The sequence below is a fragment of the Mixophyes fleayi genome, chromosome 2 (assembly GCF_038048845.1).
Source record: "Mixophyes fleayi isolate aMixFle1 chromosome 2, aMixFle1.hap1, whole genome shotgun sequence".
NCBI classification, from domain to species: domain Eukaryota; kingdom Metazoa; phylum Chordata; class Amphibia; order Anura; family Limnodynastidae; genus Mixophyes; species Mixophyes fleayi.
The window spans coordinates 97,167,105-97,228,052 of NC_134403.1; the positions used below are offsets into that span (position 1 = coordinate 97,167,105).

At 41.4% G+C, this 60,948-nt stretch overlaps 1 protein-coding gene across 1 annotated transcript; it reads right to left on the bottom strand.

The window, feature by feature from the left end:
- Nucleotides 1–24,238: 24,238 nt before the first annotated feature.
- Nucleotides 24,239–56,261, bottom strand: LOC142141355 (purine nucleoside phosphorylase LACC1-like). The gene is made up of 6 exons (XM_075199748.1): nucleotides 56,183–56,261; nucleotides 49,818–50,407; nucleotides 40,399–40,580; nucleotides 38,711–38,876; nucleotides 36,664–36,889; nucleotides 24,239–25,802 (listed from the first exon to the last, which is right to left on the bottom strand). The coding sequence occupies exons 2-6, from the start codon at nucleotides 50,398–50,400 to the stop codon at nucleotides 25,631–25,633; spliced, it is 1,329 nt and encodes a 442-aa protein (XP_075055849.1). The 5' UTR covers nucleotides 50,401–50,407; nucleotides 56,183–56,261; the 3' UTR covers nucleotides 24,239–25,630.
- Between the last annotated feature and the right edge of the window lie 4,687 nt (nucleotides 56,262–60,948).

Genomic DNA, 60,948 nt, shown 5'->3' on the forward strand with positions numbered 1-60,948 from the left:
CCACCAAATAATACCCTTGTTGTTTGTGGAACACAGATATACCGCAATACTCTGTTCCTTCCAGCAAACAATTTCAACCCTGTTGCTACAATCACCGCTAGAGATCTCTAATGCCCGGTGGACGTATTTCCAAATAGGCGCGTCCACTCGCTTACTCTTGTTCCGAACAAGAATCCCTAACACAGAAATATCACTGTGGGCCCCAAGGGCTATCAGCTCCTCGATACCCTGGCTCAACCACAAAAATCTGCTGAGTTTATTATAACTGGTAGCACCAAGTTGATACAATCAACCAGCCTTTCCAACATAATTCCTCCACGCACTTCCAATTTTACCCTCGCGGTTGTATTTACCGTGCGGTTAGATCGCACCGCCTACTAATACTAATTATCAGTAAACCTTGCGATCTATTGGTGGCGATTCGCGAAAACCCGGTTTTCGCACTCGGTATACCTGCCCTATTTAATCGGCCTTCAGTTGGACAACCCGCCTCGTCAGACAGCAACTGAGCACAATCCACAATAAAACAGTGTATATACGTTACAAAATCACACACTATACACCTTTTCTGCGCAGAAAATTAAAAGTTCCCAACAATAGTAATAATGTGTCAGAGGCTTTCACAAGTAATTATACTATGCATATATAATAACTATCAAAACGATTGTTCAACCACGTGGCAATATTAGCGGAAGTTCACATACGCAAGGTAGGAAGTGCACATACCCTATGCAATGCAATACACTTTAAAACGTAAAACGACAATAAAAATAAACATTTTTCTTTCTTGTCCCTAGATTCTAGTTAGCGTTCCTTCAGTTTACGCAACTGCGGACATTCGGCTTCTCAACACAAAATGAACAACAGGTTTTGAACACATTACGTTCTTTCCCGTATGAGACGCGTCCGTCAATATCCACCCTTTGTTGAGCAACCGAAATCCGCAAGCTTTGAGTACTTTCAGATAACGTAACCTCCTAAACTCATGAGCCCCCAAATTATTAAAGTAATTCTATCGTTTTCAAATAAGCATTGACCAATCGATTGTATGTGTTTCCAACGCACAAAGGGATTTATTTTAGCAGATGTAAAAAGTTAACAATTCAATACATTATTAAATAATACAGTACAGTACAGCACAGCCAATACCAAAAGATACATACATACCGCGCTCTTATTGCATGCATTCGCTGCGCATCCACGGGACCCAATGGACAGTATATCTGCTTAGAATACTGTGTCAGAGTTGACTGCAGACTGGGTGCCCGACTATGATCATGTATACACATTCAGTGTTACAGAGAACAATAGAGATGACGTAGATTGTTTCTATAGGTCCAGACAAAGGGTGGCTCCAGGGTAAACAGGTCATAGGCTGATTCAATCTAAGGAATCCAAAGGTGGGGGTCGTCTCTCCAGGGGGTCTGCTCCTTTCATAGCCAGCATCATACAAAGGTTTATTCCCTAATATCAATAACTAAAGTATGCAATGTGCGATCTCTTCGCTGACTGCACCGGACAGCTGCTGATGAATAGGGGATCAATATGATATCAGGCATGACACCTTTCCTATAACCTAAACCTTTAATAACACTAAAATGTACATATAATCATATTATATAAACTAATAATAAACCAAATACTATCTGCTCATAAATTACAGTGTAACGGAACCAATATGAATATGAATTATATAGATAACTAAATGTTGTAATGCGAGTGTGTGCGTGCGTATTTTACCGTGCGATCACACCACGCGCTGTGTTAGATGGCGTACGGATCTGTGTTACGTGGCGTACGCATCGCAATCGTACGGCAAAACAGTATTAACCAATATACTTTCGTTCATCCAATTATACGACTTCGACAATACAATAGCAAAGGTCAAAGAAGTGACATTCGACCAAACTGACGCAAAGTTGTAAATAACAACAGGGTTATGTTTGGGCAATTTAATTCTATAAATATACCCCTACATATCAATAGGCATCAAGGGCTGGAATCAGTGGATACTCCAACAAACGTCCCCTTCAAGCAATCAAGCAATTCAAGCTGCAAACAATCTTTAGGGAATATTTGCAGCTGCAGCAGACAGATTAAAAAATTCATTAAATAAATGAGATTTTCAGGATAGCCTCCCCAATTGAGCTAAAGAAATATGGTTTGAGAAGGAGAGGAAAAAGAGCACGTAAAAAGGGACCAAAAAAGAAGTAACCTGGTCCAGTTACAAGGATCTTTAATTTTTCAAATATTCCACTTAATAAAGTAGAAATAGGCTTGCTCAAAAAAGGTTGATCTTTGTCTTTTTATTTGTATATTGACATTTTATAAGGATGGACAAAAAATCAGTAGCTCATTTTGAAAATTGTGAGTTTGGGAAAAAACTAAATTCAGTTTCTGAACTGAAGCATACGTCCATCTTCTACCCCCTCGAATGAAAGGCAACGTGTGTTTTTTTCTTGTTTGTTTAAAATAAAACTGATGGTATAACCATTAACCATGTTAAAAAGAACTTGACATATCATGAGAAACAAACCTTAAACCCAAATTTACTGGTAAAGCAGACAGGGAGGAAGGGGACTGTTGTAATGGAGAAGGATACATTTGTTGAAGAAGTCCTAAGATTGTTACATGAGGTATCATATATTGAATTAAAGAGTGATCCCACACCTAAATATAAAACTTTCTAAGTAATGGCTGAGATTTGAACTGTTCGACTGTATATGAATATAAATATTTGAATAATAATACACCAAGGAATGCAATGTTCTTGTCACTCACCGGACTGTGAGTGCTTCTTCCCGGACATTTAGGAACCGTGGCCGCCCTCCATCCTGAGGGTCTGCGCATGCGCAACCCTTTCAAACCCTTCAGTACCTGTTCCTTTAACTTAATTGGCAGATCAGGCAACACTCCCTATATTAAGCACCTGTGGTCAATACCACGTTGCCTGATCTTGGAGTCTCATTCCCCATGAGTCTCTGAAGGTGTTCCTGTGTTTCCTCGTGTATTCAGCGCTGCTGATTCCTGTGGTTTCCAAACCACTTCTACCTCTGTGGTTTCCAAACCACTTCTACTCCTGTGGTTCCCATACCACTTCTACCCTCCTGTGTATCATCGTGACTGTTAGCTGATTCCTATCCGCTGCCTCCGTGCACTACAGTCTTCAACCTGCAACTCGTCTGTGTTTCATCGTGACTGTTTGGCTGATTCCTATCCGCTGCCTCTTTGCGCTTCAGTCTTCAGCTCATCTCAACTCTCCCGTGTTTCCTCGAGACTGCTTCTACTATTGCTATCCGCTACTCTCCGTGATCAACAGTTCCAGCTCAGCTCTGCTTCCCCGTGTTCCATCGTTACTGCACCTGCTGGTTGCTATTGGCTACCTCCGTGTGTCTGCAGAGTCCTGCTGCTGCTACTCCTCAGCTCTACTCGTCCTTCTACAGCCGATCCGCTCTCCATGCTTTCCTGTGTTCCCGCTGGTCTCCACCCGCCTGTCAGCATTGGATCTGCGCCTCACTACTTACCTCTCAGCTAGACCATCGCTTCTCTTCAGGGTCCTCCGGGAGTCCAGTTCTACATACTACTGCTTCCTGAGTATTTGTTTCCCTGCTGGTCTACCTACCTGTGCGCTGCACCTACTTGACTACCGCTTCACCCATCCAGGGACTTCGCATCCTGCCAGCCTCCAGCCGTTCAGGTATCTCTGCACTCCTGTCTGACAGCCTGCTTCTGAACCACGGTATGCATTCTTCTCATTGACTGTGCTGGTGTATTGCATATCTTGCTGGTCTGTGTTGGTTCTCCTCTGGAGTTTGCTATCCGCTGAGTCTATTACCATCATTGACTGTGTTATCTTGTGCCGGATTACCTCAAGTGACTTTCTATTATTGCAGTGCTGTTCAGTCATTTATATATTGTGCATATTATTGTGGATCAAGATTAAGGTGCCCGTGTATCTCCTGTATTGCAGTCTCTCCCCGTGCTCCTCCTCACATATATATTCAGTGGTACAACTTGCTATAGGCAGACCACTGATCCCTGTTTCTTGTATCACCTGTTCCAGTATCCTCTCACATAGCAGTGGTACAACTTTCTAACGCAGACCACTGACTCCCCGGATACCTCCACTTGGATTCCATTCCTTCACTCAGACAGCGGTACAACTTGCTATCCGCAGACCGCTGACTCTCATCACCTCCTCGTTTCTGTTGGACATTCCTCCTCACTATAGCAGTGGTACAACTTGCTACCGCAGACCACTGACTACCTTCACGTGTCCTTTGTCCATACAGTTCCTCGTGTATTATTACCTCCATATTACCAGTGCTGCTAGTCATAGACTTTCCTGAGCATCTCATCATCTGCTATTTCCTGTTCCGTGATCACCCTGCTACCAGAGTACCATATTACCACCTATACTGCTCTGGTAAGCCTATCACCTGGTGATCCCTGGGTAAAGACTCCTAGTGCCCGTGACAGTAAGATCAGGCCATGACAGACCCAGATACGGAACCTACAGCCAAAGAGATGCTGCAGCATCTGGTCAGCCGTGTGGAGCAACAGGATGCTCGCCAACAGCTGTTACTTCAATGTTACCAATCGTTAACCTCCCAAGGAACATCTGGACAGACTGTTACAGCTAATATTGAAGCTCCTGTGCTTTCCTCCGTTTCCCCAGTGCCATCCCAGGTGTCTACAGCTCCCACTCTTCACCTGCCTACTCCGTCAAAATACGATGGAGACCCCAAAACTTGTAGGGGTTTTCTTAACCAATGCTCAGTTCATTTTGAGCTCCAACCTCAAAATTTTTCTACCCATCTTTCCAGAGTGGCCTATCTTATCTCATTGTTTTCTGTACAAGCTCTGGCTTGGGCCTCCCCTCTGTGGGAGAGAAACGATCCTATACTACAAGATAGTGCCAAATTCATTTCTACGTTCCGAAGTGTGTTCGATGAACCAGGTCGTGTGACCTCCGCTGCTTCCAGCATTCTTCGTTTACGACAAGGTTCTCATACAGTAGGCCAGTACGTCATCCAATTTAGGATCTTAGCCTCTGAACTTCAGTGGAACACTGAAGCATTAATCGCCGCCTTCTGGCAGGGGCTCTCCGATAAAATTAAAGATGCACTGACTACCCAAGAGCTTCCTTCGTCACTAGAAGATTTGATCTCTCTTTGCCATCGTGTAGACATGAGATTTCGTGAAAGAGAATCTGAGAAAACAACTTCTGTTAAAGCACCTCTTCGTTCAACCCCTCAATTTCGTCCAGCTTCACCTTCTGTGATTCCCATGGAGATAGGACGTTCCAAATTATCTTTAGAAGAGAGGAAACGAAGAGTCAAGAATAGACTCTGTATCTATTGTGCTGATTCCACACATATGCTCAGCTCTTGCCCTAAGAAATCGGGAAATGCCAGGCCCTAACTAGTTCTGGAGAGGTGAAGTTAGGGTCCCTGGAGTCCTCTCCATCTTCTAAGAAATTAAAAGTCTGCGCTTTTGATGTTACGATTTCTTTTGCTACCAAATCCTTTGAGTCACAGGCATTGATTGATTCTGGAGCAGCAGGAAATTTCATTTCTAAATCCCTAGTGAATCAATGGTCTCTACCAGTGATTACTTTAAAAACACCGATTACTGTGACTGCTATAGATGGATCACGTCTCATCAATGGTCTCATCACCCAGAGTACGTCTCCAGTAACACTTCAGATTGGTGTGCTGCACCATGAAGAAATTTCGTTTTTAATTCTTCCAGTTACGACAAGTCCGATTGTCTTAGGCCTTCCATGGCTTCAGTGTCACTCTCCGCAGATTGACTGGCGCACTCCTCAAGTTACGTCTTGGGGAGCTGAATGTCATCATCGTTGCCTTTCCCAAGTTATTCCTCTTAGAGTACAGCAATCTTCCATCTCATCTTCCTCACCGGGACTCCCTCCTCAGTATGCTTCATTTGCCGATGTGTTTGATAAAGCTCAGTCTGAACGTCTTCCTCCTCATCGTTCTTGGGATTGTCCGATCGATCTTCTACCTGGCAAGACTCCTCCCAGGGGTCGGGTCTATCCACTTTCGTTACCTGAAACTCAAGCCACATCTGAGTACATACAGGAGAATCTCCAGCGAGGGTTTATTCGACCTTCCACCTCTCCCGCTGGAGCCGGGTTCTTCTTCGTTAAAAAGAAGGATGGATCACTACGCCCCTGCATAGATTTTCGTGGACTCAACGCCATTACTATTAAAAATCGGTATCCCATTCCGCTGATCACTGAGTTATTTGATCGCATCAAGGGAGCTCGGATCTTTACCAAGTTGGATCTTCGTGGTGCCTACAATTTAATTAGAATCCGTTCCGGTGACGAATGGAAGACAGCGTTCAACACCAGAGATGGGCATTATGAATATCTAGTAATGCCTTTCGGGTTGTGCAATGCCCCCGCTGTTTTCCAAGGCTTCATCAATGAGATCTTTCGGGACTTATTATATGTATGTGTCGTTGTCTACCTGGACGACATATTGATCTTTTCACAGGACCTGCCTTCTCATCACCAACATGTGGCCGAGGTCCTCTCCAGACTCAGGAAAAATTCATTGTTCTGTAAATTAGAAAAATGTTCATTCGAGTTGCCCCAGATTCCATTCTTGGGGTATATAGTTTCCGGAGTTGGCCTGAAGATGGATCCAGACAAGGTGAATGCTGTATTACATTGGCCCCAGCCAACTACTCTTCGTGCTATTCAGCGTTTTTTAGGTTTTGCCAATTACTATAGACGCTTCATTCAAGACTTTTCATCCATTGCATCTCCTATTGTGGCCCTGACTCGTAAAGGGGCTAATACTAAGCAATGGTCATCTGAGGCTCTCCAAGCCTTTCAAATTCTCAAAGAGTCCTTCTCCTCTGCTCCCATTCTTCGACAGCCTGATGTGACACTTCCCTTCTTCCTAGAAGTAGATGCCTCTAATGTGGGCTTAGGAGCCATTCTCTCCCAACGCTCGGAGCAACAAAAATTCCATCCTTGTGCCTTCTACTCTCGGGGTCTCCTGCCTGCAGAGAAAAATTATACAATCGGGGACAAGGAGTTGCTGGCTATCAAAGCTGCATTAGAGGAGTGGAGATACTTATTGGAGGGAGCTCGCCATCCGGTGACGATTTTCACGGATCATAAGAACCTGTCATATCTACAATCTGCTCAATGCTTGAATCCTCGTCAAGCAAGATGGTCTCTTTTCTTTTCCCGTTTTGAATTAATTATAACCTTCAAACCTGCTGCTAAGAACAAAAAAGCTGACGCTCTATCTCGAGCTTTTGTGACGTCCTCTGACGTTGAAGAGGTTCCCAACCATGCTATTCTAGACCCCAAATGTATCTCGCTGGCTGCTTCATCCACCAAAATGCTACCATTTGGGAAGACCCTCGTGCCTCCTACTCTGAGGAGGAAAATCCTTTCGTGGTTCCATGCCTCTCGTTTTTCTGGACACGCCGGTGAACGCAAGACCTTTGAGATTCTTTCTCGAAGTTACTGGTGGCCTTCGATGAGGAGAGACGTCAAAGAGTTTATTGCTTCCTGTGATTTATGTTCTCAGTTTAAATCCTCCCGCAGAACTCCAGCAGGGTTGCTGCGACCACTACCCATTCCGTCCAAGCCTTGGACCCATATTAGTATGGATTTCGTTACTGATTTGCCTCCTAGTAAGAATTATAATACTATTTGGGTAGTGGTAGACAGATTTTCGAAGATGGCTCATTTTGTCCCTTTGTCTGGTTTGCCTTCCTCGTCTACTCTGGCTGAACATTTCATTAAAGAAATCTTTCGTATCCATGGATGTCCCTCTGAGATTGTGTCAGATAGAGGAGTACAATTCGTTTCCAGATTCTGGCGGGCCCTTTGTAAAACCTTGGGCATACGATTAGCACTCTCATCTTCTTACCATCCGCAATCTAACGGACAAACTGAACAGGTCAATCAAGATCTCGAGACCTTTATAAGGATGTTCTCATCAGCCAATCAAGACAACTGGGTAGAATTGCTTCCTTGGGCTGAATTCGCCCATAACAACATGTACCATGAGTCATCATCCAGAACTCCATTCTTTGTGGTCTACGGTCACCATCCGTCTTTTCCGGAATTTCCTGCCCTCCCGCCCACCCAAGTTCCTGCTGTGGAGACTGCTTGTCAGACCTTCAAAAATATCTGGTCTCAGGTCAAAACCTGTTTAAAGAAGACATCTAACAAATATAAGTCTTTCGCAGATAAGAAGAGGCGGGCTATTCCACCACTAAAAATTGGAGATCGTGTCTGGTTATCTACCAAAAATATTCGTTTGAAGGTCCCATCTATGAAATTCGCTCCTCGTTTTATTGGTCCATATAGGATCATTCAAGTAATCAATCCAGTGTGTGTTAAACTTCTACTCCCTAAGAATCTTCGGATTTCCAATGCCTTCCATGTCTCCTTGCTCAAACCTCTCATCATCAACCGTTTCTCGACTCCTCCTTCAGCACCTCAGCCAGTTCAAGTTCATCAGGAGGAGGATTTCGAGATTACTGAGGTATTGGATGCAAAAATTTTGCGAGGAGTTCTCCGTTTCCTCGTTCATTGGAAGGGCTTTGGTCCTGAAGAGCGTTCATGGATCAAAGCTGAAGATCTCAACGCCCCAGCTCTTCTGAAGAAGTTTTATTCCAAAAATCCGGACAAGCCCGGTTCCAGGCGTTCTGTGCCCACCTTTAAAAGGGGGGGTACTGTCACTCACCGGACTGTGAGTGCTTCTTCCCGGACATTTAGGAACCGTGGCCGTCCTCCATCCTGAGGGTCTGCGCATGCGCAACCCTTTCAAATCCTTCAGTACCTGTTCCTTTAACTTAATTGGCAGATCAGGCAACACTCCCTATATTAAGCACCTGTGGTCAATACCACGTTGCCTGATCTTGGAGTCTCATTCCCCATGAGTCTCTGAAGGTGTTCCTGTGTTTCCTCGTGTATTCAGCGCTGCTGATTCCTGTGGTTTCCAAACCACTTCTACCTCTGTGGTTTCCAAACCACTTCTTCTCCTGTGGTTCCCATACCACTTCTACCCTCCTGTGTATCATCGTGACTGTTAGCTGATTCCTATCCGCTGCCTCCGTGCACTACAGTCTTCAAGCCACTTCAACTCTATTATATCATTGTGACTGTTAGCTGATTCCTATCCGCTGCCTCCGTGCACTACAGTCTTCAATCTACATCAACTCTACTATATATCATTGTGACTGTTAGCTGATTCCTATCCGCTGCCTCCGTGCACTACAGTCTTCAATCTACATCAACTCACCTGTGCATCATCGTGACTGTTAGCTGATTCCTATCCGCTGCCTCCGTGCACTACAGTCTTCAACCTGCAACTCGTCTGTGTTTCATCGTGACTGTTTGGCTGATTCCTATCCGCTGCCTCTTTGCGCTTCAGTCTTCAGCTCATCTCAACTCTCCCGTGTTTCCTCGAGACTGCTTCTACTATTGCTATCCGCTACTCTCCGTGATCAACAGTTCCAGCTCAGCTCTGCTTCCCCGTGTTCCATCGTTACTGCACCTGCTGGTTGCTATTGGCTACCTCCGTGTGTCTGCAGAGTCCTGCTGCTGCTACTCCTCAGCTCTACTCGTCCTTCTACAGCCGATCCGCTCTCCATGCTTTCCTGTGTTCCCGCTGGTCTCCACCCGCCTGTCAGCATCGGATCTGCGCCTCACTACTTACCTCTCAGCTAGACCATCGCTTCTCTTCAGGGTCCTCCAGGAGTCCAGTTCTACATACTACTGCTTCCTGAGTATTTGTTTCCCTGCTGGTCTACCTACCTGTGCGCTGCACCTACTTGACTACCGCTTCACCCATCCAGGGACTTCGCATCCTGCCGGCCTCCAGCCGTTCAGGTATCTCTGCACTCCTGTCTGACAGCCTGCTTCTGAACCACGGTATGCATTCTTCTCATTGACCGTGCTGGTGTATTGCATATCTTGCTGGACTGTGTTGGTTCTCCTCTGGAGTTTGCTATCCGCTGAGTCTATTACCATCATTGACTGTGTTATCTTGTGCCGGATTACCTCAAGTGACTTTCTATTATTGCAGTGCTGTTCAGTCATTTATATATTGTGCATATTATTGTGGATCAAGATTAAGGTGCCCGTGTATCTCCTGTATTGCAGTCTCTCCCCGTGCTCCTCCTCACATATATATTCAGTGGTACAACTTGCTATAGGCAGACCACTGATCCCTGTTTCTTGTATCACCTGTTCCAGTATCCTCTCACATAGCAGTGGTACAACTTTCTAACGCAGACCACTGACTCCCCGGATACCTCCACTTGGATTCCATTCCTTCACTCAGACAGCGGTACAACTTGCTATCCGCAGACCGCTGACTCTCATCACCTCCTCGTTTCTGTTGGACATTCCTCCTCACTATAGCAGTGGTACAACTTGCTACCGCAGACCACTGACTACCTTCACGTGTCCTTTGTCCATACAGTTCCTCGTGTATTATTACCTCCATATTACCAGTGCTGCTAGTCATAGACTTTCCTGAGCATCTCATCATCTGCTATTTCCTGTTCCGTGATCACCCTGCTACCAGAGTACCATATTACCACCTATACTGCTCTGATAAGCCTATCACCTGGTGATCCCTGGGTAAAGACTCCTAGTGCCCGTGACAGTTCTACCAGTTGCCGGAAATCCATTAGGATTTAGCAAATCCCCCTATAGTCTCCGACATTGGGCCTCTAACATCTAGGATCTCTGAATATGTTGGTATTTTTATTAAAAAGTATGTTCCAGAACATACATGTTTCCATGTACATACATTATATATTGTTTTTACTGAAGCTATTGTAAACTGTATTACACTATGGTATGAGTATATCTCTAGACATCCAAGATAATTAGGACTTCCTTCATTTCAAATTATGCCAAATCTTGTATGTATAAAAGCAAAAACATTGGAACACATGTGTTGGTTAACCATATATATTCATTGTAGAATGGCTGCAAAGCCAGTGATGGCTGCAGAGCTAGTGTGTATAATTACAAGTGTAAAAAATTTAAATAGCGTAATTCGGAGTTATACCGGAGTTAGACAGGAGAAAACAGGAGAAGAACATTCTGCCTATTAAAACAGCAACACAAGGACAACAGTCAGTATTCACCTGAAACTCCATATTCTACTCGTGATGTTTCTATCTCTCCCTGGCTACAAGCTTCACGCCACAAGAAGACTGTTTTGGACTCTGATCTTATTTTCTACTCAGCTCATGAAAGTTTGTTTTATCTGCCAATTTATATTCCCAGCAAAATCCCCTCTGTTTAATCAGCCTGCTCTACTACTTCCTCAGCCACCTCCCACCCATGCACCAGCTATTTCAGTCCTCTATCTTATCATTGTACTTTCAATTCTACTCAAGGCTTTGTCTGTCATTACAAGTATGAAGAAATTAAACTGAGTTTGAACCACTCTCCTCTCTCATGACTCTGCAATAACTCAGCTACTCCATCACCTGTTCTTTATTACTCTTCACCTACTCCCCCACATGGCTCCCCACATCATTACTCCATGCTGTCCAGACATCCAGGATTAAATTACATCTACTGCAGCCTCACTCTGCACTACTTCTCTGATTGCACAGGATATTGCAACTAGGTAATTCTTTTAATTTCCTAATTTTTTGCTATTTTACTTATAAATACCAATGCTTGCCAAATTATTTTTCTTTATCTCCTTTCATTGCATTATCTTTAGGACTATATCATGCCTCACCCATCCTGCAACACACACCTCTGTCCATATTGCTCCTACATTACTTCACTCACCTCTATTTAACACTCATGAACTCTTTTCCTATTTAAATTCAGTAACTTTAACAGCATCACCCTGTCGCCAGAAACTAAAAGAACACACGTCTTACAATCATCTTTCCTACCTTTCTTCCTCCCTGCTTCTATTAGCTGGTGATATATCACCTAACCCAGGTCCCCCTCACTTCTCCCACACACAAATATCTGAAAGCTACAGAAATCCAGCAAACCTCAAATGCATCACCTGCCTCCCCTCTCTTCCAAAGTCCTTTAAATGTACCCTTTGGTATGCAAGCTCTGTTTATAACAAACTTAACTCCGTACAAGATCTCTTCCTCTCAAACAACCTAAACCTTCTAGCAATAACAGAAACATGGCTCACATAATCAGACACTGCCTCACCTGCAGCCCTTTCACATAGTGGTCTCCATTTCACCCACACCCCCAGACCTGGAGGCAGACAAGGAGGTAGGGATGGACTACTTCTCTCCCCACTGTGCACGTTCACAGTTCTACCAAATGTCCCATCAATCCCGTTAACATCTTTTGAAGTACATACTGTTAGGATATTTAACCCATTCTCTATGCGTGTTGCCATCATCTATTGTCCCCCTGGACCACATCAACAATTTCTTGAACACTTCTCTGCATTGCTCCCACACTTCTTATCCTCTGACATCCGCACCATCATCATGGGTGATTTCAACATGCCTATTGCCATGCCTATTGCTAATCCACATTCCAATGCTGCTTCCAAACTACTCTCTCTAACATCCTCACTTGACCTCTCCCAGTGGATTGAATCTGCTACTCATCAGTATGGCCACTGTCTTCATCTTGTTTTCTCTAGACTATGCTTCTGTTTCTGATTTCTGATCATCGCCTTATTAGCTACTCACACACCCCCAGTTCTTTACCCAGTGTCAGACTCTCCCAAGCCTCCTCACAAACGCAGGAATATCAACTCTATTGATCTTAAATAGTTTTCCACCTCTCTTCAACACCTGCTCTCCACGATTTCTACATTCTTCTCCCCTGATAGGGCAGTACCCCATTTTCACCAAACCCTAGCAACTGCCCTTGATCAAGTGGCACCAGCGACTCTACATACTCCGCGTAGACTTCATTGCCAACCCTCTCACACTAAAGTTACATGAACTCTACAAAAACTTTCTCATAAAGCAGAACCTCATTGGCGTAAATCTTGTATCTCTAATGATTTCATCACATATACTGGTATCTACTATTCCTATAGAAATGCTCTGGACACTGCAAAACAAACATACCTCCAATCTCTCATCTATGCTCAAGCTTCTAGCCCCAAACGCCTTTTTAACACATTTAAATCTCTTCTCAATTCTCCCACCCCACACCCTCCTACTACCATCAGTTCACAGGATCTAGCTTCCTATTTCAAGGACAAAATAGATAAGGTCAGACTTGAAATTGTAGCATCTCCCTCAACCAGCAATCAGCTCAATTTCTTTGTAAACTCTCTCTTCATTTGATCCCACAAATGAAGAGGAAGATTCTTCTCTCTTCTCATCTTCCTACTCTACCTCCTGTCCTCTTTGTCCCATCCCCTCACAATTTGGTAGGTCTCTGTCTTCAGTGCTCATTCCACCTTTAAATAAAAATCTGTACTCTCTCTTTACTGCCATTTTCCCATCACTATTCATGCAGTCAGTGATTACCCCTATTTTGAAAACTCAAAATTCTGACCCAAACTCTCTCTCAAATGACTGCCCCATCTCTCAGCTCCTATGTCCCTCCAAGCTTCTCAAGAGAATTGCCTACAAAACAGCAAACAGCCTTTCAGTCAGGCTTTCGCTCTCAACACTCCACAGAGCTTGAGTTGACCAAGGTTGTCAATAATTTGATCACAGCAAAAACTGAAGGCCATTACTCTCTTCTAATTCTCCTGGATCTCTCTGCTGCATTTGACACTGTTGACAACTCTCTCCTCATACAAACGCTACAATCCCTAGGTCTTGAAGGCAATGTCCTATCCTGGTTCTCATCCTACCTATCTAATCGCTCTTTCAGTGTTAATTTCTCTGGATCCACCTCTGCTCCGATTCCTTTATCAGTTGGAGTACAACATAGCTCAGTCCTAGGTCCTCTGCTATTCTCTATCTACACCACTTCTCTTGGAAAACTAATAAGCTCCTTTGGATATCAGTATCATCTCTATACAGATGATACACAAATCTATCTATCCTCTACTGTAATTTCCTCCTTAATGGTCTTCCCAAAATCAGACCTGAACCTCTACAATCTATTTTGCACTTTGCTGAGCCACTCTGTCAGTCTCTACATTGGTTGCCAGTGTTCAACGAATCCAATATAAAATTCTTCTACTAACATATAAGGCCGTCAACAAAATTGCACCGACATACATCTTCTCACTTGTCTCAAAATATCTCCCAATTTGACACCTCCACTCTGCACAAGATCTGCATCTCTCTTTCACTCTCATCACATCCTCCCATTCCCGGTTACAAGATTTTTTTCGGGCTGCACCCACTTTGTGGAATTCAATCCCTTGCACAGTAAGAATTTCCTCTAGTCTTCAAACCTTCAAGCGGTCTCTGACAACCCACCTCTTCAGACAAGCTTATGATATTCCTCAACCAGCATCTTAATCTCCCTAGGTAACCCTATTACCACCCTCTACACAGCTAACACAAGACAACAACCCTATGACCAACATTGCTGTGTGACTGATCAAACTAAAACAACCATAGATCCTCTGCACTCACCATGTACAGACTGGGGTGCAAGAGGTGGTTGCCCACATTGTATAGACAAAGAAACAGGGATACTCTGCACTCTCCAAACACATAATTAGTGCTGTACTAAATACTGTTCTATATTAAAAAAAAGGGAATGTTAGTTCCACATATTACAATATATGTTAAGCTGACCAACTCACGCCAAAGTCTTCCCATTCTGGCCAGTCCTAACATGATAAAATGCTATGCTATTTTATCTGGGCTAAAGGCTTACCTGCACACAGCTTTTAAAGGCAAGTCTTTCCCAAGCACTAGCAGCCATAGGAGACCTGGGACTCACCTGAGACAAGTTGTAATTAATTAATGTAAATAGTATTTAGTACAGCATTAATTATGTGTTTGGAGAGTGCAGAGTATCCCTGTTTTTTTGTGTGACTGCTCACCCAGCCCACTGAATACTTTTTACCTTTGCATTCTAGCTGGTCCAATGTGCAATATGATGTAGCACGTGCACTTGTGTTTCTATCTCCCATTGTCCCATAGATTGTAAGCTTGCAAGCAGGGCGCCCTTACCTCTCTGTCTGTATGTATTACCCAGTATTGTTTTATTAATCTTTGTTCCCAATTGTAAAGTGCTAAGAAATTTGCTGGCGCTATATAAATAAATGATGATGAAACATTAAAATCATATCTCTCTTCCAGTTGATTAGAGACAGAGGGCCTGATTCATTACGGAAATTAAGTAAAAAAATTGAGTAAGTAGTCTCCTGGACAAAACCATGTTACAATGCAAGGGGTGCAAATTAGTTTTCTATTTTGCACATAAGTTAAATACTGTCTGTTTTTTCATGTAGCACACAAATATCAACTTTAAATTTCAGTGTACAAATAAGCTATCAAGTATTTGTGCGCTACATGAAAAACAGACAGTATTTAACTTATGTGCAAAATAGAAAACTAATTTGCACCCCTTGCATTGTAACATGGTTTTGTCCAGGAGACTACTTACTCAATTTTGTTACTTAATTTCCGTAATGAATCATACTACTTACTCAATTTTTTTACTTAACTTCCTTAAAGCATCAGGCCCAGAGAGTGGAGCCAGACGCTAACTTGTTGAAATAAATGAAAAAAGATTTTCTCATGCAGCGCTGACATGTAAGGTCTGTAAATTCGGTGTCAAATTAAACAAAATATTGGTGTGGACAAAAGAAATTGAAATAAAAAACTTTCATTAACTATAATACTACTTTTGTAATATACATACTTGAATGTAGAGCTGTGTTGTAAAGTATATAATGAAAACCAAAAAAAATGAAAAAATGTTTATTAGAACATATTAGAAATATGAAGTACAGTGTTGAGAACCATAGTGTTCTAAGACATTTTTGAATTTTATACCATTAGTTAATCCTCATGGTATAAAATCCAAAGGAATTGAACATGTGGTATTATACAAAAGAGGTGACGATAAACTTAACAAATTGGCTAAACGTGAAACATTCTGGATTTTGATATTAAAAACCTCACAACCAACAGTAATGCACTGCTCTTTTTCTCCTGAGAGCCTTTTTGTATTTATATTTGCAGTCTTATTGTAGATTCATACATGGTGATATTTTATCACATCACATGTTAGTGCATGATTATTTATAATGTTTTATGAATTGAATATGTATTAACATGTCTTGTGAAATATACAATGCATATATATATATATATATATATATATATATATATATATATATATACATATATATATATATATATATATATATATATATATGTATACATATATATATATATATATATATATATATATATATATAAAGCATTGTCTACCAATCCTACAACCCTGATAAGAGGAGCATGCAAGGATTGAGTGCAATGCTATATTTATGCTTTATGCTATTTTAATATTTTCAAAGAATGCTAGTCAGTATTTTCACTTTGGAGGGATTGGAAGGTTATATTACATTTGCCAACGAATCATATTTATTTGTTTTTGTTGACTGTAACACCTTCTGTTGTTTTGCAAATCTAATTTATGAAATACTTAATCATCCCTTGCAAAAATTCTGTTCAATGTTCCAGAAAATACTGTGTCTTCTTGCTTATAGGATTGGCAGGTGATATATGACCTACTTTGCACATTTTTGCATTGCAGCTATTTATGTCCAATTTGCATTGAGGAAACTAAGGACCATAGGAAGAAACTAGGGATGTTTCAGCATTGTCTGCCTCGTGCATGGGAATATAAATTTGCCTACAGTGTTTCCCCAGGCAACACTGAATGGCTGTAAGTTATTGATTTGATTGCTGACATAATAAAAAAAAATGACAAACATAGTTATGGGTCATACAAATAATCTGGCATTTTTTTGTCACACACTGAAATTCTATCCATCAATGTATATGACTAATTTATTATTTTTAATTACAGTGCGAGAGGTTCTAACAAAGAACTTGAGGACATGAGAGATAGAAGGACCAACCACTAACTTCATGTTACAATAACCAATTAGACTATGACAGAATAGAGCGATGTCAGAGGATTCAGCAGTTCTACAGTGCAGAGCCGCTGACTACAATTCGGATAACAGTACCAGAGAAGATCCAGGTAAGTATTGGTGGTGTATAATGTATAGTGTGTGGACAGGGATGGATTGGTCATAGATCTGACTAGAGTTTTCCTGTTAGGCCAATAGCCCCTATCTTGGTAGGCAGATTGCCCTCTACTCTTTTCTTGCCACTCAATTCTTTTCTATCTACACCTCTTCTCTTGGAAATCTCATCCGTTATATTGGTCTCAATTAGCACCCCTATGCAGACGACACTCAAATCTACCTTTCCTCTCTCAACCTCTTATCCTCTTTTCTGTCGCGCATGAACAAATGCCTTTCCATCATATTCACCTGGATGATAAAATGCTTCCTCAAACTCAACATGTCGAAATCAGAGCTTATCTTCTTTGCTCCTGCTATATCACCCACACTTACACGCTGCATCTCCATCACAGTCCACAACATAATTAGTAGCATGATAAAGAAAAAGGCAAAAACCAAGCCAAGTAGCCTGTGCCAGAAATCACTGTAATCCAGAAGCCAGAGTAAAAAAACAGTACCAACGAGAGATACAGAGTCAGAAGTCACTATAATATAGAACCAAGGATCAGGAGTGTCACGCTTCAATGGAAATCACAACTATGAAGCCCGGGATGTGATAAAAGCATAAGGTGTTTATTAAGCCGGTTTAAATCAGAAAATACAGGAAATAGTACAAACTGAATATTGCTGATACCGCACAGGGATTTCTGGGTAAAGCCAAATACTGGTAGCAAAGGAACACAGTGGGTGCAGGTAGAAGGGCTGAGTGGAGAGAAATCCAGTGTAGTGATGTCAGCAGCAGCATGTGAAAGTCCCAGAGCACAGGAGAAGCAGGAGAACACAACCATAAAAAATAGCAACAAAACAGCAATGACCAGCACAGGTAATAGAGAGAGAAATGTATAAACAAGGAACCACCAGGTGCAGGAGATAATTGGTGCAACAGGTTAACCCAGTGGTTTCCAAACTTTTGCAGTTCACGGCACCCTTAGTCTTCATAATTTTTTCAAGGCACCCCTCCAAAATAATTACTGAGCAGTCCCATTTTAAGTAGCTGGGTCAAAAAAAGTAATAAGTATTTAGGTCAGAGCAGAAATACTTATTTAGTTGTATGCAAAAATACACATAAATCCAAGGGAAAATTATATTTTTATATTTTTTTTTAATTATATTTCTGTCAAAGAATAATTTACAGCTAACTCACTCTGTGCCCCTGCATCATATCCACACTCTGTGTCCCCATGCATCATCTCCACACTCTGTGTCCCCCTGCATCATTTCCACACTCTGTGTCTCCCTGCATCATCTCCACACTCTGTGCCCCTCTGCATCAACACTCTCTGTGCCCCTCTGCATCCACACACTCTATGCCCCCTCTGCATCCACACTCTCTGTGCCCCCCTGCATTCACACACTCTGTGCCCCCTGCATCCACACTCTCTGTGCTCCCTGCATCCACACTCTCTGTGCCCCCTGCATCCACACTCTCTGTGCCACCTAAATCCACACACTGTGTGCCCCCTGCATCCGCACACTCTGTGCCCCCCTGCATCCACACACTCTGTGCCTCCTGCATCCACTCACTCTGACCCCTCTGAATCCTCGCTCTGCCCCCTCTGCATTCTTTCTGCCCTCACTGTATCCACGCTCTGCCCCCTCTGCATCCTCGCTTTGCCCTCTCTGCATCCATGTTCTGCCCCCTCTGCAGCCTCGCTCTGCCTCCTCTGCATCCAAGCTCTGCCCCCTCTGCATCCAAGCTCTGCCCTCTCTGCCCCATCTGCATCCATGCTCTGCCCCCTCTGCATCCTCGCTGTGCCCCTTCTGCATCCTCGCTCTGCCCCCTCTGCATCTTGCCATGGCCAGGAAGAGAGAAAAAAACAAAAAAACTTACCAATCCGGCGGTGCCCGGGACCCTGCATGCTCTTTCCATATTTCTTATCCCCACTATGTGAGTGGCTGAAACCAGCAGCCATGTGACAGTCTCCTACACCAAATATCAAAGGCAGATAAGAGATGGTGTAGGCCAGTCCAGAGTGACACCTGTCATACCGTAATAAAGGCAGACATACCACCTTACCATTACTTTCTATTACCAAGGCACTACTGTGGAACTGATATATTGTCTGACTGGCTCTGTTGTAGGGACACCATTTGTTACTGTTCCTGCCATCAGGACAACCCTCCTGACTGTTCCTTTATCTGGGACAAAGTTCCCAACTGTCCCTGCAGTTGAGTCAAAATCCTGACTGAGCTGGACAGTCCCCCCAAACAGAACTGTTCCACCAGAATTGGGACAGTTTGTAGACACTGATGATTTGACTACCAGCTGCTGATGCTGGGATAGTAACCTGTTGTTGTTTTGCTGAACAATGGAATGTTGGGCCTCTGTTTGGAAAAAGATAGGTACTATAAACCTTGTGGAAAGTCAGGCAGTGAGTGAACATTTTATGCCTCGCTCCCTCCAACCATCCTTGACATTAAATCAATTGCAACCACATTTCATACTTAGGAATCTTTCCCCTCATCCAGCCCTGAAATTAAATTAATAGTATTCCCTTTTTATAAACAGGCCTATTTCTCTCCAACCAGCCCTAATATTACATTAATAGTATTCACATCTAATAAATAGTCATGCTTCCCCAACTCTACATTGAAAAAATAACCTCCAAACTACCCAAGCATAACATTAATAGTCCTACCTTGACTTAGTAGACCCCAGCGAATAAATTGACCCCACCACGATAATCACGCCACCTTTACCTGAATAGCCACCAACATTATCTATTTATGTTGAGTTTTAAACATCACAAACCAATTTACCATTATGATTGATTACTGAATATAAACCCAAAACAAAGAACAGCGATGATCAACAGCCACCGCCGGACACAGAGAAATAGTAACAGAAATTATCTCACTAGGAGATTGTCACAGGTCTCCATCCACCAACATGATGCTTTCCCCACAATCAGTACGAAACACAAAACTGTGAGTGTGTTCCAGTTGTGAGATTGCACATACCTCTCAAAATGTCAGTCGTCGGGAGTAGGACAGGGACGTAGCCATGCCACAATTGTGGCATAATCACTGCATGATGATGGTGTGTGCTGCAAAGAGCTAGGCTGTGTATTAAATATCTCTTGCTGAACTCGGGACAGTTGGAAGGTATTATACCATATACATTAATGCAACCTAATTTATTCACATCAGAAGATGACCTGTCGCTCATTATTTTCAACAACTGTGTTTGTGCACCACTTCACCTGCCTCATCTATTCACACTAATTCATCTGCAACTTGCATATATGAAGGATTGAATATACACCTCATTAACCTAAGGTGGGAGAGACTGATCCGGGTGTTTGACCTGGATGACAGATATGTGAGTGTTGAACCTGTAGTCATCACGCACGTCGCGCCCGGCATTCATTCACGGAGGTGTGAGGAGCATATTCAACACAAGAAGAGGAGCGTCGCGCCAGAAAAGAAAGCTAATAAGAAGTGAAGAGGAGAAAGGAGGCAATAGAAAGCAAGGTAAGTTAAAGGAAAAATGGGGGGCCGTTTAAAAGAAAGTGTGCAAAAAAATAAATGGTGAAAAAAAATAATTAACAAGGCCAGCATGAGGGTGGGGGGAAGGGGGTTCGGTATAAAAATTAGTAGGGCCCGGGGCACAGCATAAAAACTCAAGGGGGACCAAAAAATTAGTAAGGGCACTGGCATTGGCACAGGATGAAACCTGAAGGGGGACATAAAAATTATTAGGGGCACTGGCACAGGATGACACCTGAAGGGGGACATAAAAATTATTAGGGGCACTGGCACTGGATGACACCTGAAGGGGGACATAAAAAATATTAGGGGCACTGGCACAGAATGAAGACTGAAGGGGGGCATACAAATTATTATTAGTGTTTGGAATTTACTATGAACATTTGCCTGAAATACAATACATTAAAGGTATGTTTAGACATGAATATATAATTTTTTTTCATAAAATATTAACAAGATGTGAGTTCCACCACCTTTTTTTTTACAAAAAAAGCACTGGAAAGTTCCATCCTGTTTCTAACACATTCAACAGAACAAAGTTTAGTTTGATGTTTAAAAGACAGAAAACAGATCTGCCATTAGTTTATTAGCTTTGTGCTGTACAGTAACTATTAATAAACTATATTATATTTCACATCAGCATGAGTCAGCAAACTACATTATTACACACTTGAGGATTAGCAGGTACTTTATTGATAAGTATGTCTGGTACATAGAGCTGCTTCCACAATCACTTCCAGGTAACATGAGAGAACAATAAACAATTAGATTTATATTTATACCTCTTGAAAGTGATACAAATGTAAAAGATCTAGATTAAACTTCCTACCCTATGAAATCAGTAATGAATTATCTAGGATCCTGCACTTAGGGGTCTACTTTTTATTATTGGTATCTTAGAGACAAAGAAGGATTGTCATATAAATGCTGATGTTGACATCATATAGGCAATCACAGAATTGTCTCTGTAGCATCAATGTGGATCTGGAACAGAAATTTCCATACCTGTGTAAAACCATTGTTCCTATGTGCATAATGTTTCTCATTTACCAACAGTTTTTGCCCTACGTAAGTAGATTCCAGTGATTCATTTTACACCATCCTTTATTCATCAATGAAAAATATCTCAGTAATGTGGTAGATAATTAAATTGCACAATTTTTGTGATTACACATTTTCAGACTTGATTAGATCTTGATTAGAACTTTGCGTGGAATTGCAAGTAGAATCTGCAAATCATTAACTGGACCTGTCATTCATGGTTGTATTACAGGGACTGATTAATCTTCTAACGTAATGTGTACTTAAAATAAACGCAAGTAACCTGTATGCAGGTATGTCTCTATATAACTCAATACTATAATCATTAATAAATATACCATGGATTGTAAGCTTGCGAGCAGGGCCTTTTCACCACTATATAACTAAATATTGATGATGATTATATATTTAAAAAAACAAATTCCCCATTTTATCTTGTTCCATGAAATTCATAAATCAGGATGTTTTTAAAGCATACTGTACATAAAATGCATTTTTATAGTTTCTCTTACTTGCAAACCCATGACCTAGCATGCATACGTGTATTCCCAGGGGCGGGCTGGCAAATTTCAGCCCGGGGGGCGCACAGGCGGCCGCATCACATGACACGCGATGCGGCCGCATCATCGATATCGCGGCCGCATCACGTGTCATGTGATGCGGCCGTCTGTGCGCCACTGGTAATATTCAGGTACTATTGCATATTGCATCCATGGAGGGGCGGCCGGCCCAAACAGGGATTAGACTGAGCGGCCTGGGGGGCAGATGCCCCCCTGCCCAGCGCGCCCCTGTGTAGTCCTCACTAGCAATCGGCACTTACACCTGCCCAATAGCCGGTGCAAGTGATACAGCTGAAAAACACGTACCTAAGATATGCCCTGAACTTGAATTGGCCACTCTCCTTGGCACACCCTTGCATTACATTGCCTACGTTAGTCGTAGTTAGTTGCTTTCGAAGATGAATCAGACCCACAGTCTCTACTGTCCACGTCTCAGTGAATACCATTAATTGGTAAATAAGCAAAATGCACGCTCACTATGCTCTGCAACCTCCCTCCTTTCTATATGATTTCATTAGATCAGTGTTTCCCAACCCTAGCCCTCAAGTACCCCTAACAGTGCAGGTTTTCCAGGTGACCAGTGATATAATTATACCACCTGTGGATCTTTCAAAATGTGTCAGTTAATAATGAATACACCTGTGCTCCATCAAAGAGATATGGAAAACCTGCACTGTTAGGGTCACCATTAGATACATGCACATGCAGCACAAATTAAATAGCAAAAGACAAGAGCAAAAGGAGACATATAAAGACTTTCTACATACAGCATATTGAATAGTGCTGCCTTTAGAAACTGACTCTAGTCATCCTAAATAAAAGGATGTCACCATTATATAATATGATTCATATTATATCCATACCATTATAACTATGGTTAATAAGCAAAATGTATTCAAATTGCAATTACAATATTATTGTTTTGTTTTCAAGTATTCCAAGACATATGAGTAATGTTCAGCCAATATACTTGTATACAATGGCAATATTACAAACGCATGAGACTTCCTTCCAGTACTAAACTGTGAAACTAGGTCAGTGTTGTAATTCACAATCACTACCGATACACTACATACATGCCTGTGATGTGATATGCTTGTTATTAAGGTACCTGTTCACAAATGTTTGTAATGTTGCCAAGTAACCCGCCCTGTTTTTATTGCTCCTTCAAACAAAGGGTATATTGTTGTGCTTACGTGCTTTCTGGTGCGTAGTGCAATGTACAGCTGCTTAATGTAATGCATTAACTAAAATTGGGGTGATAAAGAAAAGCACTATGCACACAAATACTTCCCCCTAAGACATCACATTTGATAGAGAAGAACACACCTAGATACACATAATTGCAAGTTTACAAATCTATAATTAGATAAGGCGTTGCTTATATACTAAGACATGAGTGGTTTAAAGAATAGCATCACAGCACCACCTATGGACTAAAAAGAATACTTTGTAAACCAACAGATATACAGCTCAGGGCATTTTGACAGTTCAGTGAAGAAAATGGACTGACCAAGCGTGCAGTGGAAAAAGTGGAGCCTAAGTATGATGTAGCTTTCATGCTTATCTTTAAACGGCAGCGGTATTTTATAATGAAACACAGTTCATAATGTCATCCATTTTCATCTGTGCTCATATGCTTCTAAAAGTTACCCCATACGAATGCTGTTTTTCCTACTGTGATGTCATCTAGCCATTTGTGTGGATTAATGTCCATTTTTATGGACACACACGCATGGTATAGGTTGTCAAAATAACAACGACTGTAGCAGAGCTAGGCAAATCTGGGCATTCTTTCCTGAAGGTGCATTAGCCACAGTAATACTCCTAATTCTGCAGGCAAATCAAAAGATTTTGTTTGTATAGTCAGTATTTATTTTAATTTGTATATTTGTTTGTATAATTAAACTTTAAAAAATAAAAATATCACAAATGAAATAAAATACCAAGAACCCCCTTTACTGTCATGATTTGTTGTTATTATTATTATTATTATTATTATTATTATATTTTATTTATTAGACACCACAAGGCTTCCGCTGTACATAAGGGGTTAGAACATACAACAAATTACATAGGTACATACAGATAAGGACAATGGATACAGATAAGCAGAATAATAAATGCATGGATGTAATAAACAGAATAAATCACATGGCATACAAAAATAATTTAGCATAAGTTAAAATAGGGACAGAGAGGACCTGCCACCTATACCATTATATGGTTGAGCTGATATTCATTCTATCAATTCACCAGGACCTGGCGATTTCACAAAGTGCCTCTTTCATGTCATTAGTATTTAGAGTATAAATAATTAGTGCCTACAACATGGCTACCTCGTCTGTGTGTAGGTAACAGGAACAGTTTAAGATTTAAATGAGGCTCCAATAAGTATTATATGGAAAAACTAGTTGAAACTAATTAAGGGGTAATCCAAAAATGAGAGCAGGTAGGAGTTTGTGGAGATGTGCATTCCTATGACGGACGCCAGGCCTACAAAATGTAAATGTACTTTAAAAAACTGTATACATGCAACTTTGTATGTTCACAAGAGGCAATATGTGCACTTCACATTTTGGTAAAAAATCACCAGAGCGTACAACTTGTATTCACCATTTACACAGTAAAATATAATGTTATTATGAATACTTGAATGTCTCAGAGCACCTATGATGCACATCTCTTCCTACACAGGTCAAGCGAATGTTACTTAGAAAAGCAGTGCAATACAGCACCAAAGTGAAGAGGACGTGTCAGATGATGCTGCACTTGCTTTGCACACTCCAAAGCAGTGATGGGCAATACTGGACAAGGGGCCGCACTGAGGAAGGAGGGAGAGCACACTCCACTCCATCTTCCTCCGTTATGCAGCATAACCTCCCTGCGTCACATGAGGTCAAGTAATGCCGAAGTCGGCTGCCCCCGGTATATCTTTTTCTGTGCTAAAGCAGAGAATAAAATCTGGAGTAGCCAACTAGGGGGATGCAAGTGAAGGCTCGGCGGGCTGCCCAGAGTGTTCTTATGTGAGTGTGGTTACAAGTGGGTGACATGATTTATACACTTAGTAGCATGACTCAATCATGCTGATGGTCTAAGTAAAGCAGCCAATATATAATCCCTTCTACACAGACTTTTTTCAGAATTGATCAGTGTACACAGACAGATGGGAACAACATTAGAATGATTTCCTTACCAATAAATGTGCAGCATTACAAGCTAAGCTGCATTTAGGTACTAATACAATCTTAAATAATAGTGTGCATATTCTCACTTTGACATAGTTCTTCTTAATTCCAGAGCTAATCATTGCTGTGATTGTCAGTGTTATTATCTAATGGATATGAAGCAGATTTGAGTTCCAAAATTGCTGCCATCCCGAACATTAGAAAAAAAATTGTCAGGGTGGCAGGAGGTGCAGAGTGTGATATTTTGGCTTTGGTCCACAATGGTGTCATCTTGAATATTCTGTGGCACAATGCCGCCACGTTCCAGCAGAATCCTGGGATAAGAGAAATGCAGACATAATCAGTTCATCTAGAATATTCATTTTATGGATGATTTACCTTCACATTCTGTTTGAAATGTCATTTAACCACAGTAGTTTTTGTTTTTTTTTCAATATATACAAAAGCCTTCCCACCATGAATGTCATACTATGAGATACTATAAAAGTATTTTTTTAACAATATATGTTTTAAAGTAGACTGTAGGCATCCATTCCTGAACCAATATGCAGTGTATCAATTTCCTAGGACACAGTGACATCTGAGGCACTACCTGACTAAAATACATGAAGCCTGACTTACAATCATGGAGTACTGGTTCCTAGTAAATTAATAGATTACATGTTTATGAATATTAGTTCAGCCCACAAAATAGCTGCCCTCAATGTGTGCAGGTAACAGGTCCAGCCTGTGTGTATAAGTGATACTTGTGTGACACATTATTGCTTTTAATGTCAGCAAATTTTGACCATTTTTCATTCATATTGAGCTACTTCGTGGCATTGTTCTAATAAAGGATAATACATTTCAACTGGACAACACAAAAGATAGGAAAGCGCCCACTATATATTACTCAAAATCTCTTTACAAAGCATCTACTATATAAATGCCTAGTGCCGTGTGTGGAAAAAAAAAAACAAGCTGCAGCGCCACCTGCTGGGCAGAGTTATACACTGACCTATATATTTCTTGAAGGAAAAGTGACAGTTGGGAGTGGTTGGTGGTTGCCGGGGGTGACAGTGGGGAGTTTTTAACACCTTAAGTAGCTTGATGAAGGATGTGGCGATGAAGATGAAGGATGAGGTGATGAAGAAAAATGATGAGGTGGTGACATGTGGACAAAACCACGTTAAAAAAGGGCGCTTACGTCGGGAAGTAACGCTCTTCCCCTGAGGAGGCCTGGGCTAGGCCCAAATGCATGACAAGAACCTTTTTAACACCTTAAGTAGCTTGATTTGACTAGAATGCATGAGTATCATGCACGGGTTAACTTGTGCTTAATATATAACTAAATGCTTCATATATAATTAAATACAGTAAGTAAGAGACTCCTGGTATGAGCAGTGACAAAAATCTTGAACTAAACAGCGGTTGAAGTGCTGTCACATATGAATGCCTACATCGTCAGCTGACAGATTTACTTTAGTGCTCCACAGGATGTGCCATCAAAAATGCAGGGCCCGGTTCTATTGTCATTGCATACCCCTTATCCAGTATATGACTGTTTTCTCTCCCCTCTGTCTTCTCTCCCATTGTTTCCCTTCAGTTCTCTTTGTTTTACAAAACCTCCCCAATTCTCTTCCCCCTCTCTCCTCTCTTCAGCAGCTGTCTTGCTCAGGCAGTGGTTCCTCTCCTCCGAGAAGCAAAGCCATGGCTTACCCTTTACATTATGCACATAATTATGTCACCACTAAAGGGGAAGCCACTTCTCTGCATTTTATTTTATTATGGTAGGACCATGGTATTACCATACTACCAGTGGTACAATAGAGCCACTGGAGGCATTAACCTCTGGGCCCCATTGAAACTCCTGTGCGGGACACTGTGTGTTGGCACCCATGTCCCTGGTGCTTCAACAGGTAGCTTATACAGAATGAAAGAAAAACACAAAAGTCAAATACATTTACCCAGAAACAGGACTCATACCACCCAAACTAGCAGAAGCCAAATAAAAAGTTGCAACTGAAACTACAAAAGCTTGCCTGGAAAATAGACAGTTACCAAATTATTTCAAGAATGGAATCCCAGATTTATGTGTTTTGCTAATTTGGTGGAAATAGTGCCTAAACATACAACATTTCAAAAGGAATATGAAGATATTCTTTAAAGTGCTGAACTAAAATGGTACAAAGCTTATTTTCATAACTCATAATATAGTGGACTAGAGAGGAAATTCAGCATATCCGTAAATGTACAATGTCTGGGCTCACTGAGTTTTCTAGTCATATCAGGTCATCCAGTAGTGTGTGGGCCCCATATAAACCTCTTGTAAACATTTCCAGTGTTTTGGAGGTTTATTTAATTTACAGGGCTACATGCATACAGCTACAATGGATTAAAGTGTAAAATATTTATATATTTTTAAGTACAGCAGTCTGCACTAAATGTACTCCTTACTAAATAGTTCTCTCTGGAGAACTTTTCTTCATGAATATTTGACACAACTAAAGAATCTCCCCCACAACTACATAACCTATTTACAGAAGTTTGTGTAAAATGGTACAGGCATTTAGTCTGCAAATCAGTCTCTCGCTGAAAAGTGTTTTTAAATGTAACTTCAATATGTAATTCAATACGGTACCAAACAAATTTAGATGTTGTTTTCTTTAGTATCTTAGTTTCTTTAGCTTTTGAATCCCTACTTATAGGACTTACCCTCTTGAAAACACATGAATAACATGTTAAACTATTGACGTTACAGTGACAAATCTATTGCTTTTGAACATCTATTTCTTGGCATTTTTGACAGATAAAAAGATATTTTCTTCCAAGCTGGGGGCCACTGCTGCCTTGGGGTATAGCAAGGCACACGCAGGAGTAGGCACTTAGGGGCAGATTCAATTGTAAAAATATCGCCATATAGTGTCCTGAAACGGGCGCAAGACATTATATGGCAATTTTTTTAGCAAAAGTGCTGGTCACTTTTGCTCAGACCCCATAGAGGTGTAAGCAAAAGTAAGCGTTACTTTTTACTGTATAAACGGTAATAAATATTAACAGTGACTGGGGACCTAGTGATGAGAATCGCAATGTTACTCACCAAAGCTGCGCTCCAGGAGCAGCGGCAGCTTGCACAAAAGCCTCGGTCTAACCTTACAAAAAGCCGAGATGGGGTATGCTGTAGTTACTGCTAGTCACGTGTCCTATATAAGGAACTATATAGGACCTCCAGTGGGGAGTGGAGATTGTCAGGTGGGGGCTACTTTGAATAGTAAAGCCCTGTACATGGGGCAAACGGGGAGAAAGGGAACTTTGTTTATGACAAAGCCACATTTAAACTGGACCAGTTAGGGGGAGGGGCTTATCCTTCAGGAACTGCACCTCCTGCTTGACAGGAAAGTCCACCAGAATCTGACAGGCTAGTTCTCTTCACAATCTGTTTGAGTCTCCTCTACTCAATTTACTAACGAAGCTTCTCCATTGATATTTTTAAAAAGAGAGTGTGTGTGTGTCTAATTATCATGTCACTCTGTTCATAGCATTTGATCTGTCGACACTTTAGTGCTCTCTATATAAAGCACTGCGCTATTATAATATATAAATGTAGCTCTGGCACTTGAGACAGGCAGCGCATTTGAAACAGAACACAGGAAAACTGTGTTCAATTGGGAGAGTAGAGGAAGGAGGAGCTAGAGAGCCGAGAGGAGGTTGTGAGAGAGAACTTAGGAGCCAGGAGACACTGAGGGAGGAAGAATTAGAGAAAGTTATGCTGTGGAACCAGGAGAAAGGTTCATTACTCAGATACACAGAGAAGGAGGGGATGGGGCTGGAGAAAAATTTCAGGAGTGTGAAGAGATGGTAGTTGGGGAAGAGTGGGTCAGACTGACAGACACCATTGCTGAGAGGAGCCATGCTGAAAGTGACAGTTGGAGACCTGTAGGATAAATACTGATTATTTATTGAATTATCTATTTGCTGGACTGAGATTTGTGGCTACTGTTTAGTTAGACAGGGAATTGGTGGGGAGATCCAAAGATATTGATTTCAAACTGTTTTGCAGGACTGTGTTTTAGTTTCAAGGGTAATAGTGCAGGGAGAGACAGCCAGGGATTCTGTGACTGAGATATCTAGAAGAAATTGTTTGTTAAAAGCAAACGAAAAGCATTTCATTGAGTAAACTGCAAGTTTGAAGTGTGACATAATCTGGAAGAAAGAAACAGTTTAATCATTACAGCTAATAGGAGGGAGCAGCCACCATTTTGTTTGCATCAGTTTCTACTTACATTTTGAGAAACATCAAGTGAAGGAGAAGGAGTGTTATTATATTTGTGAGAAATATATATCTTTCTGGAGGGAAGATTCTGCAGGTTGTGTGTTATTACTGCTAGCTTTATTGCTCTGCCAATCCCAGTGACTCAAGTGAGCTGTGCTATTCCTTTATTTATCTGAATTGTGTATAGGTCCTTAAAGTCTTGGATCAAACAAGCAAAGATCTGTACTTTGGATACTACTGTATGTCAAAGATTTGGACATTTATTACTGCATTACCGTTTTATTGCATGATTTCTGTATTGCACTATTTGAGCAAGTTTAAGTGTGTCAGCAGCTTATGTTTAATGAACATTGCCTGTGTGTTTAGAGCACTGTATATGGCTTCTAGTAACAACTAGGGCCTGATTCATTAAGGATCTTAAATTAAGAAGTTTCTTATTTAAGTCTCCTGGATAAAATCATGTTACAATGCAAGGGGAGCAAATTAGTTTTCTGTTTTGCACATAAGTTAAATACTGACTGTTTTTTCATGTAGCACACAAACATCAACTTTAAATTTCAGTGTACAAATAAGCTATCAAGTATTTGTGTGATACATAAAAAAACAGTCAGTATTTAACTTATGTGCAAAACAGAAAACTCATTTGCACCCGTTGCATTGCAACATGCTTTTGTCCAGGAGACTTAAATAAAAAACTTCTTAATTTAAGATCCTTAATGAATCAGGTCCCTAGTGTTTAGTTGGTGAACATAGTAATAAGTGGGCCTGATTTACCATTTAGCTTAATAGGGCCTAGAAGGTGGGAAAAGAAGAGGACCTCTCTATAGTATAAAACCTTGTTTTATGTATGTATATATATATATATATATATATATATATATATATATTGCGACAAAGATTCGCATAACAATGCACCTTGTTTAAACGTAAAGAGGAGGAGGACATATGTGGGATTTAAACGTACATTATTAGAGTGGTTTAGAGAGATCTTTTTCCACAGGTGATAGCAAGCGGACAAGATGTGTCTGCAGTGAGAGCAATCAAATAGAACACCTGCAAATAACTCCTTTATTGAAGGCAAAGTGGGAGTGTCACCTGTCCATCAAAATAGGACTTATTTCAGTCTCCTGGACAAAACCATGTTACAATGGAAGGGGTGCAAATGGGTGTTCTGTTTTGCACATAAGTTAAATACTGACTGTTTTTTCATGTAGCACACAAATACTTGATAGCTTATTTGTACACTGAAATTTAAAGTTGATATTTGTGTGCTACATGAAAAAAACAGTCAGTATTTAACTTATGTGCAAAACAGAACACTCATTTGCACCCCTTGCATTGTAACATGGTTGTGTCCAGGAGACTGAAATGAGAATCTTCTTCATTTAAGATCCTTAATGAATCAGGCCCTGTGAGAGGAGTTTAAAGTATTTAAACGTGTATTTTTTATTTGTACAGTGAAACCGATGCCAGGTAGTGGCCGGTGTCTAGGGAGTTGGTCTCTGTCTATTTAGCATGAGGGTCACAAGAAAGTATGTGGAGCTTTATGTTGTTAATTACTTTTCCATCCTAACAATAAGACAAAGTAACTAAGTAAGAAGTTGTCTGTGTGTGCATCACCAGAAGGGTGGCCCTGCCACAATATATATATATATATATATATGTACTGCAAGGCTGGACAACAGCCTGCACACATCTGGGGATGATGCAGCTGATGTTTCAGAACTGGCCTGGACAAAATTGCTAGCTTTATCCATCACTGAATTAACGCAACTTGCTCCACAACCACTAGTTGTAGGTGACAAAATCCCTTCCTCAGGACCATTTATTATTTTTCCTTCTTCTCAGTTTTGTATTTTTTAAGGTGTTTCTGAAGCAGGGGTTCAATAGCCATCATGGGCTTAAAGTCTAGAAAAATTCTGTCCAGGGATTAGCACGAGTTTCTTCATCACTAGAGAGATTAATGGAATCTATTTCAGTTCAGAATCATTGCAAGAGACATGAGTCTATCCAAATTCAATACTTTGGGGACTCTGAACCAGAATTTTTCTCTCAGGAGACAGGAGAGATTCCAGCACAGACTTTGAGGAACTTACAGGTTGGGAAGGTAACATTTCTAGTAGATAGTGCATTGACGACTTACTACATGCTGTTCATCAAATCTTTAACATCCATGACTCTGAGAACCTAAAGTTCCAGATATATCCATGTTTATAAGAAATTAAATCATACAGTTACTTTTCCCACTTCTTCCTGGGTATTATTAGGGTGTTATTTGGAAAGTAATTAATATAAGCAAAGCAGTAAAGTTGTATTGGTTGTTGGACTTGCCTGAAAGACTTTTAATTTGGGAGACCTTGGCATAACTCTCCCATGTTTGGGCACCATCACAAACATCTGGTGGCTGGTCAAGGCAGCAGGGTCATCAAGCTAGGAGGCCTGGGCAGCAGGCTTTCGAGAGCTGGCAGCCAGACTTTCATGGCTGGTTCAGGGCTTTCTGGAGACAACACATGGTTCATGGCTCCCTGAAGCCTCAGGGTGCTGGATTAAAGACTTGGTGGGAGAGTCTGAGATTGTACCAAAAATTCTAGCATATGATTTAGCATGTCAGACTTTAGTAATTTTCTTATTTCTTACATAGCTGGTGTATGTGGAGGTTTAGGACTATAAACTTTTCCAGATTTGAAGAACTGAGAAGTAGCTGGCCTTTTTGCAAAAACAATTTCGTAAGATGAGCCAGTCAAAAAATCTGCAGGAAGCAACGTGCATGAGAGCTCCGCAGGAATCTTAGCAATTGTGAAGTATTTTAATGAAGATACTAGTTAATATCCAGAAAATTGACAGTCAATCTCCAGGCTCCCATTCCAGAAAAAAAAACATGCTATATATTTTCTCTAGTTATCAGAAGAGGCTTAAATGAAAGGATCTTGAACTAAATACCAATAGTCCTATAGGGAGCATGCAAAATTGTCCTTATTTAGCTGTGTATAGTGAGGAGGTGGGAAAAATATGGGTCGAAGGAAAAGATTAACCAGCTGGCAGATGACTATACAGAATTTTAAAAGGTATAAAACTAGCAGTGACAGCTAACAGAATGGGACTGACAGAGGCACATGACTAATACATTGATACAGTGATTCCCAAAGTGTGCGCCGCGGCTCCCAGGGGTGCCGCGGCGCTGTCACGGGGGTGTCGTGGCCAATTAGAGGGAAAAAAAAAAATACCAATCCGGCAGCATCCGGGACCCAGCATCCTCCCTCCTCGCATCTCACTGAATGTCAGGCGTGACATCATCACGCCCGACATTCAGTGACAAGTGGCAGGAGAGAGGAGAATGCTGGGTCCCGGGCGCTGCCGGATTGGTAAGTTGATTTTTTTTGTTTTTTGCTTCCTGGCCCCCGGGATGCATACAGGGCAGAGTGAGGGAATGCAAAGGGGGCAGATTGAGGGGATGCAGATGGGGCAGAGTGAGAGGATGCAGAGGGGGCAGAGTGAGGGGATGCCGAGGGGGCAGAGTGAGGGGATGCCGAGGGGGAAGAGTGAGAGGATGCAGAGGGGGCAGATGGAGCAGATGCAGAGTGGGCAGAGGGAACAGATGCAGAGGGGGCAGAGTGAGCAGATAAAGGAGGAGAGTGAGTGGATGCAGGGGCACAGAGTGTGTGGATGTAGGGGCACAGAGTGTGTGGATGCAGATGGGGTAGAGTGAGTGGATGCAGAGGGGGCAGAGTGTGTGGATGCAGAGGGGGCAGAGTGACTGGATGCAGAGGGGGCAGAGTGAGTGGATGCAGAGGCGGCAGAGTGTGTGGATGCAGAGGGGGCAGAGTGAGTGGATTCAGAGGCTGCAGAGTGTGTGGATGCAGTGTGGGCAGAGTGAGTGGATGCAGAGGGGGCAGAGTGAGTGGATGCAGGGGCACAGAATTGTGAATGCAGGGGCAGCAGAGTGTGTGGATGCAGAGGGGACAGAGTGAGTGGATGCAGGGGCACAGAGTGTGTGGATGCAGAGGGGTCAGAGTGAGTGGATGCAGAGGGGGCAGAGTGTGTCGATGTAGAGGGGGCAGAGTTTGTGGATGCAGAGTTTGTGGATGCAGAGGGGGTAGAGTGAGTGGATGCACAGGCACAGAGTGCGTAGATGCAGAGGGGGCAGAGTGTGTGGATGCAGAGGGGACAGAGTGTGTGGATGCAGAGGGGGCAGAGTGTGTGGATGCAGAGGGGACAGAGTAAGTGGATGTAGAGGGGGCAGAGTGTGTGGATGCAGAGGGGGCAGACTGAGTGGATGCAGAGGGGGAATAGTGAGTGGATGCAGAGGCACAGAGTGTGTGGATACAGGGGCACAGAGTGTGTGGATGCAGGGGCGGCAGAGTGTGTGGATGTAGAGGGGGCAGAGTGAGTGGATGCAGAGGGGGCAGAGTGACTGGATGCAGAGGGGGCAGAGTGAGTAGATGCAGAGGTGGCAGAGTGAGTGGATGCAGAGGGGGCAGAGTGTGTGGATGCAGAGGGGGCAGAGTGACTGGATGCAGAGGGGGCAGAGTGAGTGGATGCAGAGGCGGCAGAGTGTGTGGATGCAGAGGGGGGAGAGTGAGTGGATTCAGAGGCTGCAGAGTGTGTGGATGCAGTGTGGGCAGAGTGAGTGGATGCAGAGGGGGCAGAGTGAGTGGATGCAGGGGCACAGAATGTGTGAATGCAGGGGCAGCAGAGTGTGTGGATGCAGAGGGGACAGAGTGAGTGGATGCAGGGGCACAGAGTGTGTGGATGCAGAGGGGTCAGAGTGAGTGGATGCAGAGGGGGCAGAGTGTGTCGATGTAGAGGGGGCAGAGTTTGTGGATGCAGAGTTTGTGGATGCAGAGGGGGTAGAGTGAGTGGATGCACAGGCACAGAGTGCGTGGATGCAGAGGGGGCAGAGTGTGTGGATGCAGAGGGGACAGAGTGTGTGGATGCAGAGGGGGCAGAGTGTGTGGATGCAGAGGGGACAGAGTAAGTGGATGTAGAGGGGGCAGAGTGTGTGGATGCAGAGGGGGCAGACTGAGTGGATGCAGAGGGGGAATAGTGAGTGGATGCAGAGGCACAGAGTGTGTGGATACAGGGGCACAGAGTGTGTGGATGCAGGGGCGGCAGAGTGTGTGGATGTAGAGGGGGCAGAGTGAGTGGATGCAGAGGTGGCAAGTGTGTGGATTCAGGAACACAGAGTGTGTGGATGCAGGGGCACAGAGTGTGTGGATATGAAGAAAGGGCACAGAGCGTGTGGAGATGAAGGAGGGCACAGAGTGTGTGGAGATGAAGGAGGGCACAGAGTGTGTGGAGATGAAGAAGGGCACAGAGTGAGTGAAGATGAAGGAGGGCAAAGTGTGAGTTAGCGGTAAAATATTCTTTGACAGAAATATAATTAAAAAAAATATAAAATTTTCTTTTCCATTGGATTATGTGTATTATTTTTGCATACAACTAAATAAGTATTTCTGTCCTAACCTTAATACTTGTTACGTTTTTTTGACCCAACTACTTCTAAAACGGGACTGCTTGGTAATTATCTTGGAGGGGTGTCTTGAAAAAATTATGGAGACTCTAATGGTGCTGTGAACTGCAAAAGCTTGAGAACCACTGCATTAATACAAGAAAAAGAAGCAATCTAAATTCATATTCTCATATTTATTCACTAATTGAAACATATATTGAGTAATTTCTGAAATGGAATAGATACACCTCTGAACAAAATGATTAGCTTTATATAAAAGATTCTGAAATCCAGACAGTCTGTATATCCCTATTTGCCAGAAGGCAGACTGCAGGATCTCTATATCAAAATGCTGCTACTCACAGGTAGTCACAAAAACAAAGCATACTTATACCTATACATTGTTGACATCATCTAAGCAAATACAAAATGTAATGATATATTATAAATCTATCTAGCCCAAGTGAGTGTATCCAAAAATATTATCAAATTACGTGTTTGTGCCACTGCACTATTAGAGAGATAAATGGTTCCTGATAGATACCATGGAATCGATTGGATGACACAATGAAAACAAAAGAGCAAGAACTGATTTGCAATAAAAGCTTATATCTGAATTTGTATCTATACTGCAAAAGTGTAAAAAAAAAGGCGTTTGACATGTGATTATTTATTTTTTTATTAGAAAGCTTTAACTAAGAGCAATATTTGTCCAGTAACACTCCCACCCTGCATGTAGTTGAATCATGAGGTTCCCATGCCCAGAACTCACACAGTTTAGGAGATATTCATTCTACCAGCGCTTGTAATAGTCACTCACCCCAAGCTAAAATTCATGAGGTTTGAAAGTAAACTGCATATAATGGATTGATGTTGGACTTGTCCCAAAACACATTCTGCTATCATTCTACATAATTCTTGTCTAGGGTGAGATTGCCAATCCAGTCTGCTCCATTGACAACTATCCAATGCTGTCAGTTTACGTATCCTGGCAATCCCACTTAAATTGAGAATCCACTACATAATGTTGTCCCAATAATGGCATAAGCTATTTGAAAAGGCCTTCAAAATGGAGAGAATAAAATCAATCCATTTTTTCTTCCAGCTCTACAATTTATTGCAGTTTATTCCTTCTTAGGTAAATTTACTCCTTGAGATTACTTGGAGGATTCTACTTGTTATTTCTTAAAAAATAGATTAACACCTTTCATTACTTGGGTCTGCAATAACATTAGGATAAATATATTAACATTTACACAGGATAGATGCTGGCAACGTCTGTCATGGTTAAATTTTAATTTAACTTCCTGTTGATACAAGCATCTCTTCTGCTTCCAATGTGAGGTTACAAACTCATACTAGATTTACTTGATTGTGCATTGATATAAACCATGGCTATTTACATTCAGCCCCAAATTGTACTTCTTATTGGACTGCTTGTTTCTACGTAAGTTAAAGTATCACTATGACTCACCGTGTTGCTCTTCTGATATCAACATATGGGTTTGGAGACTCAAACTTCCGAACACACAGAGGGTCGATGTCATGAAAGGCTCTGGCCTCCTCTTGTGTTAGAGTAAAGCAGCACGGTCCCACCGATGGGCCCAGTACAACCAGTATGTCCTTCACATCACTCCCATACTCTGATGTCATAGCGTTTACTGTGGCCATTGCAGCTCCTAGCAGGGTCCCTTTCCAGCCTAACAAATAAGAACATATATTTAGGTTGTTAGCAAATTAAAAAAAGGAAGTGTAACATTTACAATAATATTTACTGAAGTTTATCTACTAACATTGCTAGCTGCAAATTTGTAACCAATCAGCAACTTGCAAGTTAGTCGATGGAAGACAGACGAGTATACATGCTGTTACATGTTTTTGCAAGCAAGAGCAACTATCAAAATGTATTTGATGTACAGTAGACATTCATAACACTAATAAATGCATTGCCTATATGTGATATTATTGAATTTTTTTTTTCTGTGATTCTGTTTTTCTTTTGCGATTTTATATTCCACATATAATTTGACATATCCTGCAGTGTCATGTTTAGTAGAGTAGAGCAGACCTCCACCCATATTCATCACCACATGTATCTTAAGATCCGTTCCTTATTTAGGTGTGTTTTAAAACAAACGCATATTGCAATCAGTTTGCGTCTCTTGATAAATCAGGCCCAGTGACTTCACAGGTACTCACACCTTTGTGAATAATCATGACAACTTTTATATATTATTTTACTAACTCCTGATTATGCCATAATCATGACCCATATACATATGTACATGTCACCGTGCCTTTAAAACCCATCTACACTTCATCATAGTGAAACGGCAGAATGACTGGTTAATAATAGAGATACATTCAGATGTGCATTTTATATATTATATAAAGGGGAGGTTTTTTGGGTTGATTTTAAACCTCCTCCCCGTAGGTTGCCAAGAATGGGTTTGCTTCAAGTCCTAAACCATAAGTGCCATTGTTTTATAACGTGCACATATGAGATTTTATAGCATCAAATAGCATCAAAATAGCTGTGTACAAGTTGAAAATATAGATATCTGTGCTATTAAAACAGCAGTTTCTGAATGCATACCGTGTTCCCCCGATAATAAGACACTGTCTTATTTTTTTTCGGTCCAAAAAACACCTTAGGGCTTATTTTCGGGGTAGGTCTTATTTTAATTAACATTGACAGCAATTACAATAAGCAGGTAAGTGTGAACAAAAAAATCTGCCTTTATTCAAAAATGGTCATGTAATCTTCTTCAACAACATCATCATAAGTGTCCATACACCGAATTCCGGCCTGGATTTCTTGCGCCTTTTATCCCCATCATGCTCCTCAGTCCTGCTTTACAATACTTTACTTACCGTTTTTTTTTTTGTCTTCACTTTCCTCTTTTTCTGTGCTCTCCTCCGCGGCGCTGCTGTAAATGACCCTGGCACGTATGCCAGCGTCATTCACATAAAACAAGGGGAGGGTGCGCGCTCACTGTGAGAGAGTGAGACGCTGCAGCTGTGAGTGGATGCCACTGTTACATCTTTAACAGCGGCATCCATTTCATGGAGGGGGGAGAAGGGGCGGAGCTTTAGCTAGATCTTATTTTCGGGTAGAGCTTATTTTGGACCGTTCTGCAGAAGTAAGGGTAGGTCTTATTATCAGGGAAACACGGTAGTTGGTTTGCAGGTCTCTACACTTCCTTAAGTGGTAATTAAATCCATAGTCTTTGATTTATTTTTAAACAGAAAAAAGGGATTATACCGTGTTTTATTTACAAAGGATAACATTTTGATTTTAGCCCACCTCATCCTAACTTTAATTGTTGTTCTACAGACAAAATATATAGTAAATACCATCTTCTGGCTTTCCCCTCGCCCTTTAAATTCCACATGTGTTTTACTCTCCACGTTGAGGTACAGACGTAGAGTCAAGTACTTAGCGATAGTACTGAGTTCAGTTCTCTTATCTAGAATAGCGGAACAGTTTATAGCACATGCAAAACAGAGAATGAGGTTACCTGAATGAGCTGCTCCGCATGCCTTTTTTATTGGATCACAGAAAATAATTGGTATACAGTCAGCTCCAGGAGCTGCTATTGTCACACCTTTCTGATTAGTAACTATTCCATCATAGCGGGCAGGTTCTGATTTTCCCATGATCCAAACAATCTCAGCATGATCAACCTACAGATTAAAAGAAAACAGTAAAATATGCAAAATAATTCCCAGTTTTATAATTTATTAACATAGATAACAAATTCCAGTAAGTATTAAGTAAGTATGCTAGAACATGTGTTTGCAATTGGAAGCAACTATAAAAATGTATTTTATATACAGTAGACATTAATAACATCCTAGTAAATGAGTTTTATACGGAAAGGACCACTTTTTATTTTTTAATGTTTTGTCATTATTGATTGTATTAGTAACAGGTGACATTAATGGAATAGTTTTATTTTTTCCTGTGCGCTGTTTTGGGGTTTGATATCACACCGATGTATTAGATATATCTTGCAGCATATTGCCTGTTAGAGCAGAGCAGACCTAGACCTGTATTATTCAGCACCAGACATATCTTCAGATGTTTGCTGAATACAGACATACATATCCCCATTGTACGTGCGTTTTTTTAAAAAAACACACGTTACGTTTGTTTCGCGTTTCTTGGTGAATGAGGCTCAAAATGTGTATTAAAAAAAAAAACTTGGAGTGAGTACATTCATTTTCTGATAGTAAGTGTGGGGAAGCAGCATTATATTTGGATTCTGCATGATAATATAAACATGAAGTTCATTTAAAGGGAACATATGAAGTCACATTGCTGTAGTAAATTGGTGCATTCTAGGCTGGAATCAGTGTTATGAGAATAATTATCTCATGGCTCATATCTCAAGGTGTATATTGTCTATAGTGAAAGTAGGAGAGACATGTGGCTTACATTTATATCATAGTGACACTGAATTAATTTACACCTTGCTCTACTGATAATATAAATATGACTAAGAGTCCTATACTGGACATGTAAGTATATCCAGGACTGCCAAAAGGGGGGTACAGGGAGTACTGCAGTATGGGGCCCAGCAGCAGAGTGGGGCCCCGCCAGCCCAGGGCCCAAACAAATTTATTAGAGGAGGAGGCATCCGCAGTGAATTAAGGGAGGTAGCGGGTGCCATTTCTAGGCAACAGCTTCTCCTGAGAGGTGGTGTGGGGAGAGACCTCTGCATGTAATTAAGGGTGCAGTAGTGGTCCCCCTTGTAGGAAGCATGTCTGCCTCCACTCCCAAAATGTTGGGCCCCCACGGCTGCCACCATTTGCTTCAGTCCCAGCCCACCCAGGTGCCCGGCTCATGGACAGAGAGCTGTGACAAAGCAGATAGACTCCCTGCAGCATCGCTGACATCATGTAATTAATAACGTCACAGTGCTGTCAAAAGAGGGGAGCCGAAAGGAGACAGCAAGAAGACGCAGAGAGGTAGGTAAACTACAGCAGGGGTTAGATGGAAGCGGGGATGGGGGTGACTGTAGAGAATCAGGGGAGGCAAATGTTGGCTAGAAAATAATTTGAAATGAGGGTGGGGTGAGAGAAGGAAGGAGGGGAGCCCTGCCTGTTACATTTGTACTGGGCCCTGCAATTTCTGGTGGCAGCCCTGAGTATATCTGATGAATGGATATAATGGATTCTGGAACAGGTGAGAAATTAGCATTACCTTCACTAGGACATATGTCTGAGGATCAAATCCTGCAACCTTTCCAAGACGGCGCAAGTTTTCTGCAACAACCGCCTTTGGGTCTCTCCTCCTTGAGCTGCTGAAGAGGTTTAAAGCGCTGAGAGTTGGTATATAAGATATACCGCCACATCTTGTTGTAAAGCCATGTAGAAAGATGTCCTCTGGAAAGAAAAACAAGTAAGGAAATAAATAAAAATACAGCAACCTCCATATGTCATAAAGGGCAACTAAACAAAGTAAAAAGCTACATAAGGTCAAGCTCAGCTCGCTGTATAGATCCAGATCTTCTGGTGGATTTGCACTTCCTAACTTGAAATTATATTATTTTGCCTCTCAATTGGTCCACCTTAAGGCATGGGTTTCGGACCCCGATTACCATGAGCTACATTGGGTGTTGGTACACCAATTTAATTCTAATCACACTCCCTTACAGTCACTGCTGGCGGGGCGGCTTGGTATGCGGGCTCCTCCGCTTCTGATTCAGGCAGTTAAGATTTGGACAATCTGTAATAAAATAATGAAACAAACTGACATTGATCCATATACTCCTATCTGGGGGGCAAAGAAATTTGAGAAGTTGAATACAGTGAAGAGGGCCAGGGAGTGGTCTCGGTTGGGTGTGGTTTCGGTAGGTCAGCTTTATGATACAAATGTACTTAAATCCTTCGAACAGTTGGTTGGGGAATTTTCTGTACCCAGAACAATGTTTTATTCTTACCTTCAGTTACGACACGCCCTAAACACACAATTTAAAGGGGAGACTTTGGTGTTTGGGGTGGATCCACTGAGGAAACAATTACAGGCCTTGGGTTATAGAGGTCTGATCTCTCGAATGTATTTATGTCTTCTGTATGAATCCACTGCAGATGATTTGGATGGTTTGAGAAATCAGTGGGAAATAGATATTGGCCCTTTATCAGACAAGGATTGGGAAATGGTTACAGACAGTACTAAAGGTTATACTTCATCATTAAAATTTCAACAAATACAGGTGTTTATCTTACACAGGGCCTACTTTACCCCTATTAGATTGGCAAAATTTTGCCCGGATGCTACCCCTAACTGTCCGAAATGCAATTCGATCAATGCTAACTTTTGGCACCTTCTATGGGAGTGTTCATGTATACAAATCTTCTGGCGAAGGATCAGGAGATGTATTCAGGTTACTGGAATTGAAGTGTCTCTTAGTTCACCGGCCACTTGTCTCTTTGGGCTCCGATTGCAGGGAATAGTTAATAAACTGACAAAAATGTACATTTCACAGTTATTGAAGTTGGCTAAGGTCTGTATAGCGAGGCTGTGGTTGGCCCCGACGAGTCCCACGGTTAAAAATTGGAAGGCACTGGTCAATACCACCATAAGGCACGAGAGATTTGTTTATACTAGCAGACAGGCTCTGAAGGAATTTGAGAATATATGGTACAGATGGTTAGAGTCTCCATTCTATCCTATGTCATCTAGTACAGATGCTCTATCTACTTAAATGTATGGCTACCGCAGTTCTTATAATAAGTATCTGAGTCCATGTAATAAACCCTGCATGTGTAACATACTTATGTATAAGCATTTACGATGTATGATCCTGAATGAATATAGCACATTTATTATTTTTATGCTTTAATGTAATCTTGTAAATTCCGTCATTTAATTCCGATATGTATGCGATTGTTTTTCTTTTCTTTTTGTTGTTTAGTATGTTTATATCTTAAAAAATTTCAATAAAAATACTGGATTTAAAAAAAAAAAAGCTACATTTTCCTTTATGAATTATGGAGGTAAAAATGCAACCTTACTTTCAATTTCAAAATGATATTGTGGTATTGAGAGGATGCCTTCCCATCACTGACGTCAAAACCAACATCCCAAAGCACACAATCACTGACTAAAATACTGCAAAAAATTGGTTTAAAAGCTTAACATTCTTGAAACTTTGTATTTAAATTCTGTTATTCAGAGCTCTCTAATCACAACTTGTTCTTGATCTGTACAGATCATTTTTGTTACAAAGTTATGAGACTGCAAACCAATCACTATTCTTTATGCATCAAAACCACCAGGATTCTCCCAACCAATTCTAGAATAAGATAAGCTTATCTGTGTGGGTTTCCTCCGGGTGCTCTGGTTTTCTCCCACACTCCAAAAACATACTAGTAGGTTAATTGGCTGCTATCAAATTGACCCTAGTCTCTCTCTGTCTGTGTGTATATGTTAAGGAATTTAGACTGTAAGCTCCAATGGGACAGGGAATGACGTGAGTGGGTTCTCTGTACAGCGCTGCGTAATTAGGGGTGCTATATAAATAAATGGTGATGATGATGATAATACTAAGGTGAGTCAAATATTTGTAACTGCAGAAGCCCAGTTTATACTAGTGTAATTAAACCAAACACCAGCGCAGAGATGAAAATCATTTGCAGTTGCATAGCTCCATCTAGAGGATAAATTCAATAATGCATCAGGCAAATTTCTTCATGGTTGATTACAGCATTATATACAAATTCTGGACTGTTTTAATGTTGGCATTTTGAACACGATGGTCCTGACTTATCAAGGCACAAATCTGACTATTTTGTGTGTAACACACGAAAAATCAGTCTGCACATGCCCAGAACCGGGCTATACATAACTAAACACAGTAATGTTTGCTGCATCTACTTATGCAAAGGACACTTACTACAGCCTATGATTTCTGTGAGTGAATGGGGCGGGGAAGGGGTAATGTACAGTATGAGCATGCCAAACTCATGCGCATGCAACCATGTCCGAATCAAGTTGTGGGCATCTCAACGTTACTTGTTTTTCTGCAGTATCTCTTGGTCTAGTCTACGTCCTTAGTACTAGTGATGCATGCTACAACATGTGTTTAAAATAAGGAGGAACTGTAAACATTAATTTTATATTTATTAGACATTAAGATCATCCTAATAAATGTATTTCATGGGGAAAAAATATATAAAATACATTTTATTTTATTTTTAACTGCTTTTATGAATGCCTATATTATTAACAGGTAGCATTAATTCAATAATTATTTTTGCGAATGTATATTCCACATAGGTATTGGACATATCCTGCAGCGTCTTGTGTAATAGAGGACAGCAGACCTACACCCGAATCCATCAGCGCACGTATCTTCAGATCCCTTCCTTGTTGAATTCAGGAGTACACAGAGCCCATTTACATGCATGATGAATCAGGCCTACTGTGTCTCATTTATGAAGCACAAAATAACCAAGACACAGTGCTAACTGATTTTGGTGATGCTGTGCACCTCAACTTGCCCAGTCTAATATGCAAAGCAATATTTGGAGCAAAGTTTAATATGCAGACCCATAACTGGGTGACAAATCTAAAAAGCTGTGCCCAATTTAAAAGCCATATCTAAAACCAGAAATAGTATACAGATCAATATACAGTGTCAAGCATAATATGTACATCTAGATCTGGTTACAGATGTAATAAGCAGACCCATTTCTAGTGTCAAGTGTAATATACAGAGTCACCACTTTTCAAAAGCCTAGTACACAATGCCATTTCTGGTGTCAAGTCTAATGTTCAGACCCATATATGGTGCCAAGACTACTATGCATAGAAACATAGAATTTTATGGCAGATAACCACTTGGCCCATCTAGTCTGCCCATTTTTTAATCTATGGTAACATCAAACCCTATTTGATCTTTCGTTCTTTGTAAAGATATCCTTATGTCTATCCCAAGCATGTCTAATGCTCTACTGTATTAACCTCTACCACCTCTGTTGGGAGGCTATTCCAGTTATATACTACTCTTTCCGTGAACTAATATTTCCTCCTCACATTTCCTCTGAACCTACTTCCCTCCAGTGTCTGTGCATGTCCTCGTGTTTTAATACTTCTCTTCCTTTGAAGAATGTTTCCCTCTCTTTCTCCTCTCTAAATGTACTTGTATCTACCTCATTTTTATGAATATACTTGTAACTTACCTGTGGCCACTTCCCCGCTCTTACTGTAGTGAATACTGAGCAAAAATAATTGTTAAGATGATTTACCTTGTCTCCCTCAACAAGACTCTCACTCTCTGTCTTTAGTCTTATTATTCCTCCTTTTGTTTTTCTCCTTTCACTTATATACCATACTTACCAACTTTTGAAAGTTGGATTCCGGGAGCCAGCCGGGGATAGTGGGCGTGATGGGGAGCGGGGCTCCAAAATTTGCGTCATTTTGGCCCCGCCCCGTGATGTAATGACGCAAATGCGTTATTTTAAAGCAGGGGGTGGGGCCAAACGCCACGCCACGATTCCCGGTTTTGGACCTAAATCTGCCCCCTTCACTAGGTAGTAGGCAGACCCGGGAGATCGCCACACTCTCCCGGGAGTCTCTAGAAAAATGCGGGAGTCTCCTGGACATTCCGGGAGAGTTGGCAAGTATGTTATACTAAAAAAATGTTTTGCCCCCTTTACCTTTTGACTGGGCCATTTTCTCTTCAGCTTGTGCCTTTGCCTGTCTGATTACCTTCTTAGTCTCATTGGGCCTGAGTCATTAAGGAGAGCAAAGTATAAAAAGGAGTAACTTTGCACCTCGGCAAAACCATGTTGCATTGGAGGGAGAGTTATATTTAAATTGTGGGGGTAGATTTATAGTTTGGGTAGGCATGTCCTAGATCAATTTTAAATATCAGAGTAAAAATAAAGCTATCAAGTATTTGTGTGCAACTATTTTGCACCCCTTACATTGTAACATGGTTTGTCCCAGATAACATTTACCCCTTTTTTTTTGCCCTGCGCTCCTTAATGACTCAGGCCCTTTCTGTCTAACAAGATACACTTCTTTGTCTTTGTCATTTTCTGAATCTGCTTATATTTCCTGAAGGACATCTATTTTTCCTTTCACAATACTTGCTACTTCTTTTGCAAACCACACTGGCTTCCTTTTCTTTGTGCTTTTCTTAACCCTTTTTATACAAAGGTCTGTTGCTTTTAATATTGTTGGTTATACCTTCTGATGTTATTAAAGGTGTCAGCGGTGTTAATGTGGATGTTAAGCCACAATGCTTTTGAACTTAAACAGGTTTCTGTTTATTGAACTTGAATAACAGATATATGTGCAGGTACTCCCATAAAGTAAAAATAATCCCAGGCGCAATATAAATATGTCAGGAAAAACTCAGTTCAATGAACTAATGTGCAGTGTTGTGGGGTGTGGATAACAAGGGAACAAGATGCACAACCACTATTAATAGTAAATATGTGTATTAAACCAACAAAGAACAAATTCCAAGTACACTGGATACATTAAAATAATACACACATTATTTTAGAGACGGAGTGAAAGTGCTTCATATATTAGCAAATATTTGTTAGTATATGTTTTAATAGTTCCCAAAGAGTCACTTACACGTTTTCCCATCTATATAAAGTAAACTTTCCTAAATTCTAACACCTTTGTTTTTGTGTGGTATGAGTTGGTCTTTACACTAAACCATACTGCTTGATGGTCACTGAATCCTAGGTTCTCACCCACTCTTACATCATATATTCTGTCACCATTTGTAAGAATTAAGTCTAATATTGTGTCTATGCAAGTGGCCTCCCTCATCGTTTGCTTGTGGAATGCTCCCTGCAAGGACCTAGTGTCCCACACATGCATTCAAAATAACAGTACTTACTCACTGGCTATAAATTGTAGTTTCTCTCCGCAAGCATCCGCCTGCTCCCCAGACTGTGGGAGGCTGAGTGAACTGCCTTGCAACCCTGTAACAGAACCTTATCAGGAGCAACTCCTGATAAGCCAGCAACTTGCAAGCTCTCTGGAAAATCCAAAATGGACCATATGAATGAAGCTCGTCCTTCTCTGTCACACTGCCCACCCAAGTATATGTATACTTACCAACCCGTGAAGGCTTTGTCTCCCTTTCTGTAGAATCAACCACTTCTTGCCTAGGCTGAGTCCTGTTCACAGCAGCTATTAGCCCAATGTCTGATAGTGCTTTACCTGTCCTGCAATGATCTCAGGAAGCCAATAGGAGTCCAAGTTAGGAAAGGAAAGGAAACACCTACCAGCCAGTGACAGATCTGGCTGCAAGGTGTTTAGAAGAGAGTGGAAAGGTGGAAAATGAGAGCCAGCAGCAACAGCCGGCAGTGATGGACAGCGGTTATAAGTCAAGCATGGCTGTTAGCATGTATTAAACTGTCAACAGGAGTGGGATGGGGAAATCATTTACTGAGGTACGAAATGACTAATGCATTGCAAACAGACTCAATATTATGTAATTCATAGATCTAGTTATTTACTGCCTGACAGACCCTTGATAGATCAATAGGCATATTGTATTAAATGCAGTGCTGGATTAAAAGTTATTATAGGTTTTTTTTAACACACAACTATTTATAAATGTGTTTGTTATTGATGCTGTAGAGATGATTTGTGCATTATGTATGCAAAAATCATCTTTACAGCATCCTACCCTACCCTAATGCTCGTTCTCTTCTAAGGTCCACCACCCAAGGCAGGAGATCTGTGGTGTAGGAATAACCTGCTAGTATGGGTCTATCCCTGTAGCCAATGTTTGATATATGCATACAATTTTATTTCATTAAATAAAATAATTATCCAACTCCCACTTAATAAATTCAAAGAACTACGAAGAATACAGTCAAGAATCAGTGAAATCTAGAAAATAGAAATAAAAGATAGTGTGGTTAAGATATTGTACTTATACAATAAATAGAAACTCTTCTGGGTATACTTTCTCTATTATGTTCTGTACATTTTAAAGTTTTAATCCCTCTATTGGGATTTCAATGTTCCAATGTTTTTCTATGAGTAGGTATTTTTTAATATTTAAATTCGGCGCAGAGTTAGAGTTAATTTGTCATACAATACATCTTACTACATTAATCTCAATAATTCTGTTGCTATTCTGCAAAATTGCTACGTTTTATTTGTTATTAATGACAGCTGGTGGTAAATGTATCAATCTCCGGTTTTGTCAACTCGCGGGAGTTCGGCGAGATGACAGCTTAAAATTAAAGCGGCGCTGCCTTGTAAAAGGGGGGGACACAGAATGATGAAGAAGAGGGGGTGCACAGAGTGATGAAGGGGGGGCACAGAGTGATGAAGAGGGGGGAAGGCACAGATTGATAAAGAGGAGGGGGGGGGCAGAAAGCCACAGAGTGATCAAGATGAGGGGGGAGCCATAGAGTGATGAAGAAAGGGGGGGAGGCACAGAGTGACATAGAAGAGGGGGGAGGCACAGAGTGATGAAGAAGAGGGGGAGGGAAGGCACAGCTTGATAAAATATGGTCAAGAGGGGGGGGCAGAAAGCCACAGAGTGATGAAGAGGGGGGACAGAAAGCCACAGAGTGATGATGAGGGGGGGACAGAAAGCCACAGAGTGATGAAGAGGGGGGGACAGAAAGCCACAGAGTGATGAAGGGGGGGGACAGAAAGCCAAAGAGTGATGAAGATGAGGGGAGGAGGAAGGAGCAGAGTGATGAAGAAGAGGTGGGGAGGCACAGAGTGATGAAGAAGAGGCGGAGGGAAGACACAGAGTGACGAAGAAGAGTGGGAGGGAAGGCACAGAGTGAGGAAGAAGAGAGGGAGGGAAGGCACAGAGTGATGAAGAAGAGAGGGAGGGAAGGCACAGAGTGACGAAGAAAAGGGGGATAGAAAGACACAGAGTGACGAAGAAGAGGGGGGCAATAAGGCACAGAGTGATGAAGGGGGGCAAGCAGCATGGCACAGAGTGATGAAGAAGGGAAGGAGGAAGGCACAGAGTGACGAAGAAGATGGGGGGAGGCACAAAGTGATGAAGAAGAGGGGGGCAGAAAGGCACTGTGATGAAGAAGGGGGGGCAGAAAGGCACAGAGTGATCAAGGGGGAGCAGAAAGGAACAGAGTGATGAGGGGGGGAAGCAGCATGCCACAGAGTGATGAAGGGGAGCTGCATTGCACAGTGTGGTGAAGGGGGTAAAAGCAGCATGGAGGGCGGAGTGTGATCATAAGAGGTCACAGCGTGGTGATCATAAGTGGGCACAGTGTGATCATAAGGAGGCACAGCATGGTGATGATGAAGGGGCACAGTAATGTGTGGATGATGGCACATGGGGCTTGTGGCAATGGAGTGTGTGTGATGGCACATGGGGCTTGTGGCAATGGAGTGTGTGTAATGGCACATGGGGCTTGTGGAAATGTAGTGTGTGTCATGGCACAGTGGGCTTGTGACAATGTAGTGTGTGTGTCATGGCACAGGGGGCCTGTGGAAATTTAGTGTGTTTGAAGGCACAGGGAGCTTGTTGCAATATAGTGTGTGTGTGATGGCACAGGGGGCTTGTGGCAGTGTAATGTGTGGTGAGGGCACAGGGAGCTTGTGGCAATGTAATGTGTGTGTGGTATATTGTGGCTAATTAATAGGTGCTATTTGTTTGTGAGGTGATGGTGGGGCAATTTAATTTTATAGTGGGGACCATTAATTTAAGATGGAGTGGTTTGGGGGCTTTTAAATGAATGTGGGGCTGAGTTTGAGGAGCATGAGGTATATTTATTAAACGTGAATATGAATTATTTAATGGAAGTAACGGTTGCGGGAAATAGATATATTTATTATACGTAAATGCCATTATTTTATTGCTGGGGCTGTTTGGGGGAAGGGAAATTGGTTTATTTGTTAAATGGGAATACTATTACTTTAATGTTGGGGCTGGAGGAAGGCCTAAGTATTAATCGGGGGCCCTATTGATTTAACGCCGGGCCTGTTTGGAATTTTCTAAATGTACCCATTTTTTTTCCCAAATAGGGCCCCCAACATTCCAGGATCCAGACAAGTCGCAACTAAATAAACCAGCAGCCACAGGTGGTGAAAGTGACAAGAACAGGTAGGACAGTCTGTCAAATGTTCTGATTCTAGTGGGACAATCCCGATTTTTGGTAACTGTTCTGCCCAATCTAAGGGGCAGGTCAAGACTGTGTACTCTTTATATACACACTGCATTCTTTATATACTATACTGTGGTGCCAGCTGTCCTTCGTGGGCTGACCACCGCCCCTCTAGTGTCCGGTCTCTCCTCTATGATGGCTGGCCACACCCCCTCTGGTGGGTCCTAGCGTTGCAGTTCCCCGGTGGGACCTTCATGCCACAGACCGACACTGGAGATAATACTGATGCTGGGCAATATCTATATACAATCATGTTCCCAATTTCCATTCAAGTGAAATTGGCCAGATAAACCAGTTCTACACTGAATTAGTGTAAAAGTATCTGACTTTCCACTAAGAAGCAGATATAAATATTTCCCACTAACTTGTGTCAGATCCGACCTATATTTGTTGTTCTACTAACCCCTGGTACATATGCCAAATATTTCCAGTATACACCTCATTGCAATACTGACAGTGTTCAAACAATATGAAACATTATTTTACCTGGGATCAGGCGTGATTTAAGGATGACAAGTTTCCCTTTCAGACCTGAGAGGCTTTCTAAATATGTCTGTATATCCTTTCTCGCCAGCTCCGCAGAGTCTTCCTCAGCCAATTCATTATCTACCCGTTGTGTGCCACATAGTGGTATAATGGTGTTGTTCTCATTGTGTATAGTAAAACATTCCAATGTGAATGTGTATACAGCAGTAAACAGATTGTATAAATATATATCCATTTGTATTTTCCTTTGCTGGGGCAGGATGACAAGAATCGTGTTTAAGTTCAGTACATCAATCTCTTGTTTGATGGTATAAAGTATAGCAGCCATGTTTGCATCTCTTACAATCTTATATCCATTTTTCAAAATATTGAAGCATTTTGCTGTGGTATCAGGCAATATATTATTCTTACATGCAGGATCCTGGTAGCACATAAAGTAAGTGAATGGAACATTTGTGCTATACCGTTTGTCAATGATGCTCCAGACGTGGTTTATAGTTTTTTCTGTGTTGAGGTCTATAAGACAACCTGAGTCAAACAGATCAATCAGCACCACTTCTCCCTTGCTAGCTTCCTCAATCATTTCAGATCTGTAACATGTAGAAGAAACAATGGGGGACATTTATGAAAAAGTTATAGCTGCCCATAGCAACCAATTAGGTGTTCGTCAGACAGTCAGAATCTGATTAGTTGCTACACCAACCTTTTTGTAATTTTCTCTCTAAAAATAATTCCTATCATTATATACATGTTAAAGACTTTTCTAAATCATTTTTAAAAAATGAATCCTAAATAATTACCCAGTGCTTTCCAAATCACATGTGTTGTGCTGTGCTGTGCTGTGCTATACAATAGTACCCTCATGATTTCTCTTTGTTTGATAATTACTGGTAATATCTAAGGCTAATATCAAGGGTTATAATTATGTACTAGTTCTGAAACTCCATTTATTAGAGTGCACCAGTGTTGGAGCTGCTTCTGACATTAGCCAAATACTGTAAATTCATTGTGTATGTTAAAAAGAAATCCCTGTACATAACAACTTGAGATGTATATGAAGACTGGAATCGAAAATCGAACAGTGAATGTGTCTTGAAGTGCGTGTAGTGTGACAGTGCCACACTTTCAGGCAGCAGCATATGGGCAAGGTTGGGGGAGGGTCAAAAAAATGTGGAAAATCTATTTTTATTTTTAAATTATTACCTTGATTAAGTTCCAAACAGCACTAATTTACAGGGACAGTCCCACATTTGTGCAATATTTTTCATACATATCTATTCATTTCAATTCTCAAAGCCCCCACAAGGCATTGCTATTTACCAGCACACAGTAAAAATGTAATAATTATGGTACTGGGCTCCAAGTGTGAGGAGATGAGTAGGTATGTTGCCCTTACAAGAAATTATTCCTATGAAGGATGTTAGGCATTTTTAGCCTTTACGGTTTAACTTTAATACAATAACAGATAAATGGAAGAAACTCAACTCTCTCTTTTTTTTCTGATAATTTCCCCTATTACTTCTGGATAACAAAGATTTACTCTTTTACGTGTATACATAGAACACAATTAGATAGAGAACTTGGGAGTATAGCATGGAAGCTATGTTTAGGTAATACACCATCATCATTATCATCGTTTACTTATAGTGCACCACAGAATCCGCAGCACTAACACTTTAGCACAAATACATACTAATCACATCCTACATTAGTATATCATATCGGCAGTTGTCCAGGTGTATAGTTGTAACCACTTTTCCTCGTGGCTAGTATCATTATACTAGTAGAACAGGGCACAGCTGGGCCTTGTGGTTTTTTATTCATTCCCCATATTGGCCACAAATGTGTATCTTTGTACCTACCTCCTCAGGGTTCCTTTTAGCTCATACTTTCTGCCTCCCTGCTTTGTGTGGGTCTTAACTTGGAAAAGGTGACTCTGCACATATATACGTTTGTGACATCAACAACACAACACCATGTTGTTCACAGTAAGGACCTCATTTGGTGTTAAGATTAAATCCAGTCTAAGGGGTTTGCAAAGAGCTACGCATCTGATGCGGTTTGAGTTTTCACCCTAAAAATGATAAATCCTGCAGATTGGATCTGAAAACCACATCCAATGTTTTCCACATAGCACCCATTACTAAATTCCCATATTATTATCTGCCACCTGGTATCACTCATTATGCCTCTTGTGCCCCCGTCTATTCGTTTTTTTCTACCGATCAGATTTTGGTACTATAATCTTCTGAGTTTCTGGATCATCGGGGGTACTGAGTCTCTGGCCATGGGTTCAGTCACTCTGTTCCTGTGTCCAGGTTCCAGTCCACCAGGTCCAGATTCCAGTTGCTTATTCCAGTACGGAGTCCAGTCCAGCATTTCTCCTCCTTACATTTGGTATACACAAACAGAGCACAACCTCCCTCTATGAGCAAGACCATCATCTAGCCTCCTAGTTTCCACTTCATCTCTGCCACAGCTAATCCCAGAAACAGATCCCAGAAACCCTATTGCCGTGACAGTCCCTAGTGCCGTGACTTGGGCTGGGTCACTGGCCCACATGCATTTGTTTTCCTATAAAATTTTCCTGCTGCTGAGTCAAGTCTCCCCACCCCCCTGGGCTAAACTTTGCCAGCCTTTCCCTATTGGGAAGTATATTAAGACTGGAATTGAGAATCCTATTCTATGTGAGCTAATATATCCTGAAGTGCCTTTAATATGAAAATGCTGCAGTTTTAGGCAGCAGGCTATGGGCAAGGTTGGGGTGGTTTAAAAATGTAGAAAATGTATTTTTAAACAATTTAACTATTACCTTGTTTTAGTTGCTAACCAGCACTAGTTTACAGGGACAGTCCCACATTATAAAATCATTGTTCCTTGAAGTGTCCTTACTTGTTAACAGCTTAATAGTACAATTCCCGTTAGTCTATATATTAAATGCATTTCACACTGCCTATTCCTATTCTCTTGCAGCAAGTGGAATAGATGAAATTGCTAAGATAAAATTATAACTAAGTTCAGATAAAATCTAATAAAGACAGGGCCGGGGCCACCATTAGGCAGCTGCCTAGGACGCCACTTGGGCCGCCTAAAAACACTAATAATGTCTCATAACACTCAGAAATCTCAATGCGCTACAGCCTATTTATTAAGCCATAAACAAAAATAGCTTTTTCCACATGGTTTTGGCATTTTTAAGTAACCCAGCTACATAACAAAAGCCTAACGCAGGAGGTATCAAAGGTATCTCCAAGTTTCTATTTAAACCGCAATCCCCATAATTTTCAATGGGGTCCGTGGTCTGGGACAATTTAACAAGCACCAAAAAGTCTAGCTTTTCGCAGCTTGACCCTGATGGAGCTGGCCATACTACCATATGGGGAGTGCATTGTGGTAGAGGGATCTTCGCTGGGCAGGGGGGCATGTGAGCGAAGCTGGTGTTATGTGGGTAGTGGCAAAATCTGATGGGCAAGGGATGGCATATGTGAGAATAGCTAGTGGGCAGATGGACATGTGTGAGAAAAGTTGGTGGGCAGCGGGGGACATGTCAGTATGTCAGTATGTAAGGTGTGTGATGTCAAGTTTTTTATTTGGGTTTTGTTCTGAAATCTAACATTTAGAGCTTCCCCTGTAAGTATCCTGCATTTGCTCCTGGGCAGCAGTGAAGTCTGGACAGCATTCTGTGACAAACATCAGTACGTCTCGACATCAGTGCATATGAACTGCAGCCTTACCAGCCAGCCAGGAGGAGGTAAGTTATTATTTTTATTTTACAAATGTCAAGTGTGTGAGGGGCTAGGAAGTGGCAATTTGGAGAAGGAGGGGCGGTAGACTGAAGTTTTGCCTAGGGTGCCGAGAAACCTTGCACCGGCCCTGTATAAAGGGACAGGCCTGTTTTTATCATATAGACAAACTAGCTGGTGCATAGGGCTCAGTTCTGAGGCCATAGAGCATAGAGAGAGCCCTAGTGCTTTCAGTACGGAGCTGGGTACCCCTGTTTGGTAAAGCCTAGTGCTGGTACTAGTAAAATCAGGTGGACACCACACTTTGTCCCCCAGGTTTTGCTAGTACCAGCCAAGACTGACAGCACTAGGGTTAATCTGTTTGTGGAAGGGGGGCACAACAGGGTTTTTTGTGCTTTTTTTAAATGTATTAATGTTTTAATATTATGTGTATTGTGCCAACTGGCCCACTGGCAATGTTGTGTAAAGTAGCAGAACTGTATATTGGTGGCCGGGTGCTGCAGTGATCTTCTCGCTTGAATAATGATGCACGTCACATGCCTGCATGCCACATGACCGGCACAATGCAGTCATGATGCTTGTGGCAATATGTTTGAATTCTTACTGGGCCCAAAAGAATACAGCTACAGTAATAGCCACAGGGATCTGTCACAGGCCATGTGACACGATGGAATCCCTGATATGTGTCCATTCTGCCCCCCCCCCTATGGGTGGCACTGCAAACATGCACTTGCCCAAAAGCAAGGTGTAACTCAATCATCATAAGCAGTGCCCCACTCCTCCTGTGTTCTGGTCCTTGTCCACCAGGTACATCAGTGAGTCCTTGTTTCTTACATGTTCTCTACTATGCTTTATGTTTTCCAGTCATGGGGTCAGCAATCTTTTTCTATTAGTGTGCCAGCTAAAATCTAGCCCAGGTGTGGTACATATATAAATATATATATAATTTAATTATTTATTTTATCCAGCTAACAACATGATAATATTAATAGTAATGGGACCAACATAATGCATATTCTTAACTTATGTAATTAGTACCCACAAAATTCATAGTTGTGTGGTTTGAACTGTATTAATGTATTGCCCCCAGTTCATATTGTCACACAGTAGTGCCCCCAGATCGATCATATTATGCCAGAGCAATGCCCCTAGTCCATATTATGCTACATTGTTGTGTCCCCAGATCATATTATGCAACAGAATCGTGCCCCCAATTCATATTATGCCACATAGTTGTGCCCCCAGTTCACATTATGTCACATAGTATTGCCCTCAATTCACATTATGTCACATAGTATTGCCCTCAGTTCACATTATGTCACATAGTATTGCCCCTAGTTCACATTATGCCACATAGTTGTGCCCCTAGTTCACATTATGTCACATAGTATTGCCCTCAGTTCACATTATGTCACATAGTTGTGCCCCCAGTTCACATTATGCCACATAGTTGTGCCCCCAGTTCACATTATCATCATCATCACCATTTATTTATATAGCGCCACTAATTCCGCAGCGCTGTACAAAGAACTCACTCACATCAGTCCCTGCCCCATTGGAGCTTACAGTCTAAATTCCCTAACACACAGACATACACACAGACAGACACACAGACTAGGGTCAATTTGTTAGCAGCCAATTATGCCACCAGTTCACATTATGCCACATAGTATTGCCCCTAGATCACATTATGCCACATAGTATTGCCTCTAGATCACATTATGCCACATACTATTGCCCCTGTTCACATTATGCCATATACTATTGCCCCTAGATCCCATTATGCCACATACTATTGCCCCCAGTTCACATTATGCCACATACTATTGCCCCCGTTCACATTATGCCACATACTATTGCCCCCGTTCACATTATGCCACATACTATTGCCCCCAGTTCACATTATACCACATACTAATGCCCCCAGTTAACTTTCAAATACATGTAGGCAGCTGAATGTGTGACTCACCTCTTGCGCGTCTTCAGTTCCACAATGGAACCTGGGAGGATCTGCTATGCGCGGAACCATTTAGTCCGTCTTCAGTTTTACTGCAAGCAGCTGAGGCGTGCCAGGTAAAACTGTACTGCGTGATATGTCTTGCACGCATGCCAGGGGTTGTCCACCACTGGTCTAGTCTATTATGCTTGATTTCTTGGTTTTATTGCATCTGCCTTCACTTGTTCTGTATTTTGTTTGTTTGATCTCTACAGTTTATATATTATGCTTTATTTCCCCAGTGTACAGCACTGCAGAATCTGTGGTACCTTATAAATAAACTATGATGATAATAATAATAACAACAATAATAATAGTAACAATAATAATTCCAATAATAACAATAATAGCAATAACATTAATTTCACAAGAACAAAAGAAGTTAGTATAATTCAATGGTGTGAATTTAATCTACACACCAACCAACTACATTATTACTTCGATATTCTACTAAGATCATGCTGAAAACATTGTGTTTATAAAGAACATGCCCGATTAACTCAGAAGTCTGCATATTCTTTCCCTGTTGTACTGTAATCTATTGTACATTTGTGCATAACAGTGAAAAGAGTACAGCAATTGTGCAAGAAATGTATGAAAAAAGCATTAACCAATTTGTGACTTACTGTTGTTTGGCAGTCAGATCCTGATGTTGACACTGTGAGCTTTCAGTGAATGTACACTTTACTTCCTTACAGTACAATGACACCCGGCATACAGATAAAGTCTCCACCCTCTTTTTTCCCACAATTGCCTCTGGCTGCTTGAAAACTTTCCCAGGATTTTCACAGCAGTGTATTAATGTTTGTCTGCTTTTCTGTTCTAAAGCTTTAAAATTATACTATACACTATATTTCCTTTACTGCTCATACTAAAGATATTGATATAATGAAACAAGTGTAATAACAAGAAATTAAGCCCTTTTTTTCCCCAGAATTAAAATTTCATCTGTGAATCAGGTTTGTGGACATGGCTCAGTATTTAAAGTGAATAGAAACCCCCAGCTGCACTCAATATTTATCACTGATACTAGGGGGACATTAAAGCAGCATGCGATTCCTGGTCAAAGATGGTGTCTCAGGCTTTTAGGAGAGTGTCATAAGATTACAGAGTCCTCTGAAAGGAAAGCACCATACTCCAAGTGACCTGATGCCGACAAGGTCCTCAATGTTGGATATAGGGCTATATGCAGGAAATGAATGTCAATGATAAAGAAATGGCTGTATATTGATCATGGGACTGTATTCTAAACAGTGGACTGTATGCTAAATATCGTGGTATATGCTGCATATGGGACTGTTTGTTGGACATAGGTCTGTATGCCAGTTATGAAGCTTTAAGCTGGACATAGGTTTATATGCTGCTCATTGGGCCAAATGCTGAAGATGGGCTGTCTTCTGTAGGTGGGGGGAGTATGTTGGATATGGGGATATGTGCTACTATTGGATATTTCAGTGCCTAATATCTCTCTAATAATACTTGCATCACTGCAATGGTGTAGTATTGTTTTCCCTTTCATAATTTATTCTTATGTTTAACATAATGTTAACCCAGTTGTGTAATTATTAGAAAAAGTTTGGAAACCAGCAGCTTAACTACAGCAGTCACAGAGCAGCAATGTCAGGAATCCAGGCCTAATAGGGCCGCAGTACACAGATGGTGTCAATGACCCCTTGTAAATCCAGTTCTAGGAAGAGAAACCCGCCACTTAGTTCCTGGCCCTGTAATTAGTGTGCTCTGTGTTCTAATGCTTCCAATTTCATTGATAAAGTATTTCCCAATTGCTTGCATAAAAAATCCCAATTCTTTGCATAGGTATTTACAATATGTTTTTATACCAGATCATTTTTTGCACCTAAGACCTCAGACAGGTAAATCTGGACATATATGAAATACACATTGTGGGCACGTATCTGCCGGTTTTGAGAATATCATATGCAAAATCACTGCACATGCCCAGAGCCGGGACATATGGCTGTTACTGCAGCAACATCCTCTCCATTTTCGGGCGCAAATGACACCTAAGACAGCCTGCAAGTTCGGTATGAGAACAGGAAGGGGAATGGGCATTTGGCTGTAGCCAATTTACAGTAAGGGCGTGCCAAACTCAAGTGCACACAGTCATGTCCGATTCTAGCTCTGGAAATCGCAAAGTTATTTGTTTTTCTGCTGTATATCTTGCTTTAACTACAGGGCTAGTCCTGAGTACTAGTGGTGACAGTCCCCTATGCATGCTATAACATGTGTTTGCAATCAGGAGCAACTGTAAGAATGTATTTTATGTTCAGTAGACATTAAGATCAATGTATTTCTTGGGGAAAAAAAGTTTTTTTTAATGTTTTATCATTAATTCCTAACAAGTGACATTAATTAAGTGGAAAAAAAAATCAGTAGAGCAAAGTAGACCTGTCCCCAAATTCATCAATGCACGTACCTTCAGATCCGTTTCTTTTCCTTGTTGAATTTTGAGTGCACAGAGCCGATTTACATGCGTTTTAAACAAACAGATTTGTGCTCACTGTGTGTGGATTGATGAAACAACTCCTGCTCAGTAGGCAGGGACCTCCTCCTTCATCTGCTCTCACTTGATAAACTAGGAGGTCTGCCAATAACTGTCTCTCACTAGAAGATCAGGGTACACCCTATTGGGAAGAACAACAAATTCTTGCACAGACAGCTATATTTTTGCATTGGTAGCCATATTATTGTTCTGATCAGATAGGTTTAGCAAAGGGAACACTGAGATATAGGAGAACTTATTGGAAAAAAGTATTTGTGGGATTGCTTTAAAACAATTATGTTGTTACATTATTAGACAGATTGCATGATCATAATTCAGCAGTCTTTTCTGTGCACACAGATTTACATTGTTGTGTGTGTGTGTGTGTGTGTGTGTGTGTGTGTGTGTGTGTGTGTGTGTGTGTGTGTGTGTGTGTGTGTGTGTGTGTGTGTGTGTGTGTGTGTGTGTGTGTGTGTGTGTAAGGATCATTCAAAAGATTGTGGAAAAAGTTTCTCTTAAATTCACAGAGTCATTGTGCCTCTCGGTACCTTATAAGACTGGCATCTCTGGCATTTACTGCCATCCTGTATCAGGCTCTTTATCCAAATTTTCATTTTTCATGTGGCCCTTGAAAAAGCACATTTTCAATGGAGCCTTTCCCCAATCCCTATAGTATTTTAATCTAATATGGATCACTCCCTCCTTCATACAAGAATTTTCATTGCCCTTTTCCTCCAAAAATGTAATCTTTTGTGAGCAGGGTGCTCTCTACCTTTTGTAATGGCATAGTTGCCGACTCTCCCAGAATGTCCGGGAGACTCCCGAATTTCTGGGAATCCTCCAGCACTCCCGGGAGAGCAGGGAAACTTCTTGATTCCCAAAGAACTCAATAGTAAGGTGGCGGGGGCAGGGCTTTTGGCGCAAATCGCGCGCCATCATGGTCCCACCCCCTGCGGTAATTGGTCTGAAAATTTGATTGCCGTTAAGGAGGCGGGGCCAAATGACGCAACCCACCGAGCCCCGTCCCGAACACTCCCACCTCCCCCATCTCCCGGAGCAGTAATTGCCAATGTTGGCAAATATGTGTAATGGTGTGTATCTCTATATTTAATGTAAAGTGATTCAGCGAAATTATCTTTACGTATTATTTTTCAATCAGTTCATACAATTACATATAAATTGGTGTTTGTTACACAACAATATATTTTTAATTGTATTGTGTGTATTTTGCAAGAGCAGTGTTATTGCAAAGTCACCTCTGTGCATTTTGTTCTCATCACATTGTACATTTGCTGGGGAAATTCCCAAGTGTACAAACAAATATGTGAGTCATATTTCACTCCTGTAGATCTCAGACATTATGTTTCTACGTTGTACTGGTTCCTAAGCCACATAAACTTGTTGAAACGTTCAAACACATTTTCTCAGTTAGGTCTGAGAGCATTGTTCATGAAAAAAGGGTCTTAGGTTAGTTTAAAGTGGTATAGCAGCATTGTGAATATATATAGGTCTGGACACCTTATCGGACTAGTCATAAGAAGATGAATAATCATCATCACCAATTAAGCACAGGCAGGCAGTGAAACTGCTTAGAACCATCAAATCTATGAATTCATTAACATTATGCATTTAAAGATTGCTGTAATACACAAGCAAGAAACATATTGTAATATTTTTATGGCTAGTAAATGTAGTGATATCATCTTAGCTAAAAGTATCCAACAGTACCTGGCTACAAGGTTTTTCTTGACCTATAGGGAGATAATTATGGATACGTTGTGGAAAGTATGAGGGAGTATAAGAACTTATAAGATTTTGTTATGTGGGCCCGATGTCCCTAGGGAATCCAGCCCTTTGATGACCTAGGATTATTTTAGCATTATGGCAGGGGAAATCCTTGGGTGTACACCTGCTAGAGCAAGACTCTGGCTGGCAAAGCCTAGTGCTGGCACTAGTAAATCTCCCCCCCCCCCCCCCCCACCCCCCTCCTTCCCAATTTTGCTAGTACCAGTCGAGGCTGACAGCACTAGGGCTGGGGTTTTTGTAAGGTTTTATTTATTTAAATTCACAATTTTTGCACCAGGTGGAATGCAGTCGCAACAGATAAGCCTTCTGGTGACGTATATGATGTCTTTAACCAAATCACGTGATTTGGTTAACGGGTACAGCCCAGTAAACGGAGGAGTTGTATAAGTAGTGAGAAAAGGAAATCTGCTTATTTTAGAGGGAAAGCAAAATGGTTGTCCTAGATCAGCAACATTTGCAAATTTCAATCAGTAGGAACAAAGTTGATGAATGACAGGAATACATTTTTTATTTTCTAAGACCATAATACACTGCATATGTTATATTAACTAATACATTTTAAAAACAGCACTTTAGTTCCACTGTAATAAAGATTATGTAGTAATACTTTAAGTTTAGAAATCCCTGATGTCCAAATATCTTTCCTTCCTTGGTTGTACACACACAGCAGGAACTCATGCTGTAAGGGGACCCTTCCCCTGGGTCCCAGCACACAAGGGGTTTCTCCATATTCTAGTGTAGCTGGGAATTGATTTACTACCTGCTTAGGCTAAATATCATTCACTAACTAATGTAATTAATGATAACACCTAAGAGGATGACTCCATGCTAGGCTACCATTGTCTTCTAACCAGTGACTGATCCAGAGGTGGCGATTGGGGCAATCGACTCCCCCACCCCCCAGCAGTACAATCATACTTTTCAAATTGGGAAGACATCAATAAAAAGGTAAAAGAGGTGTTGCCAATTGGGGGGGGACAGCCGGGACCAGCCAATCAAAATAAAGGGGGGCGTGACTATGCTATATTGCCCCCCCCCCAAAAAAAAATAGTCTAGGTCCACCCATGCTTCTAAGCTATTCTAAAC

Coding starts and splice junctions, on each gene's coding strand:
- LOC142141355 (XM_075199748.1), bottom strand. CDS start 50,400: ATGATTGAGGAAGCTAGCAAGGGAGAAGTGGTGCTGATTGATCTGTTT. Junction 40,581..49,817: donor TAAATCACGCCTGATCCCAG/GTAAAATAATGT, acceptor TTTTCTTTCCAG/AGGACATCTTTCTACATGGC. Junction 36,890..38,710: donor ATGCGGAGCAGCTCATTCAG/GTAACCTCATTC, acceptor CTTATTTGTTAG/GCTGGAAAGGGACCCTGCTA.